Here is a 72,089-nt window from a genome sequence, read left to right on the forward strand (position 1 = left end):
GCAAAGGCACAGGCATTTTGTTGACATTGTCGTTCACTTTGACAAACCATCATTATAAACGCAACATTGTCACACACTTTCACGAAGCCACCAAATTAATAAAACACATCACACAGAACGTTATGCATTAAAGGGACCGACAATTGGCCAGAATGTGTAATTAGATCCTGATGGAAATGAAAAGACCGTTAATAACAGTGACAGATTCTAGCATTCTTCTTGCGATCTGAGTAGGATTTATATTTTCAAATTGCATTTAAAAGCAAAAAAAAAACAATATGCTGCGCAGCCTAGTGGACGAACCTCAAAGCTGGATTATGGAGTTGTTCACATTGCTGTACATAGTCTAATACTTTCATGCTTACCATGACTAGTGCTCAGAATTAGCGTCTGTATATTATTATTCATCAGTAGTGCTCTATTCAGTGCTGCTTACAAGGTAACAGGAGTTGCACGCTGAGGCATGCAGTGCTGCCTTCACGGCAAGTAGTGGGACATGTCGAGCTGCGGCACATGCACGTTGATGAAACATGAACCGCTTGTTGCACTCGCCTCCCACTGTTTGGCATGTGTTGTGTGTATACAACTTCATAGTCGCCGTAAATAGAAAAATTTTTATTATAAATGTTTCACGGTGTTTTCCGCATTACTATACCGTGATTAGACACTCTACCGGTATGCTTTCTATTGCACTAATGAAAACAGGCACCATAAAAAGTGGTTGTCGGTCCCTTTGACATACATCACATCTGCATGATACACCAGCACAACGCTTTATTTCAGTTTTTGCATTGTAATAACGGCATTTTAAGAATTAAATGCAAATCAAAGACAGCCCTAGAGGTCAATTTTAGGCTAAGAACAACCCATACAGTTCCGACAAATTTACTCACTCATTCTCATTCTTACTTCACAGGGACAGCTGTCAGCAAAATTCAAACAACAGGGATATGTGATTCCTTTGGTATTGAATTTGCTCACTGTGAGAGCAGCATTCTAATGATATTATTTTAATGATTTCTGATAATGCGGGCATTCAGTTAACTCTCTTTGATACCATAATGTACTTAAAGGGACCGACAACTGGCCAGAACGTGTGATTAGACCCTGGTAGAAATGAAAAGAGCGTGAAATATAGTGACAGATTCCAGCATCCTTTTTGCGTTGTGAGTTGGATTTATGTTTTTAAATCATGCTTAAAAGTAACAAAAACCGGTATGTCGAGCAGCCAAGTGGAAGAGCCTTGTAGCTGGAATACAAAGTCGGTCACTTTGCTTTGCGTAGTCACGTAGTCTGTTGCTGTCATGCATGCCATAATTAGTCCTGAAAATTAGAGTATGTATATTATTATCTCTCCCCGCTCTATTTTGTGCTGCTTATCAGGCAAAAGGAGTTGCACATTGAGAAGCGGCGCTGTCTTCGCAGTAACCAGTGGAACATGTCGAACCGTGGCATGCACGCGGAATGCATGCATGCGCAGCAAGCCGCCACGCTCGAACACAAACCAATCTTACGTTCACTGTTTGCAGCATCTGTTGTCACTTGTGTATGCGACTTCATATTCGTCGTAGATAGAAAAATTCTGATTACAAATGTTTCACGGCATTTTCTTCATTACCATTCCGTGATTAGACACTCTCACCGGTAAACGTTTTGTTGCTCTAAAGAGGCACCACAAAAATCGGTTGTCAGTCTTTTTAAGGACACCTGCAACGAAACTTTGTTATTGTGAGCTTCATGATTAATTATTAGTGCTAATATAGCTTAATAACAATCCTTTTATTACGTTGACAGTATGCACAAGCATGTTACTGGATATGACTAGACCTGTCCAGGTTACAGGAAAATGTATCAAATTGTAATTACAATTACCTAATTTAGGAGTGTAATTGATTATGGTTATCTATAAATACCAAAGCATTGTGCCGTTTGTTACCGTCTGGTCTACCAGCTGTTGACACCTCGCCCCTACCCTCGCTCACTTCCCTGCAGTGCTGCCATGCCGAGATGAACGCCATTTTCAACCGCAACTGCTTCGAGCTGCGTGGCTGCACACTCTACACCACGCACTTCCCCTGCAACGAGTGTGCCAAAATGGTGGTCCAGTCCGGAATCCGGCACGTGGTCTTCCTCTGCGACAAGCACCCTGAAGACCCGACCTATGTTGCGTCGAGGCTCATTCTCACAAAAGCCGGGGTTGACTTCAGGTTAGCTCGCTTTTTTTGACAGCGGGGCTGTTTAAGCTCTCCGTTCTGCCGTTTTGCATTAACAAAAACTATTGTCATCATGAACGGACTCTGCCTTTCTAGAATGTGCAACGCCATAACGAGGCTGGTGTACGCTGTCTTCGTCCTCTTCTTCATCTTCTGCTTTGCTTCCTGAACACGTGTACCCTGTGCATACTCTTGCAGTGCGCCAATTTCTTCGGTGTAGGATTCAGTAACTCGGATAGACGAGAGAAGGAGTACAAAGAGAAAGAAAGAGATAGAAAAGAGAGAGAATAAAGAGAAAGAAAGGAAAGAAAAAGAAAAAAAGATAGACAGACAGAGAAAGAGGTAGAAAGAAACAGACGCTAAAAAGCAATTAGAAAAAACTGAGAGCCAGACAGCAAGAGAAAGAAGGCGAGAGAAACAAGAAAGAGATAGAAATAAAGGGGAAGCAAGAAATAAAGAGAGAGAGAAAGAATTGGATATGAAAAAACAGACAGAAAGAAAAATAAAGAGAAACAAGAAAGGCTCCCCAACTTTGCTATCCTTTCAGGCTTGGCACAACTAGCGCTAACTTTATTAACCGTAACGTGTCTCCGCAACAACTGCTAATCAGGCGGGTGGACACGCGGGCTGGTTACTTATCCACAGTTAACCCAGAAACAGAATGACAGACAAGGACGAGATAGGCTACAACAAACACAGTGCTGTGTTTGTAGCCTTCCTTGTCCTTTGCGCTGTTTCTCGATTAACTATGCTCTCTTCTCCATTTCTCCTCCCTCACAACAACTCTCGCCATGTTTGGCATTCTCCACACTCTCACTTGTGATTCCCCATTTTTCGAACAGAAAGCACAAGACAATGTGCAACGCAATAACGAGGCTGGTGTATGCTGTCTTCGTCCTCTTCTTCATCTTCTCCTTTACTTCCTCAACACATGTACCCTGTGCATACTGCAATGTACTTAAATGCTTCACAGGCTCCATGTAGGAGTATTATGTGAAGGGGGCTATTTTTTTAGCAAGATCATGAAAACAGAAGAAATTGAGAAACCGGGTGTCATACCATGGAAAATTGTAAAAGATATGGTGTAACATAGGTTCTGACATAGTAATAATGAAATACGTATGTTTTAGTATGTATGCTTTATACATATTTGAGTGGTGCTACATGATATCGTTGCATAATGTATAAACATTATTCAAAGGGGTCATATGGATAGCAAAAGCAGTCATAGATGATTAGTATATTGAAACAACGTGTGTTCATCTCATTGACCACGTCTCTAGAAATCGTTCTAAAGTACATCTCCTGGCCTCATAACAATTTCTGGGAAGAATTGACTGCCGAAACTGATGCTATGCTGAGCGATATGCAAACAGGACATGACAAATGAGTCACGTGGATATCCTGAAGTTTAAGGAAGTTTTGTGAAAGCGAAGAAATCGCTGCCCACCCGAGAATAGCAGGAACCTGCAATAACAGGAAGCTCTGGAGTTGATGAAACTTTTTTCCGTTTCGCGTACATGGGACATCCTGCTTGTCTTCTCTTGTTTTGCATCATCACAGAGCAACTTCCTTTGCAAAAAATGCACCATGTAATAATGCCCAATATTGTTCTTACATTGTTGTGACAGTAAAGCCCCAGGAACGTTGCCCAAAAGCTTCAGATCAGTATCTAATTTTTTAGTGGGCAAACATCGGCTCAGGTAAGCAGCACTCAGAAACGCAATCATTTTGCGTCACATGTGTCTGCTTTTTGTTGTTTCATTGGTTTTCTTACTGTGCTGTCAGTGTAGAACTAAGCGCAACACAATCATTAACATTGACCAACTACCCCCATTCATTGCTTAATTATTCCAAGTGATGATAGCAGCAACCACATTAACATATCACGTCTCATGGGTCATGTTTATCACCATTCATTCCTAAGTGACCCCTTGAGCTCAGATACATTTCAAAACATATATAATACAATTCATGAAATGCAGGTAGATAATCAAATCATATACCTTTGCTCAACAGTTAGCCATAAGTTTTACAAAATGCTTGAAAATGTAGCTATACGTCTTTCACCAAGCAGAAACTTGTGAAACCTCGTTAATACGTACCTGCCGGGAACGCGGCATAACTACGCACTAAACGGTAGTACGCATTAAACACCCAAGTACAAATTTGCATTTCCTAGCGTACGCCATCACCGCCAGCAAATAAATAGAGTGCCACAGCAAATATTGCCTAAAGTACCCACCGCAAAGCCTTTTCCTTCTTTTTGCGAAAGTGGAGAAAAGATCCTGGCACACTCGCACGACCGCCCGATAGGGCGTAGTGGCGACGCCGAAGAGCATTTCGAAAGTATTGCAGGGTCCGGGATACGCGGTCAACGCAGTGACCGACGTAGCGACAGAACGGACAGTGTCTGCTTTCCGCGGTATATGTGCGTGCGTCTAACCGCGATCTGCTACTAAACGAAAACTGACACAGTTCCAGTGAAAAGCGGTACGGCCGCGTGGAGCCGATCGCCTCCCGGCTAGTTGCGTGCAGCGCGTCACCTACCCGGCTCACGCCGTCACTACCGGGCCGCTTGCTGTGCCGCACGCGCGCATTTATCGTGGGAATGTTGTTCGTACCCACTTCGCTCCAGATTGTGCACAGATGCGGCGAGTAGCTTGTTCGGTTTACGCAGCGATGACGAGCTTCATGCAAGCGATGCGCACTCCGCGATGCTCTAGCGGTCCTGGCAGCGGACGGAGGTGCGTTGGGTGGTCGCCTAATAAAAGCGTGCAGTATGGTTACAACCGCGCTACGCTTGCTGTATCGTACACGTGCGTTTAGTGTGATAGCGTCAATGCAGCGAGGTTTCTCGGCGCCCGCGGCCCGCAACGCTAACTACGCAACAGCGATCTGCTTACGCTTCTACAAAGCGGTGCGCGCCTGATGACGGCTTAGTAGCGTTTGCAGTCGGGCTAGTTGGTACATGGCTGAAGTTCTTCGTCCCTGCCCGAGCATTTGTGCCATTAATTCAACTTCAGCCTTGAAGACGGCCGCGCACAACGAACCGGCAGCGATCGGCGGCTCAGCGCGTTCAGGTTGTCGCCTAATAAAAGCGTGCAGTAAGCTTAAAAAGTAGCGCTGCGCCGCACGCGTGCCCGGGCAGATACCTGAAGATACTTATTGCGATAAGGTTGTCGGCGATAGGTCGGTGGCCGCCACCTCGCCTTCGTTCTTTCCCGATGCTTACCCGCAAATACGTCGCCGCAATCGCGCGGAAGTCGGAATCGGGGATCGACTGATCTGCGCACTTCTCAAAAAGGCGGAAGACCTTTGGCGGCACATTCTGGCGTCGGGAAGTTGAGCGGCGTAGTAAAATTTTATGGCACAAAAAGTTATCGCGGTACGCAGGGTACGCACTAACCGGTAGTCATAGGGCGAACCACTACGGCTTAAGCGGTCAGCGAATGCATTGGGCTCTATGGGACTCGGTCGGGGATTCGTCGCAACTACGTTTTAACCGTTAGTACGTTTAAAGCGGGTACGTATTAACAAGGTTTGGCTGTAATAGGAACAACGTAGTGAGAACAAGCACCATAAAAAAAAAATGAAAACATTGTGCAATATGTGCTGGCTAAGCCATGGAAAAAAAATAATAGTGAAAATAGCTTTGCAACTTATGCAGCTCTTGCTACTCAGTCATTGCAATGTTATTTTTCTTGTAGTTAACCAGATATTTCATTAGTCACAAGACAATAATGATGATGACATCTCTTTGTCTTCTTTAAAGACTGTTCATCAAAAAGAACATTCACTGAGCCTTTGTTCTACTTTTATTTTTTTCAGGCAACTTGTTCCCGAGACTAAGAAGATAGTAATTGACTTTCAGCAATTAGCCGCCTTCAAAGTTTGATTGTTATACTGTTACATCATCAACATTATTAAATGAATTTAGCCATGACATGAAGTGAAATATTAAAGTACTTTACTTTGAAACTTTATGAGAGGATAATGTGAACCACTCTGTTCTTGTGATCTGCCTAATTCTGTAATTACACATGAATCGTCGCTGTTATTGTTTACAAACTGCTTAGCCAATTAGTATTTGAAAGCTGACGTTTGTTTTAGCTTCTGTGTTAATGGGAACTGAAGAAATATAGCAAAATCCTTAATTCTGAAAGCAAGTGTGCTTTGGAAAATAGGACTCATCATAAGTTCTAGAGCAGTGCGAATAGCAAAATATTGGGTGCGAAGCGAATTCGAATAATAAAGATTGAGTGCGAATCGAATCGAATAATTTTCGAATAATTTTCGAATATTTCTCAAACATTTTTCAAATAATTTGAAGTGAAATTACAGAAAAAGTTGCAGAGAATCCCTAAGCATGTTCTTGTGAGATAGCAACATGAAAGTGTTTCTTTTGCTAGGTTGAAGCGCTGGCGGGGTCATGTTTCATAGTTGTCCTATCAAGAATGAGGCAGTGTAGAGGCCGAATTCTATTTATGTACATGATTTGGTGCAACCAAAGTGTTGTCGACAACACTTTACACGTGATAGGCAAAGATGCCATTTCTTCAGCCTCTACTCCTGTTTCAACTTCTATGGAAGCCCAACTGATGTGGTGGACAAGGGTCTGCTCCCTTCAAGTCCGGAGTTCCAAATCTGCCTCGTAGACGTTGATATATAAGAAAATGAAATTTTGGATGCTAAAAAGCTTCGGCGTCCGATCTTTCGGACTTCCTGCCCAAATTTCAGGTCCGAAACAGCATTAATTGAGCCCCCACCTCTGCCACATCTTTCATCTCCGTGTTGGAACCAGCATTTTCTTGAGTTAATACATTTGCGGCCGTAGCGGAGCTTGAAAGGCAGCTTTGCCGCAATACTGGGGTGTGATGAGGTGAAGTATATTGAAAATCTAGGGACCACTTCTAATCGGACGTTGACTGTCTCTTGGCCAAGGTCACGGTGGCCAAGGTCTACCATAACGGAGCTTGAAAGGCAGCTTTGCCGCAATAAGAGAGTGTAATGAGGTGAAGCATATTGAAAGTCTGAAGGGGTCACTTTTAATCGGACATTGACTGCATTTGTCTTTGGGAAGTTCAAATAGTTCGAATAGTAAAATTACAGTGCGAATCGAATAGCAAACACTATTCGAAAAATATTCGAAATTTCGAATATTCGCACACCCCTAATCATAACTTTTGCCCTAGAAAATGGCATTTATAAGATACCTTCTCATTTATGAAACATAATTTTATGATTTGTAATTTTGAATGTATAATATATAACATACCTTCATAATCTGGTAATGCACACAAGTACTGTGTGCATTATAAACAGCATAAAATAGTGAAAATTCTTTGTTGGCACACATCCCTTGTATGCCTTTTGTAAGTGCACATTTTGGAAGCCTTGTGCCAAAACTTTTTGTGTGGCCAGTATAAACTGCATCTAGAAGTGAAGATAAGCATCACTAAAAACCATAGGTTGGTAAAAAATGTGGCACTCACTCAGGCTCACTCATAAAGCATATTTTGCCCTTAGGGCTCACTCGGACTCACACTCTCCAAAATTTTCTTCAACCGGACTCACTCAGACTCAAAGTCATTAAAATAGAATTCACTCGGACTCACAGCTCGATCCGAGTCTGAGTGAGTTGGCTCATGAGTCCGTTAGCCTATAATTAGCTTTTCCTACCATAGTACCAATGCTCTTTAACACCAATATCTCGCATAATTGGTGCTCTGCTTGCTACCTTTTGATCACGTACCTTCAATTACGAGTTATCAGGGTTTGCAATTCAGTAAACACATGTTTATTGAAAGAGATGACTCACACGAGATATTTTTATCAATAACTTCCTGTGAAAGAGTTTGCATGTGGAGGTCAAGACACCTCCACTCCTCCCTCCCTCCGCAACTCACACCTCTGATCAATAAATAGGATTGAGCCCACGTATGAACGGTAGCGTGTTAAATTATGTGTGGGTATAAATGTGACCCCACATAAGGCTGACAGTACATAATGCTCAAGTTGAGTAGACAGGACCATAGGTCGGCAAAAAATGTGGAGCTCACTCAGACTCGCTATAATTTTTCTTAACCAGACTCACTCAGACTCACAAGAACATTACTCACCCGAATCACTCAAACTCATGGCTTGATCCGAGTTTTAGTGATTCTGAGTGAGTTGACTCATGATTGAGTTTGCCAACTTATGCTAGAAACTCATTAGAGTCAGGGCCGTTTTCTTAAAGCATCATTAAAATTTAATGGCACAAGCTCACACAGAAATTCTGTGTCATTCCATTGAATTGCTTTGTCTGAGCTTGTGTCGTTCAATTCTGGACGTGAAGGCTATGTTTACAAGTAGGCTCCTGAGCACAAAGCCAAGACTCCTTGGAATACGATTGTGATATTAAAGTAACAAACTAAAACAATAATTGTTGCTAAAACAGACATCGACTCTTGCCATTTTGGGCGGGGGGGGGGGGGGGGAGGGGGTTGGTTAAACCACCCGTTATGCATGTTCGCACATGGATTTTTATGTGTGCGTGTATATATACATATACAAAACTGAAAATTTTCGTGTTGAACCACCCCCCCACTGGCTGTGCCAGTGGTGTAAACTATTCTCTGTTGTACAGATGCGTAATTATTACCATTGTTAAGTATAAACAGTTCACTGTAGTGTGCCTGAGTACGTAAGTTCTTGATGGAAGCTCTGTGCCTGCATCAGTGACTGCAGTGTGCGAGGTGAATCTGCACCGCGAAACATAGAAGCATTGAGAGGAAGCCAACTCTAACGCTCACGTGGTGTTCTGTAGGCTGTCTTTCCCGCGTGCCTGGAGTGCTAAGTGGCGAAGGCGCTTCACGACGATGGTCATGGTGGTTAAATGGCATGTCTGTTTCACGAGATGCACCGCAAGGAGCATTAGTTCTCTTTGGGGCCTTGTAAGGTGTCTTGAATACACTGCATTTTTCGTAAGTAAAATGCGCGCCCAACGAGCGCTGGTACCCGCCGTGGTGGTTTAGTGGTTATGGTGCTCGACCGCTGGCCCGAAGGTCGCGGGGTCGAATCCCAGCCGCGGCGGCCGCATTTAGATGGAGGTGAAAATGTCTGAGGCTCGTATGCTTAGATTTAGGTGCACGTTAAAGAACCCCAGGTGGCCCGAAATTTCTGGAGTCCTCCACTATGGCGTCCCTCATAAACTTGTCATGGTTTTTGGGACGAAAGGAAATTATCAGCGAGTGCTGTGATAAACTGTGTTGAAGGTTGACAATAACCAAACGTCTGGACAATGACACTCAAAACATCGAAATGCGATGCCTAGAGCAAATAAATTTATTTATTAGTTGAAATTTTATGCAACATTATACTTTCTGCGCGTGTTCGCACTAGGCTGCACAGTTTTGTGGACAGCAAGTCATCTCAACTGATCCTGTCATGAGTTAATTCATTGGCGTAACCAGGGGGTGGCACACAGCCCCCCCCCCCCCGATTTTTTATTTTTTTTTGCCATAGCATACTGGAGCACAAAATGACACTCGCCACACCTGCCGGCCCGGCCCCCCAACTTCAATTCAAGGAGGTGCCCCCCCCCCCCCCGGAGAAAAATTCTGCCTACGCCACTGAGTTCATTATGCTGTCTTTCGTTTTTCTATAATTTCTTTTTGTTTCCACATGGTGGTGCGTTGCGTTCGATGTCAGATTTATCATTCATGTGATGTTTTCGCACACAAAATGGTGATTCGCTGCACATAAAAGCTTTGCAGATAGTTAGCAAATAATAATAATAGTTACTCTGCGAACACCTTCAATTACATTTACGCGTGTGGCGACATGGCTGCAAACTGCTCTTCAAGTTTTGTGCATAGATAGCTTTCATATTTACGAAACGGCGCCACGAAGTAAGACGAAAACACGAAGGAGCACAAACACAAGCGCCGAATTCTCAACTGAACTTTTATTCACATGCGCGGAACATGAAAAGATATACCCACACGTGGCTACACACAGATGACAAGCAACAAAAAACAAACAAAAACCTCTACTCATTCAGGTACAAGATTTCTGCGTGCTGCAAGGCGATTCGTGGCGCCGTTTCGTAAATATGAATTCTTACCAACTAGCCCAATTGTCAGTCCTACTAAATTGATTGCTTTGGCCAGGGCGTAAAGGGACACTAAAGGCAAATATTCAGTCGACGTTGATTGTTGAAATAGCGGTCCAGAAACCTCGTAGTGCCACTTTTATGCCAAGGAAGTGCTCATTTTGAAATAAAATTACGTTTTAGTCGTCCACGTCGCTTTAGCCCACTTCAAATCACTCGCCTGAAATCAGACTTTCATACGTCACTGCTGCCGTACCCAACGTTGCCCGCCTTTACTGCGCGGCCGCCGACACTAGTAGCAGCAGAGCGAAAGTAGCGGGACCCACAGCAGCATCAACGGCCATCGACGCTCTGACTTTCTGTCAGAGCGACTTTCACGAGCGCGCAAAACACACTCGGCAGTACGCGATCCCGAAACTACCAGTGAGACGCGACCGCGTGAGCGAAGCAGGGCGCCGGGCGAAGCGCGGTTCGGCGAAAACGGAACCTTTGAACCACGCGCGCTGTTCCCCATAGCAACGCCACAGAGGTTTTTTTTTTTTTTCCATGAATCAAACGGAAACGAACAAACAGCATTTTATTACTTCGTTTGATGCACAGAAGGTTCTTCTTTTATTGCTGCTAGTTTGATTACTAGTGATTAAGTGTATTCAGACTCTCCCACGTCATCGGGATCACTTCGAAAATGTCCCACTCGTGGCGCTCATCATGTGATACATTGGCTTAATTTCTCGGTAAGTAGGGCACTGCTGTCGATAATATTGCCGTTTTAGAAGTTGTCATACATTGAGCTTTCACTCTGACATAAATTATTTGCCTTTACTGTCCCTTTAAATCCCTTCATCGGAGGGGGGGAGGGGAGAGTGGAGGGGGGCTCATAGGGTGGCGACCTACAAATACACACACACACACACACACACACACACACACACACACACACTATATATATATATATATATATATATATATATATATATATATATATATATATAATCTGAGTCATTCCATGCCAAGTGTCCCAAACGTGGCGCTCTCATATCGCAGATCTTGCTGATAAAATTTATACCTTTTCCCTATACACAATGGAGTATTGTGGCAAAACATTTTTGCTCGAAAAAAATTTTCAAGACCGTGACACCCCCTCATAATTTGCTTGCTTTTGTTAAACTGTTTATCATAAAAATGTGTATATAAAATCTGTTTTTGTCTGTTGAGCTTCAAAACAACGCTTGCGCTACTACAGACGTTCTGTTTAGTTGTGCTATGTAACAGTTACGAAATTTTCATGTTTAGCTACCAGGTACGTATCCTCAAGATCAACGAAAATATTCACAGTTGAGTTTTTCTTAAGCTAACTCAAACTCTCCCGAAACAATCTAAATATTGGTGGGGTTTTCAGGAAAGTGTATTTTGATACAAAAATGTTTAGCGGTTAATCAGACTTCAAATCTTCGCGAACAAAATTGTGAAATCAGCGAAAATGTGCGATTTATTGCCTATTTGACCGTATTTCTTGTACTGATGTGGTCCAACTAAAAATCCTAATGATACGGCGTTTGACAGAAGACTTCATTGCTAAGTAAGGAAGAAAGTCTAATGAAATCTTTTTTTTTTTGTCTTAAGGAAGAATGTAATTTTTGAATTTGACCTCTGAACGCACCCTGCACTTATTAATGTTGCCGCTTCGCCACAGTGCACATGGTCACTTTAGCACCTGACACTCGTCACAGGAGGCGTAAAGATGCGAGATGTATGTCAGCGGCTCGTGAGAGCCCAAAAATCTTGTCGCCTTGATATCAAGGCTACGATTAATGAATTGGCTTTACATTGTGAGCTCGCTTGCCGGGCCCAACGGGAAGTATGTACGCCGGGACAGCAGATTACGATATCGTTGGCACATTGTGTTACAGGGCCGTCTGCACAACTAGAATGCGCGCGAAAAAGTCTATACGATGTGTGTTATTTCTTTCGTTATGTGCATAGTAGTTGTGCAGACGACCGTGTGCATCCAGCGGTACGATGACAGCCTTTCTTTTTTTTTTTCTTTTTTTGCGGATACCCCATCAAGTCTGTAACGATGGCAACGCTTTAGGTGCACCTGGTGAGCGCCTTTCGCGTTCTGATCGTTTTATCATGCCCTCTGAGATTGTGCGTCGCTTGGTTTGGCAGCGTATAATCTCGGAGGCCGTGGTTTTATCATTCGTGCGGAGGTGTCGCTCGCTGAAGTCACGTTTCTGAATGTTGAAAGTTGCTCCCTAGTAACCGTTCGCGACTTCGAAAGTTTTCCGTCGTTGGAACGCTTTGAATCGACTTCCGACTGGCGTCGACGAAGCAAAATTAAAGCAAGCGTGCCGCATAGAAATCGCTAGCGAAGACAGCGCTATCGCGCGCAGTAGTGGCCGCTTTTGTCGTCCGGTCGGTTTCCGTAGTTTCGTTTCCCTCGAGTTTCTGCGCTAAGGTTATCGCGTCTACAGCGAACCGACCCATCTGCGCTGCGCGGTTCCGAAACTTTTTGTGGGCGTTGTTTGCCCGGACCAAACATTTCGCAAAAACGCCTGGAACAGGGCTTTCAGTGCCTACCGCGAATGTGAGCCTTGCGGGAGGACTGCTGGGAAACATAAAAAAAGAAAAGGAGCGGTTATCGTCATTGTCGGCGGCAGAGTGGAAACTGTTTGGTCGGTGCGGGTGATGAGAAGTTCAAGCGGGAGAGTAGCTGAAGATTTCAAAAACACAGAAGTGCACAACGCGCTCTCCTCGCATCCTCCGCGGTTTTATGTGAGGAGGAGTCCTCTCCGAAGCTCTCGCCTTCGCCCTCCACGGGGAGGACTTATAAAAGAGGCGGACCGAGCGCCCTTTGAACACCGACCGATAAGACCGGTTTGAAGACGCTGAGCACTTCGAGAGACCCACGCGGAACGTTTCGCGGCGCGGTCTTCCTTCCGTTGGATCAACTCGAAGCGCGTGTGTCTTTCTGTTGCTGGCTGTGTGGTGGTTGCCGAAGTTTTCGCGTCATCCTCGAGATAACAAAAACTATGGCATTCGGCGCCTCGATCGGCCGCTGCTCGGCGATGTTGTGTTGCGTGGTGTTGGTGGTCACGATTTTGCCCTGCCTCGGACTACAAAACAGCGTCACCCGCTATCGGCACTTCGATGGTAAGTCTAGTGTTCTTTTTTTTTTTTGTGTGTGTGTTTATGTGTCCTATCGCATAGGTTTGTTGCGCCAGTACCACGAGCATCTGTGACTATGAGTGCTGCTTAATCCATAAAACCTGAATAAGGCTGACTTTCTGCCTCCTACTCATCTCTCAAACTCCGGGAATTCGAGTTCTTATATATGATAACCAGTAGTCTCCCTAGATAACGAACGCATCCTTTTCTTGATGCTTATTCGGGAGAGGGTAGTTAGCTATTAAAAAGGAACAATTTGTCACCCGTCATGTGTCGGTCATGAGATTTCTGGTGACGTTTCGGACATCGACTGCTTGACGGCTTATCGCTTGCTGATCCTCCACGTTTTTTTCTTTATTTTTTTTCCCTTCGATCAGTCTTTTCACATATCGTGACCTTATGGTGCAGAAGTAACTATATTTTTTTTTCGACATATGCGGAGGTGTGGACTCCCTCCTTTTGACAATTTAAAGTTGCTCTGTTTAGAAGGGATATCTATGCGATTTGCGTAAATTTGTTTCTTTCAGGCGTTGTTCGTAACTTTGGTACTTCACCGCAGTTATATGGTGGCTTTTCAACACCGGTATTTTTATATGTTTACGTCCGACTTTTATGTGTTTAAATCTGACAGCGACAGAGCCATAAAGCGAATACACGCGTTTCTACTTTCCAAAAAACGTATTTTGACTTCAGCGATCCAAGCTTTGCAATAACAGCACTTGCCGCGTACATATTACGTGAATTTCAATAAGTTTGACGGGTGTATTGCGGCTCTGTACATCCGGAGTAAGTTGGTGGTAATCGTAATCGTGCCTTGAACGTCGTTTCTAGCAGACGACACCGCGTCTGACGGGCCCGCCATAGCCACAGCGTAGCGATCCAAGCTTTAGAATAACAACGCTGGTCGCGTACTTATTACGTGACTTTCAGAAAGTTTGATGGGCGTGTTGCTTGTCTATATATCTGGAATAAGTTTGTGGCGTCGTAATCGTGGCTTAAGCATCATTTCTAGCAGACGACATTCGCGAGTGCAGACGACACCGCATTTGACGCGCCAGCCACAGCAACAGTGCAGCCGGTAGCCAACGTGAGAAAGCGTGATCTGGAAGTGATGGTATCGTAATCGTTGCTTGAACACCGTTTGTAGCAGACGACATTCGTAAGTGCAGACGACACCGCGTCTGAACGGGCCCGCCATAGCAACAGCGTAGCCAACGCGCTATCCGAAAACGAAACTTCCGTTATCCTTCGAGCTTGCGTCGCTTGGCAGAGCTGATAACCCCGGGGGAAAGCGCTCATGGAGAGCGTAGAGGAAATTAGGCATGCAAAATCGGGCTGCCATGCATGCATCGATCGTCGGCAGCTGTCCGCGCCCGCTGTGTGTTGTCCCTTCCTGGATGCACTGTTCGCCGTGAACCCGGTGGTTGCAGCCTCTCTCGCTCTCGGCCTAGATTCGTAAATGGCTAATTTCCTCCCCGGCGAAATGATGATCGAGCGCTTGTCGCGAAAGTTTTCCATAGGACGACGGATCGCCCGGGCCGTTCCCGGTGCCGTTGGAGCAGGTGCGCTTTTTGATGATGATGATGATTATGATAATCAGGGACCTGAAACTATGACACACCTGCCGTGATGGTGTCACGGATATGGTGGCGTTGAGGGTTCGACTCCCAGCCACGGCTGTCTCATTTCGACGGCGTTGAAATGTGAGAAAAATTTTTAAAATATACTATACACTCGTGTACTTAGATTTGCGTGCACGACCCCACACTGTAAACCACTTTGCAACCTTAAAGCGACTTTAAGCAAGCGAAACACCATTTTCCTAACAAGAATTTGCAAGAATGGGGGTGTAATGTTGTTTTGCTTCTCCAAATAGCCTATGGCTTAGGTAAGAGTCAATGTTTTACCTAACACTCCCTTTAAGACCTAAGGGCGTTATGGGTTATCTAGACACCTGTGGCCCAGAGTGCCAGCTGATAATTGAAACTCGCTAATTAAAGAAACGTTCTATATATTAGGCAGGTTTGAATTAGCGCATCTGTCTGTTTTGAGGCCACCTACTAGCACACCATACATTTACGCGTATTCTCTGAAGGTTGATTGTTTAATTATACAGAACAGGAATCTGGTACAGGACGGCGGCTAAAGATACCATGGCTATATATACCAGATGGTCGGTGTATGGCTGTGTAGCACAAGCGCTCTGTCGACTTGGTATTTTGCTACGCTATATTCGGTGCACGGTTGGGTATGTATGTGCGCCTTCTATGCGATGTAATTGGATGTTCCCTGACTGGTAGACTCAATTTTCTTGTTTTTCAGTGATAAGGGGTGTTTGGGCGATTGGCGGACGATTGGTGTTTTGATGTGTGAAAATGCATTTTTCCTAGGGTGTAAGTGTGTTATAGACCCTTACACCCTTAAGGCTGTAAACTTGTTTACTGTGCAGGAGGTCATGCACGTAAAACTGTTGCACGTAAAACGTAATTTTAAATTAATTTTTATGATGATGAACTATGGAGCGTATAGGTACAATTAAAGGAATAGACCAATAAAGGGCTAGGCGTGTTGAATCTACGTTGGACAAAAATGAAAAATAAAAAGAGAACCAAGTGGTACCACCTCTCAGGAATGGCACCTAATTGAGTAGTTAGACTTTGACATCCATCATGTCAAATTACGGGAAACAAAATGCAGCTGTAACGTATAACGAGACTCCGAGATGTACTGAAAGATATACAATATGCATTGTATGTTTCTTCGTGGCTGCCTTTCCGTTCGCATCTACTTGAACGGTCAGACTATGACTGAAAACATTTATTTATTTATTTATTTATTTATTTATTTATTTATTTATTTATTTATTTATTTATTTATTTAAGTGGCATGTGAGAATTCCATTTATTCCAGCCAGTGATGAAAGGATTGCTGCCATGTTTTTCCATGCTGTCTTTTATCCGTACCTAGCTTCCGCAAAAAATTTAAAGGACCAAAAGGCGGTGCCTTCAAAGAAAGGAAAACTAAAGGACTACTGACACCAGTTTTCGAAGGTGGGTTTGCTCTGCCTTACAAACCTCCTGTATACAGATACGGTTTTGAGCAAGTGTGAAGCTAAGTAAATGCTGCTAAGAAATTTTATTTTGATTTTAAAGTCAGTTTTCGCATGGTGCACCTACTGGCATCGACACGTGTCGTCGGGCTACAGTACTAATTCTTATGGCTTCACGCACCAGCATAGCAAGTTGCGATGACATCATGTAACAAAACTTTCAAAATGGCCGCTTGTGCGTCACCAAAAACATTCAAAATGGCCGTTTGCTTGTAGCCAATGGAGCCACGGAACGGAGTGGTGGTAGAAACGTCGCGATATCTTGCGCGAGCACGTGACGAAAGGTTCATACCGTGTCGTGACGTCAGGGTACAGTAGGAACCGAAACTAGCTTTTAAAAACATACTGTGATTAATTTTTCGGGGTGTACTCAGGCTTAGCAATACATTTTCTATAGACTCACGAGGGTATGGCCTATCATTTGATGGGGGGCGAAGTGCAAAGGACACCCGTGTGCTTACATTTAGGTAGACATTCTTTTAAGAGCCCCAGATGGTCGAAATTAACGCGGTGTTCTCATCAATACGGCGTGCCCAATAATCATATCGTTGTTTCGGGACGTAAAACCCCGCCAATTATATGTTACTATATATTAGCTTATTGAGAACTAACAGGCAATCATGCCAAGGAAGGTATAGGTTATGTTATTTGTAGCAATTGTGATACAAATGTGAAGGAATTAAAGTGAGCGAAAAGACAGCTTGCCGCCGGAAGGGGCCGAACCTGCAACCTTCGAATAATACGTCCGATGCTCTACCAATTGACCTACGGCGGCAGTCATCCTCCCGTCTACTTCATCGTGTATATCTGTGCATTGAAACCTGGGGAGTGTTAATCGGACGCATTATTCGAAGGTTGCAGGTTCGGTCCCTGCCGGCGGCAAGCTGTCTTTTCGTCCACTTTAATTTCTTCGCATTTATATCACAAATAACTGCTACAAATAACATCCCCTACACTTTCCTTGGCTTGATTGTTGTCTGTAAGTTCTCATTAACATATATTAACTTATATGTTTTTGATTACTGATACAGAAATACCCAACTATGTGGACGGGGAAGCGCCTTCCGTCGTATAGCTCAACTGGTACAGCATTGGACGCGTAATTCGAAGGTTGTGGGTTCGGACCCATAGACGAAAAGGACGATTTTTCGTCCACCTTAATGCATTTCAATTGACGTTATTATTACTACACTACAGGTAAAGACAAGAAATAACGGGCCCTGTGTTTTCCTTGGCCTAATTGTCTGTTCGGTTCATTTGGTTGTGTTTAAAAAAGAAACGAGCCCCGGCGAAAAAAATTTTCCTTCGTACGTTAATTATATATAAACTCGAAATTCGAGTCGCTATTGGCTCCTCGCCTGCTGCAATCCGCTGGTTGGGTGAAACCGGGTCCCGCGTCACTCAAACCTACATTTCTTATCAATCCCGTCATGCATGACTAACTGCTCGGTGTAGCTCCTCCCCTGCTGCTCAGGAAAGCGTGTATTTATTCCAACGTCTTGCGCATACTGACTTTTTATTTTTTCCTCGAAAATTTTATCAAATGAGAACGTCACATGAGTCACCCAATTCCGACTTTCCTGCAGTGCATTGCTTTTTACGCTGTGTGCTTTTTTTTTTCTTTTTTTGCACGCCCTCAAACATTCAGACCTAATTCATGGTGAACAGCGTAGTGGAGTTACGGGATGGCACACTGCCTTTTTTTGTCTTCATAAATAGGTAACAATGTCTATTTGTTTATTTTACCCTCAGGGCCAAATAGCATGGGGGGTGGGCTGCTACAAAAAAATTGAAGAAAAAGCAGTGAATATAGTGAATACATTCATAAAAATAGCGATCGTATAATACAATGTTAGCTAACACATTTACATACTAATACATGTTAGCTAATACATCACAGAACATAAGTATACAATGTTAGCTAATTCATGAAAAAGCCTACTCATACAATGTTGATGGCATCTATTTGTTACGTTAAATAAACGCCAGATTTTCAATAACGATTATTCCCGCGTCCCTCTCCTGCAGCGCCTGTCCATTTCTCCTCGTACGCGAAGTGACGTAATCTTGCCCATGGGAAACTTTGAAGGGGCCATCAAACCCAATTTTTTACCATAATGCATCTGATGTGGGCGAATCCTTGTGCGTTCACAAACAAGCTGGCGAAGTTTGAGCGGATTTGGTCGAGCGCTTAGTTTATAATTGAATCGGGCAACACTGGCGCACTCGCGAGCCGTGACGTAACAAGCTCCTTGCTGTGCGAGCGTGTGCATTCCGGCGAACGATTTTGTTCCCTGGTCAGCTACTCGTGCAAACGAGCCTTTTCAGCTTTCTCCAGCTTGGCATTGAAAGTGAACGATTTGCAGCGGCTGAAACGTTGGTAGACGACGACGGCTGCGCTCCGTGACAACTGCGCTCCATGTGCGGCATGCGTGGAGTCCATGCATGCCGCACATGACGTCACACACGCCATGCCAAAATCGCGGTCGCCGGCTGTGGGCGGAGTTTATAGCCGGCGACGTCTAGGGCTTATTTTGAACTGAAATATTGTGGCACAGAGCATTTTTCGTGTACGTATAAGTAGAATAGACTCTGTACTTCTATTTTTCGCTGAAAACGGCAAATTGTTGGGATACCGAGTCATGGCCCCTTTAACGTAGCGTTTACCTTGTGGATTGGCCGGTGCTGCGTAAAGCACTGACCCCTTCCCCTCCCGGAAAGCCGGGGACCAAAGGCAGGCCGTCGTGCGCAGCAGGCTATTGCTTCATTCATTTTTGCATCCATTGAGAAGTTTCTTTTCTTTCGGACTGTTCCTGTGGGTGGAAGGGGGGGGGGGCGCTGCGATGGCACCTTGCCCTCCATATAGAGAGCGCTCGCTTATGTCCGTGACCGTGCTGGAGTAGCCTCTAAGTGGGTAACGCGGCACGCTCTAAAGTAGTGCGTATTGCCGGGACGCGTTCCTTTCTGCATAGGGCCTAATGGACGCACGCGTGCACCTCGAGACGGAACAGTAGTCTCTCGTGTGGCGCGACTCTTCGATAAGTTCCCTCTCGCAAGCTTACGCGAAACGCATTAAAAGCCCAAGGACCGGCCGTGGCAGCTAGAGAACGAAAGATATAAAGGAAAGAGCTAAAAGCTGCAGGACAAGTGCTCTTGCCCGCTTGGAGACACGAGCGAGCATTCTTTATCTGCGGTATCGCTCGAGCTTTTAAGTACCTCGAGTGGACAGTTCTCTAAAGCAACGCTGCCAGCTCACGGCTCTTGCGTCAGGCTATACTTGGCAGGGAGGTTGTCCGCTTTTCCATCAACCATAGGGGGACGTGCGCTTTTTCGGAGAATACTGCGGCGTTTTGCTAAAAGCTTTCGGTGTTTTTAGATGTGGGAACGTATCTTATCATTTGCCCCCCCCCCCCCCCCCTTATGCAAATAGGTATATGTAGCTCCTGCGATCTGCGAAAAGCGGTGACCGGTGGCTTTGCCCGTACCGTACTTCATATCACTCTGCCAGCATTCTACCGCATTTATTCCCATACTACAACCTCTGGCTGGCGTCGGCTCGGCTTGTGCTGGCAAGTTTTGGCTAAATGATTGTCAGTGTTTCTGAATGACTGCTGAGTGATGGCCATACGTACCTTAGTGCACCATGGTGATGGCTAACGTTGGTTACCGTTGTCTTACTATTCTGCATAGTTCGTAGGTATACCAGTGCAAGCGTAACGAAACCGAGACGACACAGGGCAGAGTGCTTCTTTGTTTCTTGTTATGTTTGTGATGGCGTATACCTATGGACTATGCAGCACCAGCAAATGTTGCCACGTGCAGATTTAAAAAAAAAGCAACAAAAAAGTCAAGGCAGCTTCGCACTATATAGTGGTGCCAACCCTAAAGGAAGTGCGGAGCTGGGAGGCCTGCTTTGTTTCTATTTACTTTTCTCTTTCTTCTTCTTTCTGTTTTCTCTGTTGATTTCTATTAATTTCTCTTTCTCGCTCGTGTCCTCTTTCTTTCCATCCTTCTTCCTTACTCATTCTTTCTATACTATGCTTTACTCTCTCCCCTCCTCCTTTCCCTCCTCCTCGCCCTTACTTCCCTTTCCCACCCCTTTGCTATACTATACTATACAAGGCAATGCTATGCTCTGCTAGCGTGCCCCATGGATAGCCGAGTGGTTACGATGCTCGCCTTCGGCTCGTGCGTACGCGGGCTCGAATCCCGCCTCGCCAAGAATTCTCTCTCTCTCAGTGCTCAATCTCTCGCTCAGACGCCGGACAAGTCGGCGCACGCGTTCTGTGAACGAAGCGGAAGATGAAGACGACGACGATGTGGAAGAAGAGGTCGAAGAGAGAGCGTACCGGTCCGTGATGATGATCATTTCTCTTCACCGTCACGGACCAACAGCAGCTCCTTTGTTAAAACTCGGAGGACGCTTAAAGGGACACTATAAAAAGAAACAATGAATCTGTTTAGATCGATAAATTGTGCTCCGAGAACTCTATGTCGTTAATTTCGCCATCATAGGTTTATTAATAGAGCTGTTGTGCCAGAGCACCTGACCGGACGTGGAAGCGGGTCAACACCTGCCACCTGCACCTACCAGTTTGTCCTCCATCGATGGGGTGGGATCTAAACTGATGCCCTACCACCATCGGTGGGGTGGGATTCAAACCGTCGTGCGGCTCCGGTTTGTCCCCTATCACACAATGGACGGAGACCTTATTTAAGACCAGGCTGCTCCGTTGTAATGGAGACGCCCCAGTCGACCAAGGTCGAGCTGGCAGGCTCTGTACTGCGATAACCTGCTATAACCTGCTATACCTGCTATAAACGTTGTTACTGTTTTGTAAACGTTTTGCCTCGTTGTCCTGCTCATACGCTAAAGTCCGATCATCGGCATCGTCGGCTCGCCAGCCTCCCGGCTTTCATCGACACGCAACCCCTATTCCTAACAGTGGTGGCAGCGGTGGGATACAACGACCCCGTTTTCTACGCTGTACACCGAGGGCCCAAACCTACTTCATAACAGTGGTGGCAGCGGTGGGATACCACGACCCCGTATCTCGAGCTGCGCACCCGAAGGGATACCCACTTCATAACAGAGCAGAAAATCAAGTGCAAAGTTTCAGTTTTAAATTTCGCGCCGACATGTACCTTCCCGCGTGACGATGAAAGCGTGTTTATCGTATTTTGGCGCCATTGGCTCGACAAAATTACCTCAAACTTGATATGTTAAGTCTATGGCCCCCTCAGAGGACAATGTACTTCATTTTTACCGATTAGGAACTATGTACTCCCTACTGGGCGCCGTCAAAACATGTGACGTCACGGCGAATGGTGCGGACACTTCAAGGCGGCGTCGCCACCCACATTTTGTTTTTACGCGTTTTCTCGCTTACTAAGCGTCTTCTCGCCGCAAGCGTGGCGTTTTTGGCATCGGGAAAGAGTACTTTACCAATATGAGAAAAAATCGTTTTGCTCTTCAGTGCCTCTTTAAAGGAGTACTGACATGAATTTTAACATTTTTCGGGTTGTTGCTCTAAATGAAAGCACGGGTGTCGAGAACCCCTAAGAAGAGTGTCGTGGTGCCTGGGGATGCATTGCATATATTTTTAATACCGCTTCTTTCAACCAGCACTTTCGGTTTCGGTTTCGAGAGGGCGGCTTCATAGTGACGTGTCAAGTCTGCGCGTGACGTCACGGGCAGACTGCAACCCATGAAATATGCACCTGCTGTCCTTTGCTGCCAGTCGAACGTGGTTCATGATCAGTGAACTGTCGTCCAGTGCCTCCGACAGCGATTTCTGTGATTTAGGCTGCATGCAGAACCCAGATTTCGCAAACCAAGTGAACTGACTTGAAACGTCATAGGGCTCTCCATGCGGTGAAGCTGCCTTGCAGATGCTGGGAGATGAAAACTTTGAAATCAAACTTGAATATTTATACGTGTTTCCCGGATGCGGTGTGGGGAGAGCGTTAACACTACATGCTAAGGAAACCAAAAACGTCCGTTTTGCTGCACTTCAAAATCGTGTCAGTACTCCTTTAAGCTTCGCCTTTATAACAGAGTGGAACGCGATGCCCTCTTCGCATCGCTTTTTTTCCTCATTCGCTCGCCATACTCCACCAATACAATCAGTAAGGATCAATACAATCGGGCGAGAAGAAAAAGAAGATGGCTCTCGCCTTCGAGTCCTTCTTATTGTAGGGGGAGGAAACAATAGAACACTTTCTAATCTCCTGTCAAAAGTTTTCTGCATTACGAAAGACATCTCTAGAAACGCCGTTACGCATCATGGGATTAGAGTTGAGAACATCAAATATACTATCTCTCGGTGCACTTACCCTTGGGCACAGCAGCGGGAAAGTATGCGAGGCCATGCAAGATTTCATAGAAGAGTCAAAGAGCAATAACCACAGTTGCAAAGTTCCATAGATATCCAAAAGTAAACTACAGCAAGATTTTTTTTCTACAATTATTCATATCTTATTTGATGAGAATTAATTCCGCCCACCTTTTTTTAATTATTATTCTCGCAAAATTAACCTGTAATAAATCTTTTTGCTGTACAAAATGAGAAATCGTTCTGATTTCTATATTTTAAATACTTTTTTCCAAGCTACCCGATTCTTGGCCAGTCTCCCTGAGTGGGTGTGAGCCAGCAGTATAGGATCTACATCTACATCTTATGCAAATGCATAAGGTTCCTTTTAGTTGATCAACGTGGCTGCTGGCCCTAAGGTCTCTGCTCAGGGGCCATGTTGTATTCGTAGGGACGAGAGGCCGTGGACCCTGCTCCTCCGTGCGCCTTTCTCGAATGGCGATAGCGAAAGTGCTTTAACGGGTGTCGCTGTGGCTTATGTTGACATCCGACCAAAAGAGAAGGAGAGAACTGAAAGAAGAAAAAGAAAGAAGACACGTGAAAGGCGAGTTCGTGCTAGCGCCATGTTTATCGCGAGGCATCTGCTCTGTGTTTAATCTGTTTGCCTTACGTGGCAGGGTGCTTCTGCACAGACCTCCTTTACGTCGTGAAGTGTCCTCCTCCTTCTCGTTTTTTTCTCGTACATGGGCTCGTCCGCGTCGCCTTGCGAATGCTTGACGATGTACAGTCACACTCTCCGAAACGTCTGAGCAACCCCCGTGCTTCGATCTGTTCGCTCGCTCGCTCCTCTTTCTTCCTTTCTTTCTTTCATATGTTTATTTTCTCAGCTGGACGGACGTGCAGGGGGTTCTAGAGTCGCGGAGGAGGGGCGTCGACCCTGCATGCAGTGCGCACTGTAAAGGCTACGTCGACTTCTTTCTCCGCTTTTTCTTTCTGTTTCTCCTTTCCCTGAGGGCCGCGAAAGGTTTCGCCATGCCTGGTCTAACGTGCCCGTAGTAGTAGTAACTGGTTGTTTATTGGATGAAATATTTGCAAAAGGAATTGAGGCAAGGCCTCGACGTCCCCACGTGGGAGGCCTATAAGGCCCGGTCGGCGAAAGCTCATGCAGGACTATATATAAAGTTGTTACCAACCAAAATAGTCGCTTCAAACAGTAAAGCGCTTCCCCTTGAGTTATTACAAAATGGCGACTTTAGCCCAAGAGCCTTGGGCTAAGGTCGCCACCTCGCGGCGTGTTAAGGCGTTAACATAATTACACTTCTCCAGCTTGGAAACGCGCCGAATGGGACGGCCGAAGCAACGGCACGCGGCTGGAGCTAATCGCGAAGACCACGGTTAGAGATGCAAAGAATATGCGAGCTTACACCTCCTGTTGAAGTGTGTGTGTGTGTGTGTGTGTGTGTGTGTGTGTGTGTGTGTGTGTGTGTGTGTGTGTGTGTGTGTGTGTGTGTGTGTGTGTGTGTGTGTGTGTGTGTGTGTGGTGTGTGTGTGTGTGTGTGTGTGATAAAAGTACGAAATATCCTTGCCGGGGCGCCAGCTCTTATCACTGAATCATCGTGCCTGACGATAATTATCTTGACGTACGCGCGAGGCTCGCGTTCTCGAGGTTATCGAAGGAGATGCCTCCTCTTCCTACTCCACGCTGATAAAGCTCTCAAAAGCACGACGGTCATTCGTACTAACGGTTGCGTGTGTCGCCTCGTTCTCAACGGGAATTGCCACGGAAAAACCTCGGTGTTGGCGATGAACTTCTCGCCACTCCTCGTCACAAGGATACTTGAATGGTGTTTTGCCAGTCACTACCTGTGAAACGCTAACACAGTGTGATTTTGAAGATGCTATACGTTAGCTATTATGACACTACAAAACGTTCGTTATGCCATTCCAATAATTCCATATGTTTCGGTTAGATTCTCATGGAAAAAACTCACAGGTTCCCTTATGCGTTCGCCTGAAACGACTCGAAGGTGAAATCAGTCTTTTTCTTCTCCGCCCCGCCACGGTGGTCTAGTGGTTATGGCTCTCGACTGCTGACCCGAAGGTCGCGGGATGGAATCCCGGCCGCGGCGGCTGCATTTTCGATGGAGGCGAAAATGTTTGAGGCCCGTGTACTTAGATTTAGGTCTAAGCACGTTAAAGAACCCGAGGTGGTCGAAATTTCCGGAGCCCTCCACTACGACGTCTCTCATAATCAAATCGTGGTTTTGGGGCGTTAAACCCCAGATATTATTATTATTATTATTATTATTATTATTATTATTATTATTATTATTATTATTATTATTATTATTATTCTCAGTCGATGTATTGATCCTCCCCTGCCCCCCCCCCCCCCCCCCCCACCACCTCCGAAAGATTTCTGCACCTAATGTTTTGCGCTGCCTCCAGGATCGGAGGCATTGCAAGCTTTGTGCACCTTACCTCGTTTTACACTGCCTCCGTGATCGGCCCACCTTCGACCAAGCGACGATGTCACGTGACGTCACGTTTATGTGACGTCATTATGATGTCACAGGGTGGTGATTTTTTGCATCACTCGTGTTGACGCCGCCGACGGTCCGTTTTGGCGTTTTATGAGACATCTAAGGATTTCACTTTAATACATGACAAATATATGAAATCTGCATGTATTTCACAAGAAAACACACGGAAGAAGCGCAAGAAACATGGAATGTAACATTCTAGTCGTCACGACCGCAAGAGCTCCCGGCTGTCCTTCCGCGCGCTTGTTTGTTTTAGGAAGGCGTGGCGCGGTGAGTCACCCCCGCATGCTATCTACACTATGTCCGCCGCTGTTTACGCCTGCGAAAAAAAAAAAAAAAGAAAAAGCAGCGAGGAAAAAAACGCAAAGCTTGCGGGAAGCCGCCGCAGCATGTTCTCCCAACGGTCTTGCGCTCACCAAACATTTGCGGAGGCCGCTCGTTGCTACGCATCGCGAGCTTATCTGCATGGCAACCGGAGCCTCCTACGGCGCATTCGCGTGACACTGCCCGGGACGCTGATCACGTGACCCCGCGTATACCACCCTATTCACGACCATGGGTAAAGGTGAACAAAATCGGTTCCTATCGGTAACTTCCAGGTGTACGCCTCGCGTGTTACGAGTGGCGTCATTTCACAGATTCGGTGTGTGCAACGCTAATGTTGAACTGCGAATACTGACGTATGCAGCTGAAGAGAGTGTCACAAGTGGCCAAGGTAGATGACCAGTGTATCAGTGTGCCGTCTATTGCCCTGTCTAAGAAAGAGCTGTCCTATATAGGTTTAGCATTTGATAGCGACAGGCTAAGTGTTCTGTACGAGTTTTCAGTTTTTAATGTAAATAATACTTTTATATTGTTAGGTGACTAGTTATAACTTTAGGGTGTCGGGATTTCTGGAAGCGGAATGGCGCAGGCGCGCAGTTATTATAAATATTCAGTTGGAAGTTAGCGTTTGTATGTGTAGCATTCTTTTGGTTCCTTGTTTCAGAAGTTTTTTCGCAATATTTAAGAAATCTCGGATTACCGACTAGCCCGAACATGCGCATGCATGCGCATGTTCATGCGCTGTAAGTACTATACAAGAGTGTGAGTACAACTCCAGAAAGCAGCGTCAAGGAGCGGTATCGGAATTCAAGAACGTGACTGGGCTCGAATGCGCGGCGGTGTGCACTTCGCAAGTCCGAAATCGGTGGTATTTGCGCAAAAGAAGCATCGTCCGCAGGTGTGTGCGCAGGCACAACAAACAACTCGTCCGGTGGTGGTAATCCTCCCCTGCCGGTCACGTGACCCCGTTTATTTCGTAAGGGACCCCTAACTCGGGTGGCTCGGCCGGTGGCGCGACCAGCACGTGCTCGAGGCAGATGTTGAGCACAGCGGGGTGGCGTGACCTTGCTCTCGCGCGACGCCTCCTTCTCTCCTTCCTTCTCTCTCTCACTCACTCACGCCATCGATAGCCTCACGTGTCGGATGGACAAGGATGGAACCCGAACGCACAAACCGCGCTATGGTTTGGTCACGTCGGTGTTACAAGCAGAGTTATACCGCAACGTAGGTGTAGCGGTGAGGGGGGAGGGTATCAGGACACCACCCACCCCCCCTCCAAATTTTTCTGAGTCTCGTCATAACCCCCTGCCCCATTCTTTCCACTCGTATATTGATGTAGTCCCAACGTGGGAGCGGCCCGCTTCGGGCTAGGAAACTAGCTCGACCTATTGGACCTCAATAAAGTCTTCCATCCATCCATTCATTACAGTCGACGAAACACCTAACCCTTCGCCTATTTTAAAGCAGAAAGATGACCAAGATATTGCTTGGGCGCAGGCTCTCTTCTTTTCGTCTTCTTTTTTTTTTTGTACCAGCGGCGTATAACACCCTTCGAAAAATATTTTTGGATTCGCCACTGGTAGCTGACTTTCAGAAGCTTCAGCCAAGACTTTACCTGAGGGGTGCAAATCTTCTCTGTCCTTCAACTCCACGCGCGTGTGTTCACATATATTCGTACATATATTCATAGATACGGGGGTTGAAGGGACGCTAAAGTGAAACAATGAATCCGCTTCGATTGATAAACTGTACTCTAAGAACTCTACCGTCGTTCATTTCACCATAGGTCAAAGTCGCGTTTTTAAATTTCGCGCCGAAGTCTCCGCACGTGAACTCACGGATTTCAAAGTGTATATTTCGTATTTTGGCGGCATTGTGCTCAGTGAAATTCCCTGAAACTTGGGTATGTTAAATCTATGGTCCCCTCATAGGGCAGTGTACTTCATTTTTACCGGTTATATATAGGTATAATCGTTAGGGGATTAACATCCCAAAGCCACGATATGATTATGAAAGACGTCGTAGTGGAAGACTCCGGTAATTTCGACCACCTGGGGTTCTTTAACGCGCACCTAAACATTTTGCCGGTTAGGAACTACGTATGACCTAGTAGACGCTGTCAAAATCCATGACGTCACGGCATTTGGTGCGGAAATGTGAAGGTGGCGTCGCCACCTGCATTTTCTTTTCGGGCGTTTTCTCGCTTACCAGGTGTCTCCTCGCGCTAAGAGTGATGTTGTCGGTATTGTGAAATCGTAATTCACTAACATGCGAGAAATCGTTTTTTTTTTCTTTTTTTTTTTTTGCCTTTAGTGTCCGTTTAATGCCAGGGAGATGGCGGAGGGTTGATGTACTACACTTCCGGTTATGCTCCGTGCGTAAACGAACTTCCAAATTATGGCCGCTGCAGTGACTCATTTTATTTGTGTGTCGAAACAATGCGCATGTGCAGTCGCTCTCAGTATGACTTGCAACACGGAAGCACGTGGCTTCACGAGTTCCAAGATCACACTCGACTGCCACTAGCCCGTGCTTCTGTTCTATCTTTGGGGATGATCCCAAGCAAGGAAATGTCACTTAGTAGAGGAAATGAGGGCAAGTTGAAGCCATGCGCAACCCTAAAGCTAGTGAAGCCACGCGCTCCCGTGTTGCAAGTCATATTGAGCGCGGCTGTACGTACTGCGGTTTCTAATCTAAAAGAACTTTTGGTTGGGCTAGTTGGTAGTCCATTTTGGTATAAAATTAATAGCGCGCAAGAATGATCGACGCATTCATGCACACGCACAGTGACACATTCACGCAACGCTGTTTGGTTCCGTGAATGTGTGGGTGTGTGAATGAGCCATTTTTCGCGCTCCTTTTAATTTTATACCAAAAGGATTCTACGTGAATCCCCTTATCGCACCCATCACACTAACCTGTAAAATTTGGAGAGCTACGCCTCTGCCAACAAGTCCCGAGCATTCGATATCAGGAAAGACGACTGGATGCGACAAATTCGCGTTTACAGACACGGCCGCTCGATTTAAAAAGAAAAAAAAGAAAAGGGAAATAAGGTGCGGCCCGTTGCGTACCCAGAAAACATCGGGAGCTGCCTAGTTAACTTATTGCCGCTGTGGCGCCACAAGACGGATCGCACTTAAGATCGCACTTGTGTGTCTCGATGCGAGCGCGGAGAAAGCGCGTATCGAGGCGCCCCTATAGGTCGCACCAAGGTGATTTAAATAACGCACGAGTCTCAAGTGTTGCGGGTTTTCTTGAGGAGCCCCGAACTTTTGGCAAATGTTATTTGGGATCGTGTCATCAACGCTCCCCTGGACGCGCTATTTTCTTTGCAAACAACGACATATTATTTTTTTTGTTTGTTTCAGTAAGGACCTTTAACGTCATTCAGCGTAACACAGAAATTCTTGGTAACCGATGTTGACGTCCTTTATTGTTGTTTAATGACACCATGAAATGCGGCGGCTCCTCGGCATGTCCATATATGGCGGTATACAACGTCTCGCGCACGCCACCACCCTGTTTTTATTTTTGTGTTGTTGTTTTTTTTTGTCGCTTTTTTGTTTTAAATGCGCGTGGCCGTACGTCTACCATAGCGCCAACGCGGACGGAACCGTAAACACCGCTCTCCCGCTTGTGCCCGTGTGTTTGAGCCAAGGAGGTTAAAGGGCCCCTCACCAGGTTTGACAGTCTTGAGCTGACGAGTGCAAGCTGAACGCTGCTTGCCCTTCCTCTCACGCGCTGAATTAGGGTTGCAGAAGTTGCGCCTTCTCCTTTCCTCAACCTCTCCTCCTCCTCCTCCTCCTTCCTCTCGCGGCCGCGCGCCCAGAGAATGAGGGGATGACGTACACGGTGGAATGTCCCTACGTAGATGGTAGTGCTGTGACGTCGCTCCTTTACGTAGACGACTGTGCTCTGACGTCGCCAACCAACAGTAGCACGTGACACTGCGATAATTATTTGACACGACGTTTGTGTAATTTGGTGCTTGAATGAATGAATAAAACCCGAGAGCAATAATAAAACACACAAACGGAATGTGTGCGTTTTCTTTTTCTAATTTTTACTGCGAATCGCAGCGAGATTCGAGACTAATCTACCTCCGTTTCGCACGCGTTCGTGTTCTCGCGCTTTGCGCATCGTGCAGACGCCATCCTTTACTACGAAACTAATTTTCTACCGCGTTCCAGCGCTCATTAGGCTCATTTATACTCCCGCGTTTAACTAGATGTTCATGCGGCACGCCGCTACTCTCGCGTCCGTACAAATGTCGCAGCTTTCGTGCTCAGCAATAGTTTGAAAGCCAAGTGATCTGCGAGGGCTCGTTCGGCATAACTTGCAGAGACGAAGCGCAAAGAATTCGCCGCCACAACACCGCTCGCGTCTCGGGAAGGTTCGGGCACGTCATGCGCTCGTGACATTGTGTGCGCATGACGTGTTCATGCGTATGCGTTATGTGATCCTCCTGCTCGCGTGCCGAAGAGGGCAGGGAAGGGACTTGGCTTGCGAAGGCTACACGGGGCGAGCGGCAAGGGTTTGCAGCTCGCCTCCTCACACGACGGTTTCGCGCCGCTACAAATTATTGTTTTTCTGAGCTTCTAACGGACCGATTAGAAAAAAATTCTTGTGGAATAATGCTTTTTATTGGGCTCGCAACAACTTCCAATGTCTAACTAAAATTCGTTATGTCACCTGGTGAGGGGCCCTTTAACCGCTTGACGTGCGTTTCCATCGAGCGGCCGCGATTTCAGCGCGATGCAATAGGCCGCACCTTTTCTTTTTTTAATCGAGCGACCGTGTCACAGCGTTTTCCGACCACCGCGTTACACGCTAATTATTGATACATGGCGTTTCTTCCTAAGGTCGGGGCTACGTGCAGCCGTGCACGCTGCCGTTCGACAGACTCCAGAAGTGAAGGGGAGTTGTCATACTGGCCGCGGGCATCGTTGGAGCTTCTGTAACCGTTCTGACCTCTCTCGACGCCCCGCGTGTCTCCTCGCTAACACCCAAGTCCGAGAAGCCGCGGTGGTGGCGGAAAGCTTTTATTAAACAAGCCGCGGTCCTGGCATAATCACGTTTTCTTGGCCACTGCACGGCGGTGACGTAATAAATGACTTCCAGAGAGCGCTCCCCGTGTTACGCTTGCCTCCCCTCGAGGGGGTGTGGATGTGTGTTGTGCCGCGGGAGGCAGTGACGCCTCTCCCTGGTGCGATCACTCGGAGATTGGTACCGACTCGAGAGGTGCGAGAAGCAGCAGCGACTACCGTATATACTCGTCTAATGGCTACAGGCCTTTTTTTTTCTTTTCTCCCCAGAGATTCGGTGTGAAAATCGCGGGTGCGGCCATTACGCGTAAAAAAAGACACATTTTATTTTCGTAAGAAACTTATAAGGATCCCTTATGCATACGCCTAACACGACTTGAAGGCGAAAGTCCATCATCACGTTGTGACGTCACTATGAAGTCGCGTCGTGTGACGTCACGACGTTTTTCACTTCACTCGTGCTGACGCTCACGCCACCGACGATAAATTTTCGCGTTTGATGAGGCATCTAAGGCGTTCGCCTTTAAAAAAAAAGGAGAAAAGAAAAGCTTAGGCATTCTCGCACCACAAAACGGAAAACTGTGCTAAACGTCTAAAAAATCAAGGATGCAGCTAATACACGAGTAATATTTAGGTATATTTTGGGGGAAAGTTTCGAACAAAGTTTTTAGTGCGGCTTTTACACGGGTGCGGCCATTGCACGAGTATATACGTAGAAGCAGCAAGGCGAGAGAGGAGCTCGCCAGTTTGGGCCAGTTTTTTTGTTGTTATTGCGTGTCACCGTCCTCGCGATATCGCGGGGTCAGATCTCGACCCGAGCGCCTTTCCCAAAGTGGAGAGGGTGTGCGATGAGGCATGGTCATCACCGCCTCGAGGCCGCCTGTTTTGTAAGATTATAACGAGTGCGCGGTGCCCGACCAAACGGGCGGCAGCGTAATCGCTTTCGAGAACTTCCTGAGCTCCTTAGCCGTTTAAGTGCGCCGTCGTACTTTCGGTTAGCCGCTCGTCCTTTCGCGACCTCTGCGCTCGACGTGTTTTCGTTTCGACTGCGCGCCACCGGTGAACCGAAGTTGTATACAGATCGTCGACCCCGTGCCGTACGTAACGAGAAACGTGTTAGCAGAAGGGGTCGTCGCATTCCTCTGATCGGCGACCGATGTTAGCGAGCTTTAGTGCTGCGTGCTGTCGCGATGAAAAGAAACGCGAACAGCGGAAATCGTGGTTTTCGGCACACTCCCAACACCGACATGCCTTGGCTGTCGCTCGGCGAATCCGCGCTTTCAGCGGGCGTGAGCATAGCGCTCGCTCCGGCTGACGCTATCGCACCGCGTGTGGTCTCCGAGTTCCTGACATGACTGGCAGATGAAAAGCACACGTGGTGCTATAACGCCAGCCAGAGCTAAGGTGCCTCGATGCTCGCGCCCCCGCTTAGGAGGAGCGGGCATCGAGGCACTCTAGCCAGAGTGAGGTTCTAGCAGGGTGGAGGCTCGAGCTAGTTGGTAGGTCACGACAATTGTTATAGCGCGAACTCGGGACAAAGACAAAAGGTTCTATAGCTATATATGGCGACGCCTGCTGACAGCACATATTCGCCGAGCGACAGCCAATGCATGTCGGTGTTGGAATGTGCCGAAAGCCACGATTTCTGCTGTTCGCGTTTCTTTTCATCGCGACAGTATGCGTTGTTCCCATAACGACGTTGCGTGCGTAAGCACGCCGCGTTTTGCGTAGTGTGCGCGAGCAGAAGTTCTGCGCTTCGTGCGAAACGAGGCCCTTGTACGTGCGCGACGCCGTTATAGGCGGATCCGGTGCCGGGACCCTCAAGCGGTTTGCGTGCCCAACCTCTCGCGTTCTTTTGTACTCTCCTTGGGTACTATAGAGGGCACGAAAGAATGCAAGAGCTCCGGAACCCAAAGGCTATTGGCCTCGAGGCCCACCACTGGAAACGCCGGCGCCACCGTCGGCGTGACGTGCTTGGCAGGATCACGTGGTCTCAGCGGCCGCGTCGGCTGCTTGTGGCGCACTGCCGCGTGCTTTGAAAACGAGTTTCAAGTCCCACATGCGCTGGTGTCTGTTCAAATTCGGAAGTTTTCTCTCATTTTCTACTCAATTGGAACCATTGTAATAGAGTGGCTGCCTCCGAAGGCGACGAACATGGGGCTCTACCGCTCGGTGCCGCAGTGCCACGCTTACGCAAAGGAGCCCAGTGTCAGCCTGCACTGGTAACCGCGGGACAAGAAACAGCGTGAAGCATGAGTTGTAAAGCTAAGAACCGGCAAGTAGCCATCCGCTACGAGTCTTGTGTGCAACAAGCACTTCCGCGACGAAGACTTTTGTTACTGCTTCGGGCCTGCGATGTTCGGTGAGTAGCAGACAGCGCGCACTGAGACGATGGCTCGCGCGCGCTTCCCGCCGGCAAATGATGCTTATCTGCCACAGGATGGTAAAAGCGCTACCTTTTGCACGTGCGATGCCATCTCAGGACCCTCCAATGCGACCTCTTGATCGTCGGCCCCGTGCTCAGCGTCAACAAAATCGGCTGCAGATGCGCAAGTCATTGTTTAGATACGTTGAATTAAAAAACGCACAGGGTCCCTTATGCATTCGTTAAAGATGACTAGAAGGCGAAAGCCATCTTCTTCTTGTCAGTCGATGTACTGATTCTCCCGCGCCCCCCTCCAAAAGCGTTCTGCGCCTAACGTGGTTTTGCACGGCCTCCGTGACCGATCACGGAGGCAATGCAAAGCGACCATGACGTGAATACGTCATCATGTGACGTCATAATGACGCTACATATTTTGGCGATCTGTGACGTAATGATGACGTCATATGGTGACACCATCACGTGACGATTATTTTTTGCATCACTCGTGTTGACGCCGCCGACGCGGGACGCCGACGGGCAACCTTCCCATTTGATGAGGCATGCATTGCTTCATAAGCTACATAAATTTTGCATTGCCTCCGTGATCGGCCCACCGGCCAACGCCATGTATTTTCTTGGAGCCTCATTTATTTACGTGGGAAAGATGCCACCCTGTTGGCGTTAGACACGACACTGCTGCCAAAATTGCTGGGGTACATGCCAAATAATTACTATCCTGTTTTGCGGCTGTTGGTTGCTGCAATAACTTCTATTTTATTCACCGCTATTTCAAGTTCATGTGGGTCCTAGTTCACAGCCGACGTTTGCAGAACAAGTCCGCAAGCGTTACTGTATTTTCTTTCTTTTCCTAGGCGTCGCATGCTACTACATGCTCGGTCTCGTAGACTGGTTCTTCTTCCACCAGCAATCTCGAAGTGGTGAAGCTTTGGTCTATGAATTTGTTGATGACAGAGAGCGGCAAGTGCACTGGAATGCAAACGGAACGATAATTAAGGAGCATTAAAAAAAGGCGTCGCATTTGCTCACGTTTTGTGTGAGCACCAAACGAAACGAATGCGCGGAATAAAGAAACATAAGCATGCAGCGGCATTTGCCCGCTGAGAAGACCGATCAATACACAGTGCGAGACAACTTATCAAATGACATTGAAACGTACCCGAATTTGGACCAAAAAAGAAAAAAAGAACACTGAATCGTCCGGACGTCAGATCACAAAGTTGCCATGCGCACCGAAGCCGCAGTTGTAAGGAAATTGTTTTTGAACTGCTCTGATAGCGTCCGCGCAACAGTAGTTGTTTGTTTACTCACAAATTCTCATATTTTGCGGCCTAAAGTTCACAGCGCGGTGCCAAAATGCGCTCGTAGCAAAAGCGAAACCATCAGTACGAACATACATGCAGACGCTCATACATGCAGAGGCACCGTCAGTCGTCGCGAACCCGTGCGATCGCTGGCTTGGGGCTTCTTTCTGTTATGCTCCGTTTGGTTATACAGGCAGTCTACTCTAACGAGATATTTCACATAGTTTGCACACAGCGAGTGACTACCTTTCACGCAAGAAGTCGGTTCAGGGGTCTGCAACGCGGTGACAGCGTGAAGCGGGTGCTCGGTTTTCTGAAAAGAGACAGCGACTGTAGACTATCTTGTGCTTTCAGTTCGTCGAAAATGATTATTTTGACATTAAAGAACACAGTTCATTTCTAAAGTACTTACAGAAATGCCCTGGAGGGCTTCCGCGAGGTGTTTTTGTAGAGCGCCGACAGCAAAACCTATGGGGAGCGCGCCGGCGGTATCCTGCCTAGCACGCAATCGAGGCGCGTCCGATAGAGGGCGACTCCGTAACTCCTCGAGGCCAATAGGGGGGGTTCCCGGCACTAATGGCATCTTCGTCAATTCGCACCGGTCTGCACCGGGGCGCCCAGGCACTACGATGATTGGACTAGACGGCGTACCAGGGCGCCCTTGTGCGCACCGGTGCGATTTGTCGAAGATGCCATAAGACTCTCTATGCCCTCCCCGCCTTATGTTCTCCACCCGTACCCAAGGAGAGTACAAAAGAACGCAAAAGGTTGGGCACGCAAGCCGCCTGAGAGACGTTATTAATTATTATATCTTTTGGACATTTTATTTTACGTTACGATGGTGTTTGTGTGTGTGTGTGTGTGTGTGTGTGTGTGTGTGTGTGTGTGTGTGTGTGTGCTGTGTGTGTGCCTGTGTGTGTGCGTGTGTGCCTGTGTTGGTGTGTTTATCTTCCATGTTCCATGCAAGAGCTAAGGAGTATATCTGGTGCTCTATTTGTGCGCCAACATCTTTTATATGAAAAAGAAAAGGGGGGGGGGGAATCCTGGCACCAGGACTCTTTACAGTTTTAGTTCGGCGTGCGCGGCATCTCAGGAAATGTCGATACTTTATTTTGACATTACAGTCAATTTTCGCATGGCGCACCTACTGACATCGACACTACCGTGTACGTCAGGCTACAGTACAAATTCTGGTCACTCCACGCATGAGTATGGCTACTTGTGATGACGTCAGGTACTAAAACATTCAATGTGGCCACTTGTGCGTCACCAACGAAGCTACGGAGCAGAGCGGTCGTGGAAGCGTCGCGATATCTTGCGCGAGCACGTGGCGAGAAGCTCACACCGTGTTCGTGACGTCAGGGTACAGTAGGAACCGAAACTAGCTTTTAAATAAAAACGTGTTTTAATTCAGTTTTTCATGGCGCACTCAAGCTTACCAGTACATTTTCTAGGCTGTTGAGGGCTTGGCCTTTAATATGACGCAAGACATGGGCGAACTGACCACCCTCAGTTGAGACTTGAGAGTAGTCAGTTGAGAGGCGCGCTGTATCTTATCGTCTTTCTTACCCGCCGTGGTGGTCTAGTGGTTATGGTGTTCGACATGGTGACCCGAAGGTTGCGGGGTCGAATCCCGGCTGCGGCGGCCGCATTTCGATGGTGGCAGAATGCTATTAGGTGCACGTTCAAGAACCTCATTGTTAAATAGCGCTAAAAGACGAAGACACGAGATGGAGGACCACACAGGACAGGTGCTGGTGTCTTCGTCTTTTTGCGCTGTTTAACAATGAAGTTAAACCAACTAGCCCAATTCTGCACACTGTTAAAGAACCCCAGGTGGTCGACATTTCTGGAGCCCTCCACTAAGGCAGTTTTCATAATCATATCATGGTTTTGGGACGTTAAACCCAACAATTATTATATTATTAGGTGCAAGGATCCGCCGTCTTCAACGCGTTGTCAGGCCGATCGGATGATTTTGATGTACATACGTGTTTGTCTCCCGTTCAAGAGCGGTCTTTTTTAGAAAGCGGACTTCCCTTATACAAGGAACGCGTACCCTGTAGACACAGCTCGGCACTGTGAGCGCATCGAAAGATGCGCTCACAGTGTCGAACTCCGGATGTTAATATGCATGGCCTCTATGCGAATTATAGTCCCGCCTTGCTTTCAACGAGTGACACTTTGTTTCGAAGTCTGTGCGTCCCCGCTTTCTGAAATTGCCGGCGAGATATATATCGAATCTTTAAGTTATTTGCACCATGTATCAATTGGCACATGGAGGACAACGAAAAAAAAAAAAAAAAACACGGCTGATCTCTCTTTCATAGGAATCGGTATAACACGAAAGTGAAACGTGTCTTCACAGACGTAGTTGAGCGTTTGTTGTGCATTGTTTCGCCACAAGGGCGAAGGAATGAATGCTATAGCAACAAGCTGTTATGTCACGTGAAGAATGGCAAGCAGCTCGAAACTCGCAACGCGCTGCTCGAGCAGAAAGGACGCACAGAAAGAGCATACAAGCGATGAGCGCGAACTAACAGCTGTCACAGCTCGACAGCTAAAGCGCGCTGCTCGGACACGAAGGAAAAACACTTTCGTGTAAAAAAAAAAAAAAAGAGCTGCCGATAGGCGCCTTGAATAGTCCGCAGCACCACCTAATGTTTGCCGTGTGGGCAACAGCTATGAAAAACAGTAAATAAACAAAAGTCAAAACATGTGATCAGTGCAGAATAACGGTAAAACACAATATTCTGAAAAAAAAAAATGCGCGATTTAACCGGCGCCCGGCAACAGTGCCATTTCACGCCCTGCATGGCCTGTTGACGCCTTGTCGCGTCCACTTTCAGGGACACTATCGAGTGAAACAATGAATCGAATTAGATTGATCATTTGTGCTGTGAGAACACTAATGTCGTTAATTTCACCACCATAGGTTCAGTAATAGAGGAGACAGTCAAGACCAAAGTTTCATTCTTAAATTTCGTGCCGAAATCTCCGCGTGTTACGTCACGCATTTCAAAGTGTATTTTTCGTATTTTGGCGACAGTGGCTCAATGAAGTTTCCTGAAAGTTGGTATGTTAAGTCTATGGCCCCCTAAGAGGACGCTGTAGTTCATTGTTATCGATTGCGAACTACGTATGACCCAGTAGACGCCGTTAAGATCTATGACTTCACGGCGTTTGGAATTTTAAAGTGACGTCGCCACCCGCATTTTCTTTTCGCGCGTTTTCTCGCTTAGCAAGCTTCTTCCCGCGGCATGCGTGGTGATATTGGAATTGTGAAAGTGTAATTTACTAATATTAGAAAAACCTGCTTTTCTCTTTAGTGTCCCTTTAAGGGTGTCAGAAATAGTTGACGGATCCGCTTACAATTATAACACTGTCCTAACGGTTCCAGACGTAACGCTAAACATTCACTCTCAGTGTTATTGCCCTTAGGTGGAAACTGCCAGCTTCTTATCACAATGCGATGACGGGCTGGTTATTACTTGTTGATGGTAAGCCTTTAGCGCAACAAAACGACACAAGAAACCCGCCACGGTGGTCTAGTGGCCTATGGTACTCGACTGGTGACCCGAACGTCGAGGGATCGAATCCCGACTGCGGCGGCCGCATTTTCGGTGGAGGTGAAAATGTTTGAGGCCCGCTGTACCTATAGATTTAGGTGCACGTTAAAGAAGCCTCAGGTGGACGAAATTTCCGGAGCCCTCCACTATGTCGTGGTTTTGGGAAGTGAGACCTCGACAGTTAAAACGAAACGACACGAGATAGACGACATGGCACGGCGCTGGGTTTTGTATTCTTTAATCGTGTGTCGTGTTGTTGCGCTGAAAGTTACCAGGCCATTTTCTCCTGACAGCTCGTTCGGTGGTAAATATTTATCGCTGACAAGGTCGTATACATGTCTGCGTGTGTGTTTTGAACGCGCCTAGCTGCGCCTCCGTCTAGCTACGCCGAAGTTCCTCGTACTCCGCTATCGTCCAACCTTGGCCCGCCTGTTGTTGTTCGTCGTATGCTAAATATAGCTTGGTTTGCGTCGTTTGGCCGATTGGGCGGACGATGACTTCCGCTCGGTGGCACTGCGATCGGTGTGTGTGTGTGTGTGTGTGTGTGTGTGTGCGTGCGTGCGTGCGTGCGTGCGTGTGCTGTATTCTGCATCGCAATTATGTAGCATGCAGCGCCAGCGCCAATGAACGAAGGCGTAAATGAGAAAACACGGGACGGGCGCTTACTCTCAACTGAAGATTTTATATAAGCCACGGCAGCTTACATAGACACGGGGTCCGATACGAGGGTCAAGAACAAAAACAATCAACACAAAGCTAGGCATTCGAAAATTGACGCGATACCTTTAAGTAACACATTACGCGCGCTAATTTGAGATGTGAAGACTCTTATGGCGGAGTTCAATCCGGTGGTGGTGGTGGTGTGCGGCGTGACCACCCCTACTGCGCATGCGCAAACCCTCTCCCACACCTCCTCTACCCTCTCCACTCCCATTTCCCCCTCCACTCCTCTCTCCCTCTCCACTCACCCTCTCCCCTCCCTTTTCCAATTTCCCTCTCCATTCCCCTTCTCCCCTCCCCCCTCTGAAACGCGGGCTCGACATGCCGAAACGCTGCTTCGGATCGCCTCATGGTCCCCTTTAGCGGGAGATGGTGCGAGTTTTTGTTCAACATCTTTGACATATATATGCGAAGAGCGCGCGCGCTCTGCATCAAAGTCATAGGCGTGCGCAGGGTTCACGATCAGGGGGGGGGCAAAGGTTCATCGCAGCGCCCCCCCCACCCTACTGAGTCAATGTACGGGGCAGATTTTGCGCCCCCCCCCCTCCTAGGTGACTAGAAGGGTCAATGTACGGGGCAGATTTCGCGCCTCTCCCTTCTTAAGTGATTAGGGGGGGCGGCCGCCCCCCCTGCCCCCCATGTGCGCACGCCTATGATCAAAGTACATTCCTCTTTAAAGGGACCGACAATCAATGTTTATGGTACCTGTTTTCTTTAACGCAACGGAAAGCTTACCAATCAGAGTGGCTGAAAAAACGCCGCGAAACAATTACATTCTAATTGTTTCGATTTGCGTAGACTGTAAGTCGTATGCACACAACACATCCTGCGAACAGTGGAAGGTGAGCGCGAAAGCGGTTCGTGTTCGTGCGCGGCGGTTTGCTGCGCATGCGTGCACCCCGCGCGCATGCGCCGCGGCTCGACATGTTCCACTAGTTGCCGCGAAGGCAGCGCCGCTTCTCAACGTGCAACTTTTTTTTACCTCGTAAGCAGCACAGGATAGAGCCGGGATGGATAATAATATGCATGCTCAAATTTTGATTGTGGTGCGCCCGAAAGCATCAGACTACGTACAGCTAAGTGAACGACTCCATAATCCAGCATCAAGGCTCTTCCGCTAGGCTGCGCGACAAACCTTTTTTTTTTTTTGTGACTTAAAGGCGGTTTAAAAATGTAAATATTACTCGCATCACGAAAAAGATGCTTGAATCTGTCAGTATAATTCACGGTATCTTTATTGCCACCAGGATCTAATTGCACGTTCTGGCCAGTTATCGGTCGGTTTAAACAACGAAATCGAAGCCTGGCCCTAGCTGCTGCAAAAATATCACTTGATGACGATGACGGTGGTGACCTGCATCACTACATTGCAACACGCACTGAAAGGTAGCTCCCTCGAACAGCCTCGCTGTTAGGCAGCCATAATTAAAGAAAGAAAGAATATGGTAGCCCTGTGGTATTCATATTTCTATGGCTTTTTAGCACCCGACAAAAATCAGCACGCTGTTAGTACATTGACGAATATTTGAATTAGATGTCCCTGAGGAATGCCTAATTGACGATATGATAATTACGACAACACTTGTTGAGCTGGTGAATTCATTAATGTTAATTCTGTGTAATTAATCAAATAGAGTACTGGAATACTGGAAAGTATGCACAAAGTTGTCCTCGCGTGGTATAATCCTTTTTTTTTTTTTAAATCTCACTGCAGTACAGTGCGAACACGCCGCATACATACAGCGGTGAAAAAAAATATATATGTGGGAGGATTCAGATGCCCCGCCTTCTGGCTATGTCAGTGGGCGATACGAACACCGTTTCACTTTGTCTTTACGCCTCCTCGTGACCAGAAGCTTACTTTAAGTGAGTGAAGCAAGGTGTTTATTCTTATCGTTTTTATCTTCTCTGGGCGTCTATTCGCAGACTACCTGCGCAATATGGACTCTGAGGAGCGGGCCATAATCACCGACGAAACGAGTCCAGAGGGCGCTGAAGGCGGCAGCGATGCGGAGCGCAGCATCACGACGACACCGGCTACAACCACGAGTGAGTATGGTATTAACGCTGTAATCGAGTAACAGCAGACTAACTGTAGTTCGAAATGACACAATTGACAGCCTCATACCTATACCACTGAAACTGTCAATGCGTCGTCAAACGGGAGAGTCTACTTGCACCTCAACAGCTCTGGATCACGTGATCTGGGGAGAAACGTCACGTACGTATGACGTCATCTGTGAAGCGGTTGCCGCCACTGTCGCGTTTTTTTCCAGTTGTGTAGTGGTTGGCTTGTGTCAAGTGGAGGTGGGGGGGAGGGTGAAGTAACTATACGCCGTGCCGCCTCGCGGCTCTCACTATTTCGCCAGCATCACTACCGCCACAGAAAGGGTAGACCAGCGTTACTGGACTACCTGGTCTAGTTTAGTTAGTCTAGAAGCTAGTCTATTAACGTTGGGGTAGTCAGTGACGTGTCACCCTGTAGTGACATTTCTGCTCCAGTCGCGTGGTACCAAGGTGCAATCAGGCTCCGTTACGCAAGAGTGGAACCAGCTCGCACAAGAGGATGATGACGACGACGACACATGTGTGTGGATGTTGCACGAAGCATTGGCAGCGATATCACCGATGTATACTGCGAACGACAGCACTGTGTGTTCGCCTTCCCTATCTTGTTATGTGCCTCCTTTGTACTTTATATATATCCATAATGCACACTTGTTTACTCACGGCAGTTAACTTATTTTTGTAGTAGTTGTAGTAGTCGTAGTAGTAGTAGTAGTAGTAGTAGTAGTAGTAGTAGTAGTAGTAGGTAGTAGTAGTAATGGGACACAAATGAAGTTCAGTAAGGGTCAAAGCTGGGCTAGTTGGTGACTGATCATCATACCGTATAGATGAAGTAGCGCACTTTGACGACGACAAACGGAACAAGAATGACACGACACTCGCTACGAAAGTCGTGTCAGTAGCGAGTGTAGTGTCCTTCTTGACATTCTTGTCCCTTTTGTCCTCGTCAAAGTGCGCCACTTCACCCGTACCAGGGGTCTCAAGCTCACCTCAGCTAGCGAGCCGCAGTCATGGAAATTTAGGCCCGCAAGGGCCGGTACAGTGAAGAAGGTTTTGGACAGTGGGGGAGGGGGGGGGAATGATCTGACGAACAGAACCATTTGTTCGGATTGACTCACATATATGTGCACTAGAGACCCGGGGCAATATTCTGGTGAAATTCCAGTATCGTGCCACAATGTGGGTAGCTACCGAACACATTTGAACATGTCACAACACCGCCCTATCAGGGTGTCGTTGGCAATGTTGCAACACGAGCGATAAACGTTCGGATTTCGTGCAAAATATGTCCAAGGAACGAGACATTTGTAGTATGTGGCTTCGTTCTCGTCCAAATCTTTCTCGTCTTAGGTTCTAGCTTGCGCAAGCATGTCACGGTCATCGTGCAAGCAAACAACCTCATCCGTTGTCACATCTGTGAGGCCGAGACGACTAACTAGCGTGAGTCGTTGTCGTGTGCGTTGCAGGTTTGCGTCCGCTATCGTTACCGACTGATGGATGAGACTTCGCGAAGGCACAGTTATATTGAGGGCTACTTTCTGGCGGGTAAAAAAAAAAAAAAAACTGTTTCCCAGAACACGGGAGAGCTCAGACGAAAGCAACGCCGGTGGCGAAACGAGCTGACGATTCTTGTTTGCCGTGTTTTCATCTGGGCCGACTTCCACTGAGCTTGTTGTTAGCTTCATCTTCCTCTTGTTGCCTTCACCGTGTTGAAGAAGCGGTGAAGGCAGCAGGAGGAAGAAGCTAACAACAAGTTTAGCGCAAATCACAGATCAAAACACGGCCGTCTGTTGGCTAGCAGGCGACACGTCTTGAAAGAGTCAAACGGTACTTGTGTTTTTACTTCTGTCACTAGAACGACGTGCGAACTTGTTTCGCTGTTCTTTTTTTTTTTAATCTTTTTCTTTATTTTCGTATGTCAGCGATTGTCATTGCTGAAATTGGGAGCGCCTCGTTTCCGGTCGTGCCGGGTTTTTTTTTTCTTTAGTTTTTTCGTCGTGCGTGGGAAACGCCGTTGTGACAGATGCGGGAGGACTCAGCCTTGGTAAGCATTCGCTGTCACTTAGTGCGAAACAGTCTTGAAGAGGACATCCCGCTTCTTTTTTATGTATCGATATATATTTCCAGCCTCTCTTATGGGCGGCGCATACCGAAAATAATGAGGTCTAAATGCGTGTGTGTGTGTGGGGGGGGGGGGGGGGGTCAACCCGCCGCCTCTGTGGCAGGGCTGGGCAGAGATACTCAGAAAAGTATTCCGGAATACAGATATCGAAATACATGAACTGGAAGCCTAAAATAGAGATACTGAGATACATTTGCCTTTAACGTAACGGGATATTTCGGAGATACTTTTGCAATATGACGAAAAAAGTATTCCGGAATACAGTTACAGCGATACAGATACTGGAATACTTTTTTTATTTCAAGGATGCTCATACTACGCAAAGGCACTTATTAGTGCAGCCTAATGTTGTAATTAAAGTTACAGCGCATCGAAACGTTCAGTTCATTTATTTATACAGTACCCTCAGTACTATTAAGACATTGCAGGGGAGGGGGAGGGGGCGAACAAAATACATAATTAGTAATAATGACATAATTACAAGTATCAATTGCAATAAAAATAAAATATTTCACAGCAACAGTAACAAGGATTGGACACCGAAATCGACATACTTGGCGAACAAACTAAGCTATGCTAGAAATAACACACTTTAAGCTAATCACTCGAATCACTAATGAACACCAGTGAATTGAGAAAAAGCACTCATTTATTTTGAAGATCTGCTTTGCTGAGAAGGTTGCTGTGTAGGCTTCTCAAATAGGCTGTCTTCTAACAGCGTCGGTTCAGGCTCAGCACAAGACTCACGAAAGAAAAAGTCTGTCTACCGCTGAAGGCGAGTACAAATTCGTGTTATAGTGAATAAATACCGCCTTCATAGCCGGATTGCCCTGCAGCGTGGCGATATGTCTTCTCGGGTCATCTAGATACCGAAACACTTCCGCCCTCACTTGGGTTGTTCTGACTGTTCAGAATCCGAAGTCGGTCCCCATCTTCGGAATCCTCAGCCGTCTCACCCTGTCGGCTTCAATGAAGCTTTCACCACCACCGACGCTACCAGCACCCATTTCAGAAAGCCGCAACAGGCGAAGTCGGCTCCGGTGGTGGGGGAGCCTGCTACCACAAAAGACCGTTTCACGCATGTAATCAATTAGGAACGCATCCTGACATTGGAAATGTGGCTGAAAGCGCGTCAAAGATAGCCATCTTCTAGTCACTTCCGCCGCGACTACGGGAACTAACTGCTTTTGGAAGTGCCACCGCCTTGAAAACTGAACGCACGCGAAGCATTGCAAAGCCTGTTCCAAGGCGGTATCCGCGCGGGGGGCCCCGAAGTAGTGGCTTGCCACCCCAAAAAAACGAGGCGTGCTGCATTGACCTTGAGAGACAGTTACTTTCGTCGGCAGAGGCCGACAACACTGCCCCCGCGATTCTGCCGTCTGCGGCGTCGCGCGCTTTACCACATGGACCATTCTGTGCTTGAGGGGAAACCATCGCCGCCCTATCTGTCGGCGACCGGCGGCGCGCCTTTGCTTGTCTTGGCACAAAAAAGAAAAAGAAACGTCATTCCCCCATTGGAAACACGCCTCAGCTCATTTCCGACACAAAAAAAAACAATGTAACGAGATACCCGTGTCCTGCATAGTATCGCGATACAGGCGATACATCGTAAATGTATTTCACTACTGAGATACAAATACATTTTTCAAATGTATCTCGATACAGAAATACAGATACTTAAAAGTATCTCTGAAATACTATCGCGATACTCTTGTATCGCGATACTGCCCAGCCCTGCTCTGTGGTCTATTCTCCGTTGTATAATGCTGCGGAAGCTACGCAAGAAGTTCGGTCTGCAAAATGCCAAGTCCGCGCGTGCGGCGCTTGCAATTCATCGTTGTAAGCGTGGCCTCCGCGATTAGTTCCGGCTTCGCGCTACCGGAACTGATCGCTGAGACCACGATACGAACACAAAGAGACGCTAAGCGATCCAGAACAATTTATTGACAACCGTATAAATAACGGGGTTTGTTTATTTCTAAGGCACAGGTACCTTCGCTAATTACTCAATCTAAAAACGAAAAAAAGAAATCGCATAACGGGTGGTAAAATCATCGAACTTTTTCTTGGTGTGTACGCATCTACTGCAACAATTCTCGCTAGCCTCCATAGCCTTGCACCTGATGTATGAAACGGAGTGTAGTGGCTATGGTACTTGACTGCTGACCCGAAGGTCGCCGGTTCGAATCCTGGCCGCGGCGGCCGCATTTCGAGGGAGGCAGTATGCTAGAGGCCCGTGTGCTTATTAGATTTAGGCGCACGTTACAGAACCCCAGGGGGTCGCAATTGCCGGAGAACTCCGCTACGGTGTCCCAATTACATCGCGGTTTTGGTTTCACACTGCCTCCGTGATCGGGCTACCGATCACGGAAGCAGTGACTCACCTTTGACCGAGCGACGATGTCACGTGATGACGCCATCACGTGACGTCACGTTGTGCGACGTCATAGTGATGGCATGGTGGCGTCACAAAATTTGGGTATCTGCGACGTCAGGATGACGGCACCATATATGACGTCAACATGACACCACCATATCACGTAATGACGTCATCTGGTGACGTCATCACGTGATGGTGATCTTTTGCATCACCCGTGATCACGCCGACGGATAAGGCGCCTAAGGCTTTCGTCTTAAAAAAAGTAATATTAAAGCGGCGTTCGCGTGATAAAAGGTGCAGAGTAGCATAGCCACACCGGATGGCCTTCGAGCCGCCTTAGGCGAATGCAGAAGGGACCCCGTTAGGTCTTTCTCGGCGCATGCGCTGTGGGAGAAAATATATTCTTGCTGACAGAAACCGGAGGCAGTTTATTGACGGTGCACCGGTAACGATCGGGCGCGTCATCTTAGGACACGCGTATGTACGTACATACATGCCAGTCTCGGGCTGTACGTGAAGACCGTAGTGTGGGAACCCGAAAATCGCAGAGAACTACGCAGAAGAAGAAAAACATGGCGACCACCGGAAGTGATTCCGGTTATCCGTGACGACTCCCACCTTCTTCGTCGCCTGTCATCCGTCCATGCGACTCGGCAGCGTTCAAGTCGTACATCCAGTCTCCTCAGGGAAGGGCGTTTACGTCGGTACGACCACTTGACGGCTAACCTTGAGGAGTGTGTGACCAGCGAAGAAAAGAAGAAGAAAAAGACGTAGATAGCACTGCGCAGTCGGCTCGTGAGCTGCCGCTTGTAAATGTCGTCAAATTTGAATTTTCCTATTCCTTTATTTTTACTGCGGCGGATGTCGAGAACTCGAAAGGGGGTCTGCTCTGTCTCTTCTTTCCATACTACGTCATCGTTTTGTTGTTGCTTTGGCTCCGCTAATGGCATACAGCACTGGCGTAGCCACATTTGGGGGTGGGGGGGGGGGGGGGTAGCACATCCACCCCCACCCCTCCCCCTTGCCGCTGCCGCCGATATCGGGCCACTACGTAACAAATAAAATCGACGTTGCGTACGTTGTTAAAAATATTTTTCTTTTTAATATTGGCCTGGCTCTCATAGTGGGCCTGCGTACCATCAACAGCAGGCGATGAATAGAGAAACGAAAAAACAAACAAGAAAAACTAGATGACGGTGACCGCTTTAAGGCACATCCGCCGTATGTCGCAATAAATGACTTGCGAGATACAGAATTATCGCAGAAGTCTGCTGATTTTTTGTTATTATTGTCGATTAAGTGCACAAGCACGGAGAACTTGAATTTTGGACAGAGGAGTCGCGAAAACGACGTTCACGACCCGAGCCATCCTCCCACGGAGGACTTATCTTCGAGCACGTGTCCTTGCTGACCGGGCGAAAAAAAAAAGAGAGAGAGATCGCAACGCGTCCCGAGGCAAAACATGTTTACGCGGAACTGACAGACTTGGTTGCTTGCGTACCGCGTCTTGTAACACGGCCACGAGATAATGAGCTGACGTTGCCGCCTGCGGAAAGTGTTCCGTCATCGTTTTATTTCAGGTCATCCGCAGCCTCTATTAAATTGAGGACGACGCACCTAAATCTAAGTACACGGGCCTCAAGCATTTTCGCTTCCGTCGAAAATCCGGCCGCCGCGGCCGGTATTCCATCCCGCGACCTTCGGGCCAGCAGTCGAGAACCATAACCACTAGACCACCGTAGTGGTTTATACTGATAAATTATACAATGAAAAGCTTAGTGTCGGTAATTTCGCCACCATCGGTTTATTAATAGATAAGAAAATCAATGTCAAAAGTTTCACTTTTAAATTTCCCGCCGCCGAAATCTCCAATGGTGACGTCACGGATTTCAGAGTGCTTTTTTTGGTATTTTGGCCGCATTGGCTCAACGAAATTTCCTGAAACTTGGTATGCTAAGGCTACCTCAGACGAGAATGTACTCCATTTTTACCGACCAGGAACTACGTAGGCCCTAGCAGGCGCCGTCAAAATCTCTGACGTCACGGCGACTGCTACGGAAACTTCAAGGTGGCGTCGCCACCAGCATTTCCTTTTTGCGCGCTTTCTCGCTATTCAAGCGTCTTATCGTAGCAATTGTGATGATTTTGGTAGCGTGAAAGAGTAATTTACTTATGCGAGAAAAATTGTTTTCTCTTTAATGCGCCTTTAGGAGCAGCAGACTGGATTCCAAAAAGAAAAGGATGTGCGCGACGGGGAGGCAGAAAGACAGTTGGGCAGACGATATTAAGAAGATTGCGCGTATAGCGTGGCAGCAGCAAGCACAGAACCGGGTTTATTGAAGAAACGGGCGAGAGGCCTCTGCTAGGGGCGCAGCCAAAGGGGAGGGGGGGGGTAACCCCCCCCCGAAAATTTTCAACTGTGCTTGCGCGTGTAATATATATATATATATATATATATATATATATATATATATATATATATATATATATATATATATATATATATATATATATATATATACGCACACATAAAAACGCACGCACGAACCAGTGCTGGGCAGTATCGAAGATACATGTATCTTAGATACTATCTTAGATACTCTATGGGTATCTTGTATCTGTATCGCGATACGTCTCGCAAGACGAGTATCTGTATCTGTATTTTCGATTCATTTAATAGTGTATCGTGTATCTTAAAATACAAGATACTGCTATAGGAATACCACCGTACGAAACAGTAATCGCTGGCTCAACTCCGCTTCTCAAGCTGGTACTGGTGCCTACAAACTGCCTGAATAAAACTAAGCGCAGTGACATAATTTTATTTTTCCGCCAGAGTCACCAGTGAGGGCAGGCGATGAGGTGTGCGCGTCCCTTTTGGTGGAGCAGAGCAACATGACAGCGCTCGCGTAGTCACGACAGAACAAGCTCGCGTACGTCTATGCTTAGCTCACGTGCCTTTCTTTTCTCAATTTTTTTTCTTTTTTCGTGCGCCAGTGCCATGATACTTACCCTTATCCACTGACCAGCGCCGCGTATACCACAATGCGTGCGGCAATTATCGCGCAAATTCTGATGCCGCTACCCTGCGAAGTGCTTCGTTACGAAGTCTGAAGCATATTGTTCCTTTGCGTGTCGTGGCTTTCACATCACCGATATGAAGGATCTTGTGGATGTAAGTTCGACTTACATGCGATTGACTTATGTGCAGATAAGATCCTAACTATAGCACCACTTGTACCGATGCTAGATCTAATACATGAAGCGTTTACTTAGCAGAAGATATGTTAATGTACCCTATCTTCCTGCTGTCGATGTACTCCCGGCCGCGGCGGTCGCATTTTCGGTGGAGGCGAAAATACTTGAGACCCGTGTACTTCGATTTAGGAGCAGGTTAAAGAACTCCAGGTGGTCGAAATTTCCGGAGCTCTCCACTGCGGCGTCCCTCATAACCGTACCGTAGTTTCGGGACGTAAACCCTAACGATTATTAGTATTATGTTCCTGCTATCTTTATTCAGAGTTTTTGCAATCATAATTTGATTGTTAGCACAAGTGCTTTCTTGGTCCATCTTGTGCGTCCCGTACATTATACCTAGGGCTCTGAACTGTTTTTTTCCGGTCTGGTCACAGCAATATGTCTCTTGTAACGCGCTGCCAAAATAAGCTCTCTAGATTATTCTTACTTTGAACTGTCTACTTTATTTCTGCTACTGTTTACGCATTTATATTTCACTTGAGTTTACTGTTCTGTCAAGGCGACTTTGAAAGCAAATATGTAATTATGTGGGCGCGAAGTGAGTATACAGTACCAAACATCCTGCTTATTGCTTAGTAAAACAGCGAAATTGAGCTTGCATTGTAATTATGAAAATAATTAGGAGCCACCTTAAAGTTGATAGGAAAGGGATTCGAGAAACATTGCTATACTAAATGATCTGTTTTTCTCATGGGCGTCCCAACAAGCCGGTTCAGTCAATTTTTCATAGGCACTAAATATTTTATTGTCTTACATTAACAAGTAAGTTGACGATATATACCTCATGCTTCCTTGACATAGCTATTAGGGGTGCCGCCTGTATTGTGTCTCAATACTTGTTCACGATGAATGTTTGATACAGAACGGGTTTTCTATTTTATTTACATAAATTTGTTTTCCTTTCTTAGGCCTCCCTAGTTTTTTTTCTTTTTACTATTACTATTCGCCAGGTAATCGGGCAATAGTGTGAATAGCAGCGGTGTGCTGCGACGATTTGTGCAACTATACTGCCATGTGCTCTTATTTCTTTATTTTGGTGCGATTGAATTTAAACCGCAAAAAAATTATTAGCAGTGCTCGGCTCAAGCCGCACCGCGATGTTTCGGAATCTTCGCGGTTGTTTCAGATTGTTCCGTTAAGATTACGCGCAAATCCCAGCCGCGGCGGCCACATTTCGATGGAGGCGAAATGCTCTAGGCCCGTGTACTTAGGTTTAGGTGCACGTTAAAGAACCCCATGTGGTCGAAAACACCAGGTGGTTTAAAACCCCTAGGTGGTCGTTTAGAACCCCGGGTGGCCCTCCACTACGGCGTCCATCGCAATCATATCGTGGTTTTGTGATGCAAAACCTCAACAATTATTATTAAAATTATGCGCAGGACGCGAGCACTTGTTCATTCGGAAGCTTACGCGAGCACCAGCGGTAACGCTGGAAGGTTCGATCACTGATGTGACCACGCGTTCCGCCGATGATCAGAATACCGAAGGCCAACGACATTCATTGCCGCTATCAGTGTACAGCGTTCTTTTGCTTGTACATTGAGTTACTTATTTTTCGGGGCAAAGTTTGCCCAATGAGCAGTTTCGTTTCTACCAGAGTGACTGCCGCCTTCTTCATCGTCACCACCACGTCATATAATACAATAGGTATTAGGTATTTCTGGGGTGCACATGTGCTCTCGTTGAAGAAAAATTGTTAAAAGATTGCACATTAGTGAGTATATTGATAACGAACGTTTTACGCCAGCAGATAAGTAGAACATGAAAAGTCATTGCAGTTTTATGAGCTCTATACGTAGATACACAATGCGTCACGAAAAATGTCGCGAGCAGTGTTGTCGCTGCTGTACACCGGTGATTCGGTATTGCGTAAATGGTCTTTTACAGCCAATGTAAAACTCCACACATGTATTTGCGCCATCGTGCGAAGGCTTCTTATTGAAGTTCTTGTGATTAGATAGCGACCGGCTACCTGGTCGGCAAGCTGAGCAGCGACGCTCATCCATTACAAAAATGACAAGCGAGAGGCGCTGTCAGTGAACAGCTGTCCTGTTAAGCAGCCGAAACAAATCCCAATAAGTTCTGTCGGAGTAAACTAATGCACTTTGAGCAAGAAGGACAAAACTTTTGAGATACTAACAGACATTTCATTAAAGTGAAACAAAATTGGTCACATTAAAGAAATGTTCAAGCAAATCTTTTTGTGCATAGGCGTTCACTACTACATTATGGTGGTCTATAATAACAAATTTGCGAATGTATCGAAGTATCTTAAGATACATTTGGCAAGTATCGTATCGGATACAATTATTGCTGTAGTATCTTGTATCTGTATCTCCAATACTTCTTGTCTGGGTATCTTGTATCGTATCGCGATGCAATTTCAAAGTATCTTTGCCCAGCCCTGGCACGAACATACATAAAGTGTGGCTGAACCCCTCCACCCCGAAAAAGCTTTCTGGCTACGCCCCTGGCTTCTTCCCTGTAGTGGACGTAGTCAGGCTGATGATGATAATTGTGATGATGCAACAGCAATGTTAAACCCTGTAGAAATCAAGCCATGTTTCCGATATATTGTTGAGACAAAGCAGCCTACGCAGCAGAGAATAGGCCAATCCATGACAGGGTCGGACAAGACCACAGTCTGTCGGCGCCTCAGCGGGTCGGCATCACGTGACCTGAACAAATACGTCACTTATGACGTCACTATTGAGCGGCACATCGGCGTCCGCACACTCTGTGCGAGTAGCAACGTTGGCAAAGTAGTGAGAACCGCCAAGCGGCCCAGCCTGTGCAACCAGGCTGGGCAGCTGCTAAGGCCTAAATGCTTAAAGTTTTGCAATTTATGTATTTTGCATACAAAGTAGTGTGAACAAAGGTTATGCTATTGGTCTTCGGGAACCATTCTAAATATATTTATAGCACTGAAAGCCAGAATTCGTATTTATCGGCGGTGTTTTTGCCATATTTGCAAGTTGCAAGGTCCCCGTTTGTGGACACCCGTCTTCACCATTTTTAAATCTTTGCCGCAGTGTTTTTTCTTCTTTGATATTGTGGAACCACGTGAAATAAGATTTTGCAAACTGCATCCTTTTTTCTTGCCTGCATCTTTGTTCGGTAGTGAAGGTCCCGGAGAGCAGGTCCCTATACACTCTTTGAACATAGGACCTCCTCCTCTATATACTACTCATCCAATAATAATTCTGTAATATTACCCTACTTTTACTAATAAAATCTTGACTCTGAAGAGGTTAAGGTGCGTGTCGCTCTCGATGACGTGTGTCACAGTTACATAGACTCAACCGTCGTTTCGTATTTCACCCTTTTGTCCGCAGGTTGGGAGAACCAGCGTGACATCACGTGCTGCATGCTGGGACAGATCGCGGGCGACAAGGGATACCACTGCTTCGCCAAGTTCTACGCTGCGCGCCTGCGGATGCGGAACCGGAACCGGGCCCACAACCGGAAGATGGGCTTCTACGGCCGGAACCGGATTCCGGACTACGGGCATCGGCTGATGCGCACATTCGAGCAGTGCGTGGTGGGCGACCACGGCACCATCTTCCACAAGTGCTGCCACATGGTGGCGCTCGAACGCCGAGACCGCGTCCGCTACGACACTTCCGCTTTAGCCGCGTCGTCTGCTGCTGCTGCCGAGCCCGATTTGTCGTCTGCTAGCCAGCAGCAGCAAGGAGAGTCTTCTGCTACGGGGCATGGACGGGAGAATAACCGCTATCACCACGCTCATCACCGCCAGCACAGGACGCAGGAAGAAGAGACGGGCGGCGAATCTGTGGAAATCACCACGACGTCGACGGAAAGGCCTCACCACTCGAGGGTCCACCGCCATCGCAGCAGCGATGTCGACGCCAGCACAGACTCCGAGAGTAGTAGACGGTAGAACAAACAAGAAGCAGCGTAGTTCAGACGAGTTATCTGTTTGACACGCTGGGCCAGAGTTGTCAGGAGTTTCCGAGAGTATAGTTGCTATGTCGAATTCCGCCATGTTGTCAAATTCGCCATCTTCGAAACTCTGATTGGCCCATGGGGGCTACTACGTACGACCTCTCTGATTGGTTTAAAAATGCCGCCATTACAAAATCTAACAATATGGTGGTATTTGTAAGCGTCCGGGAGTGCTATTCTGGACATTGTCAAATTCCGCCATTGGTCAGCTCTGATTGGCCTGGAGGGCTGCTACGGCCTCTCTGAATGGCTTAAGATGCTGCCATTACGAAATTTGACAGTATGACGGAATTTGACATCGTCCAGAACGGCACCCCAGAACAGTGTCCCGATCCCGAGGTGGTGCCTGAAGTTCGGCGGACAGGATAGGACGTGTTCTCGGCTCCCGCAATCGGCCTCTTTCACGATGCCACGGCGCATGCGTCCATCCCCTAGCGACAAAGTCGCAAAGCGCCTCCTGATCTTGGAGGCTTTCGTTCTGGCAATACCGATTGACCCGGCCCTTACCAAGAGCTTACCAAAGCGAGAAAGGGCAGCACAGGAAAATGAAACAGGCTGATTCAATCCGGCGCCTATACAGTACACGTAAGAATAGCCTTTAAGATCGGTGGCTGTTACTCGGAGGAGACGCCGTCGTTGGGACGTCACTTAGGACACCACCTGTTGTCGAATTCGAGCCGTTACTTTACCGGGGAAAAATTTTCTCTGTCTGTCTAAGTAGAGTTGTTCAGAGACACCTGTGCATCCAAGTCAAACCAAGATACTTAAACGAAAGATGGTAACGTAGACGATCCAAGTGCTCGTGGTGTAGGTTTCGTGCGCAGCATATGTTTAGGTGTAACGAAAACGGTCGGGGCGTTACGCAGAGAGAGAGATATGACTTGGACGCAAAGTGGCATAAAAAGAGGGTATAGATGTGGCCATGACGCTTATGCACAGTATTCCAGACCTTACAAGTGGTACAAAGCTTTATCGCTCTATGCACTGTAAAGAATATTTTCACGTCACTGATTGGCCCAATTTAGCACCAATTGTGTTAGTGACATTGTTCGCTATAGTGGTTGTCTCTCTCTCTCTTATTTTTGTTACCTGCCTCAGGTTTGCTGTATAGGTCACTGAGAGCAGCGATGACTTGCGGTGCCGCAAGCGCTCGTGTAGTTTCGTTTCTTAAAAAAAAAGTAGTACTTTTAAGGTTTATCATCTTTCAGTCTTTTTTATTCACATCCGTTGAGAGAGAGAAAAAGGGCAACATACATTTCCTTTCTTCTTTTATTTGTTCACATATTTGTTTTTTTTTTTTTTTTATTTTCTATATTATCGAATATGGCGTTGACTTAAAGGTTTCACAAGCGTTCACTTCATAATATGTCTGACGTCATGCAAACGTGCCTCATTTCAAACTTACACGACATTCGTACTTTCTTTTGTGTTTTATTCGTCCGGATAAGTGTCACTTTAGCCTTTTGGATCGCTCGCTTTGGAGCGCGTATATATGTTACAAATAGAGCGCATATTATTTAAGCGTGTCTGTGTCTACGAGCTTTGTTATGCTGCTTAGAGAAGTACAGCACGGTACAGTGTCAAAGGGAACAACCAGTTAACATTTGGAAAAAACGTATCTTTAGCTTATTATATATATCATTTCTGAAAAAGAACTGACGTGTCGTGTTAGGAAAATCTGTAATCGTATAGTGTTACTGTCTCTATACATTTTTGTAGGAACGTGGTATACTTAGTCCATGAATACTATTTCGCTGTTCCCTTTAATAGTTACCAACGCGGTACACTCTTTCTTTTTTTTTCCTTTTGTTGTTCCGCTCTTGATGACGTATGATGCAGACACTTTTGTAGCATGGATTCTTTGTAACATTCAAATACTCTTACGGAAACGCATAGTATCGAATGCAAAGAAAGAAAAACAATACTTTTCAATTTGTGAGCATGAGCTAGCTCACCGTTCTGCGTCCGTATTTCTACCGCCTCCATGATCGCACAATGTAATAGGTGGATGAGTAAGCTATTGTAAAGAACAGGCTAGCTGGCCACTGGTCGCCACTCCTTCTAATCGGGGGTGCTTTCATCCTCATCATAATCATAATCATCGCGTCATATATCGCACTACTGCGCAACTTTGCCCATCTTCTACGGCGTGGCACGGGCCATTAGGAAAAGCCGCATTCCGGGGAATGCGCTTGTCATGCCGATGAAATAGCATTAGGAAATGCGAGAGAGTCGACCATCCCCCCACGTCGCGTTAATAAAATTTGTTCCGTTTTCATAGATTCAATCAATTTTTTTTTCGTGCCTTTTAAAAATCACGTAGGTATACAAGGGTGTACGAAATAGTGAATTATCGAATATTATCGTCTCCTACTCACCGTTATACAACGAAATTAAGCTCTTTTTTTTTTTCTAAAGCTCATGAGCTTAAGTTCATTCGGTGCGTTTCCTTAGTGCTAACGGCGCGCACAACTTTGTCGATGTATTTATCTAGTCTTTAAGCTACGGAAGCGCTGGCGAATGGCAAAATTACCAACCCGCTGCGGTGGACACGCATCTCTAATGGAGCGTGTAATGTTGGCGGAAACTTAGTTGCTCTAACGAGCCTGACGGCCGAGGAAGGGCGGTTCTTTTCCTCCATGTCGAAATCGTGTCGTTTTCTGGAACAGTAATACTCCAGGTTGAAAAGGCGTCCTGTTTGTCTCGGAGTTCCGCGAATGAACAGGAAACCAGCGAACAGGGTGCCCACGAAACTGAAAGAAATCGGCCTTTCTTCTTTCTTTTTCTTTCTTTCTTTTTTTCCTTTTTTTACTACGCCACGGCGCATGCGCCCTTCGACTAGCGGACAAGTCTCGAAACGCCACTTGATCACGAAGGCTTTCGTTGTGGCGATAGCATTTGTCCCGGACCCTACCAAAACGGCAGAGGGTTGCGCAGGAAAATGTACAAGGCATATTCAACGGATGAGCGCCTGACCTAAAAAGTCACAGGGTCCCTGATGCATTCGCCTAAGACGACTCGAAGGCGAAAGCCCGCTTCTACTTTTTTCTTCTGAGTTGATGTATTGCATCACTCGTGTTACGTGCCGCATTTTCGATGGAGGCGAAATGCTAGAGGCCCGTGTACTGTGCGATATCAATGCACGTTAAAGAACACCAGATGGTTGAAATTTCCGGAGCCCTCAACTACGGCGTCTCTCCTAATCATATCGTGGTTTTGGGACATTAAACCCCAAGAGTTAGTACACGTATCTTCCATGGTTTCCTGTTCACTCAAGGTTACCTATACAGACTCGCCGAGCAAGCAATCTTTCTTGTAGTTCTACGAAGCACGCCTTCGTCGCTTCACTATCAATGACGTGACCAAAGAAAGCTTTCACTTAGTTTCGGTTTTAATATTAGCGGCTGCTCTCATTGTCTCCTTTTTTAATAGGGCACATCCAGCCATCTCTTCCTTAAAGTTTATTTCATACACATACATCCATGGTAGGTGTGCAAATCTTGTATTTTTTTCTTTTGCACGCCTGTTAGCTTTTTTTTTTCTTCAGAACGAACGCTGTAGTCCTGACGTTATTATGAACGCAGGATGCTTTCCCATGCTCGGTGAAGCTAAAGTACGCATGCGCGGACAGTGACTTGCGCAAGGAGGTGTCCGCGTTATGGCCTAAAACTTTTTAAAGCTGTCTTACAGCTTCCGTTCCTGACCAAACGGTGCCATATGTTCAGTGGCCGCGTACAAATGTACTGCATCCCTTAGTTCGGTAACGTAGTCGCTGAATTCCATCACAGCATCTCATGTCACGGTCTCTCACGAACCACCGTTGCTAATACTGATTACAACTCATACGCGCAGCCGAAGCTCTATGCTTGGCTGTTCGATACTACAGTTGACATTGTACTCATCGGCTGGCTTGACCCGGGATACCTGCCATTGATGCCTACACGTGGCATGTCACGGGATCACACATTGAGGTTAGGCCTAAGGTCTCGATCGACATGTATACTTCGAAGTTCTTGCTTTAAAATCTGCTGCTGTACAACTGTGTGCATCGTAGTTAGTGTGCCTGTTTTTGTATACATATTATATACAAATTTATATATTACCTGTTGTGTGTTGTATTTTAATGAGTGCAGACGAGCAATGTTTCATTTTTGTCTTTTTTTTAATTGTCGGAATAAAAGAAGTGCCGGCAAAAATGCTATGTATCAAACGTTTTCTATTCATGCATTTGCTTTCTGTCGTGTTTCATTCTTCACTGATCGTGCTTATATCAACACTGGTTTCCTTAATGTGTCAGCATATCGTGGAAGATCTTACCAGCTGCAAGACCAGTAGTAGATACATGTCCGTCTCGAAAGCATAGTGGCCAGACCGCGCGCTTGGCTCCTCCGAAAATTCTGTTGGGTGCTAGATATACACGCAATCGAAAACTTATTGCTTTTCAGAATTTCCATGCAAACTTCGTGGTGTTCCTGTCACAATGATCTCTAGTATCCTTGTGACTGAACACATACGAGCTTCTAAATCCTTCAAGTTGTTCGTCTTGTTCTGTCGGTTGTTCATGTCACAAGGATTGAGAGTCTTGTGGCAAGAATACCAGGAACTTTTGACAGGACAAGGCAAAGCCTGAATATAATAATTGTGGGGGTTTAACGTCCAAAAACCGCGATATAATTATGAGGGATGCCGCAAAGGCTGAAAGGTAGCGGGGAAACTGTCACGAGGAACTGCATTGCCCATGTGACAGAACTGTAATCCTCGTTAGACCAGTCGCAAGGATAACCAACCTTTTGACAGGAGCTACAAATTAACGATCCAAATAAATTTAACGTTGTATGACGTCCTTGTGACAAAAACGCCAATCCTTGTGACATGATGTCCAAGAGGCTTCAAACTTTTTGTTCTGTCAGAGTTCCAGGTGTTCTTGACACGATGATCTCTGGTATCCTTGTGACTGAACACCAGTCCTTGTCATATGAACTTCCATACTCTTCAAGCTATTTGTCTTGTTTTGTCGGAGTTCGTGTGACAAGGACTGGAGAGCATTGTAGTAAAAACTCCAAAAACTCTGACAAAACAAGGCAAGTAGCCTAAAAGACAGCGGGGAAACTATCACGAAGAGCTGCAGTGTCCATGTGACAGAACACTAATCCTCGTTACACCTGTCACAAGGATATCCAACCTTGTGACAGGAGCTGTAAATGAACGATCCAGATAAATTTAACGAAGTATGAGATACTTGTGGCAGAAACACCAATCCTTGTCGCATGATCTCCAAGACGCTTCAAGCTTTTTGTTCTGTCAGAGTTGCTGGTATCCTCGCTACGGTGATCTCGGAGAACCTGTCGCAGGGATCGGTGATCCTTGCGTGTGACAAGGACAACCAAATTAACCCCGTGGAATTGGTTCTTTGGCCCGTTGGATACCAACCGTGTCTGTAATGTCCCAACTCGCCCAAGTCACCATCTTGTTCACCTATTCATTAAATCTACTGAACCGATAATATCGATCGTTTCGCCTTGCATATACGTCACCTATATATACACCCTGTTAATAATTTATAAGAAGTCTGTGGACACCTGTTCATAACTAGACACTTTGCATTTCACTCAGCTGTCTGAAGAGGGCGTCATGGTACAACTGTTGACTATGGACATTGTACATGTAGTGCTTACAAAGTAGAAAAGTATATATATATATATATATATATATATATATATATATATATATATATATATATATATATATATATATATATATATATATATATATATATATATACTCGGGCAAAATGTCGCAGCAGAAGTGATATGGGTTCAAGCAAATGCATTTTTTTTACGCATATGAGCCGGTTTAGCGTTCCTGACCTTGTAGCATTACAAGCGTGATTTCCACCCAGCGCACACATCTTCCCCGTTCGCAGTCCCCCGAGGAACGATTTATGGAAAAGATTGCGACATGGGCGTGGATAATTGCTTCCTGTGGCGCCAAGCCGTCTAGGCGTGCCAGCCAGCGCTATAGCCATGGCGAAAGCCTTCAATTACGATGCCACTGCAGGTGTGCTTCGGTGCCTACTTATGAACAACGTGATACGCACGCACACGGCATGTGTGTGCGCTGTACGTGGTACTGCAATGAATGCCCTCTCCTCTTGGACAAACAAGTTCTTCTCATTTACCGTATGTACTCGTGTAATGGCCGCACCTATGTAATAGCCGCACCTAGAACTTTGTTAATGGGACACTAAAAATGGGATACGAAACGAAAGGGGCTTACTGCAAAGCAGGGGCGTCGCAGAAATTTTTTTTCGGGGGGGGGGGGGGATACCTCCTTGATATAAAGTGGGGGCCGGGCAGGCAGATGTGGTCAAGTGCTATGTATGCCCTGTATGTATGTGCTCTGTATGCGATGGCAAAAAAAGAAATTTCGGGGGGGAGGGGGTGGAGGGGGCGGTCACGGGCCCGGTGTGCCACCCCCTGGCTACGCCACTGTTGCAAAGTACTGTACTTTTGCCCGTGGTCAGGGGTATTAGGTAGAAAGACGGCAGTCTCTGATGAAAACGACACCCCGCTGCCCGTACAGGGCCAAGAGAACGAAACGTCCCTGGCCCGCCGTCACAGATCATCACCCCGTTTCTGGGCCATCCGCTAGCAAGCTCCTGTCTAGTGGCGTCGGGCTGGTTTCTAAACCGAATTGCGCGTGTCTGCTAGATTTATTCGATAGTGAGGGCCACCAGTGGGAACCGGAGCCAACGAGCAGAATTTAATCGGCGTTTTGTCGTAAATAAAACATACATATTATGTAGCATGCGGCATATGTAACAATCTTTTCATCTGACCACCACCAAGCTCCTTCTGATGCCACCGCGTGCAATGAATATGATACGATAGGGAAGTAGTCTACATTATTTGCAAACAGTTACGCAGAAGGAAAGCTGTCTGTCTACGAGATGCGTACGGGGGCACGTTCGCCGAAGCCGCACCCGCGATGGATGCCTCCGTTGAACTTCACTTGTGCTACAGACAGAGTTCTTGTCAGGAACAAAGCAGCGGACTACTCGAAGCTTAGCTTTCTGGAGTAAGCCGATGCGGTAAAGCTTCTTTGTGCATTGGCTGCCGCGTAGAAGTGGCATCAGAATTTATGTCTCGCTAGAAAAGGGTCAAATATATTGGATTATTACTCGCCGTTTAATTCGCCTAACGTACTGTGTCAGTTTTTTAGCGTGCCTGTGTCTGCTTAGAATAAAGGTGTTTGATCAACATCGAGAAGTGCTGGCGTTTTACGTGCCAAACAAGGTAAAATTATGAGGCACGCCGTAGTGTGGGAATCAGGATTAATTTTGACCGCTTGCGTTTCTTTAATGTGCACATAGATCTCAGTACGCGGGTGTTCCTTGTATTTCAACCCTATCGAAATGCGGCCACCGTGGCCGAGAATCTATTCCGCGCCCTCGAGCATAACAGCGCGACACCATACATGCTATGCTAGCACGGTGGTTTGCTTGATCAACGTCCGCGTGCATACACACCGCGGGCGTACATGCCACGGCAGAAAAACGTTGACGCAGCTACGCCTTGCCTCTTACATTTTTTTTTTTACTGCAGTAGTGGGCAGCTGGTATCGACGCAGCACGTACTTATCAATGGAGGCTTGTGATCCTGCACTAGCTTGACACAAATCTCAGCACGCAAGCAGAAAATGGTAACGACGGAGTCGCCACCACGGCACAGCACTGTCTCTTCGACGCCGTATGCACAGACGTAGTCTGCTTTGCAAGGCTCTCCGTTTTGCAGTGCTTTTCTGAGAAAGTAGCCTTCAGACAAAGTTATTTTAGATGTGAAGCATCTTATGGCGGAGTTCAATCCGGTGGTGGTGGTGGTGTGCGGCGTGACCACCCTTACTGCGCATGCGCAAACCTTCTCCACTTCCCCTCTCCACTCCCTCTTTCCCTCTCCACATCACCTCTCCCCTTCCCTTTCTCCCTTACCTTTCCCCTCTCATTTCCCTTTCCCACCCCTCTCCACTTCCCCTCTTCACTCCTCCTCTCACCTCCCATCTCTCCTCCCCTCCCCCTTCTGCCCTCCCCCTCTTCACATCAACTCTCCCCTTTCCCTTTCCCCTCCCCCTCTCCATTCCCTTCTCCACTTCCCCTCTCCCCTTTACCCCTCACCACTCCACCTCTGAAACGCGGGCTCTACATGCCGAAACACTGCTTCGCATCGCCTCATGGTCCCCTTTAGCGGGAGATGGTGTGATTTTTTTTTTCTAAATCGTAGAGCAGTATTACTGGCGCAATGGGTGCTCGAGCTGTTCGCGCCAAAATCAAGCACGGGAACGGCGCACGCGCGTGCGCTCACCGCGGTACTATATAGCGGTACAGTGCGGCCAGTCGTCTGGGCGCGAGCGGCTGAGTTATGTCGCGACTCCCCGCCAGGCGCCCTTTTTCGGCGCGCCACCTATCCAGCGCTGGTCTCCCATACTCCTTCACGGTAGCAGGGCTCAGCGATGGAAAAGTGGAGCCCGTTAATCAGAGTGTCGCTGCGTCGCAAAATGGCTATCTGTTTGCAGGTTATTTCTGACGATCATGCGCTGCAAAGCTAGATAAAGGGCCGCCAGGGCTCAGCGATGTTCACACCGAAGTGTCGTTTTGACTGCGAAAATTAATTCTAAAAAAATCCGGGATGACTTGCCGCGCAGGTGGCTGTTATGACAATACGAAAAATCCCCCCCCCCCCCCCCCCCCGCCTACGCCCCTGGTGGTTATGGTGCTCGACTGCGAAGGCCGCATTCTTGGTGGAGGCGAAAATGCCTGAGGCCCGTCTACTTACATTTAGGTGCATGTTAAAGAACCTGTGGTCGAAATTTCCGGAACTCTCCACTACGGCGTTTCTCATATTCATATCGTGGTTTTGTGACGTAAAACCCCAACAGTTATTCAACTCCTTCCAGTACAAAATCCTGCCGACGCCCATGCTATCTACTGTAATCCTGGCAGGGTTGCAAGAGAGGCGTGCTGCTGGTACAGTTAATGAGTCTTCCCATGGTAAAAGTGAAACTCGAGAAAGCGACACTTAACAAGAGCGCGGTTGTTTGGAGGTTGCGTAAATGTTGAGCAATGAACCTTTCCGCTGTTTTACATGCGTACATGGCCAAAGCCGAGGCCTCCGCTCATGCGTAACGCCTTTCTTCCTTCTGGACGAGCAGGCATCATCATTAAAGCGGTATGCTGTAATACAGCCAGACGGCCGAGGAACAGAATCGCTTCTCAGAACGCTCTGTGCGGGTCGTGTTACATGATCGTCCTTGCGCGTGAGAGAAAAAGAAAAAAGAAAAGATCACGAAAGGAGGCATTCATTCTGCTCGTCTTCTCATCTTGTCACCGAGGCAGGCATGACGAGGAGTCGCCGGTGAGTCGTCGTCCACGGGTGCATTAACGATCACGTGCACTGCGCGTGCTCCAGCGCTTCACGCGTACGCACGCGATAAAATATTACTAAAAGGTCGGGTAGCAACAGCGCGAGCTCGCAAGTACAAGGGTTTCGTGACTTGTTCCTTACAAGCATGCATGGAGTTCCGTACCAAAATTAACCAGAGCGACACCAAGCGGCTGTATGTGGTGTAGTAAGAGTACAGATGTGCGTATGCACTGGACATCCGCGTCTTTTCATGTACGTAAGGTTATGTCCTGGATCTCATCCTGAATGATAAAGTGATCTTTCTGGCGTCACGCTGCTGCTTTTTCTACTGCAGCCTGCTGATCGCTGTGGTCGAAAATGAAGATTGATTGATTGATTGATTGATTGATTGATTGATTGATTGATTGATTGATTGATTGATTGATTGATTGATTGATTGATTGATTGATTGATTGACTGACTGACTGACTGACTGACTGACTGACTGACTGACTGACTGACTGACTGACTGACTGACTGACTGACTGACTGACTCGCTGGCTGGCTGGCTGGCTGGCTGGCTGACTGACTGACTGACTGACTCGCTGGCTGGCTGGCTGGCTGGCTGGCTGACTGACTGACTGACTGACTCGCTGGCTGGCTGGCTGGCTGGCTGGCTAGCTGGATATTTCTTCGACCAAGCAGGTACCACGCATCCTGGCATCCTGTCGTCTCGTGGAGTTTTCGGTATGCGCTTCATGGCCTATCTAGACACAGCAACGCAGATATCTTTTAAAGTCAATTGTATTAGACGCTCAAGATACGAATGTGGTTCAACCACTTCCGTACGCTGCAAACAAGTTTTGCAGAATTCAGTAAAGTGGAGGAACGTTCATGGATGGATGGATGGTTGGATGGAAAACTTTATTCAAGTCCTGCATAACGCGTCTCAGCGCACAGCTGGTAAAAAAAAATGGCAGCCATCGGCTCCGCCTTCAGCGAGGACAGGTGGGCAGCGCTCTTGCGCAGCCCAGAACTCCATGACCAAACCCTGGCCGTCCAGAGTGCCCGCGAACGGGCCGCCAAGCTCGTCTTGGCGGTCCCTACGTGGGACTAGCCGGGTGGCACGGGGTCTCCCCTGCGTCTTCTCTGGACCCCAATAAAGTTTGCATCATCATCATCATCATCATCGACCTGTCAATAGCAAGAAGCTACACGGGCATCGATAAGGCTTTCCTGGTAGACTTGCGCTTCGCGGATTCTTAGCCATATTCGGTATCGCTGTGCTTCTAGGTTGTCAACTAATTGGCCTTCGCGCTGCGATCTTTTAACCTCCTGGTTACCTCTGATGAGAGAGAGAGAGCGCGCTCCAGAAAACTTTGGATATCGGGTTCAGATCCCCTACCAGAACGAATTTTTCGTAAACTGGCAGGCTTTCATCCTCAGAAATCGGCGTCGATTCTCTTGTACCTTCGTCATGCTACGGACGGGTGTTCATTCTTTATCACGTTCGTACAAACCTGTGGGCATCTGACATCATATAGAGAACAAAACTGCAGGAAGGAATTAACCGACAGATCAAAACACGATGTGTTATAGAGGTAAAGTGGTTGCTTGGCCGAATTGGTACGACATACTTCACATAAAAACGGCGCAAGAAGAAGAAGGACCAGTATAAGAAGGAAACAGACGGCGTCTTTGTCTCTCTTTAACTGGTCCCATAGAGGTTCTCTGAGCCACTGACCTACACTAAATCCCTGGTCTGAAGAGGAACAAGTCCCCGAGTCCGGCTGGCCGACGTTTCGGTATGTGTACCTGTCCTTGTCAAACACACCTCGCCACCCATGGCGCATTAGTTTTGAAAGGGCTAGTCAGTGACGTCACGTTACGTGCATGGTGTCACTGTCGGTACTTGTCGCTGCTAATTGCTACAAACGCGGCGAGGATAGTGGGGCGCCTTTGATGAAGATGGGACCGCCTACCAAAACGTCGGCCCTGGGGCACTTTATATCTGCTCAGTCAACCTCTATAGCACATATCCGTGGGGGGGCGGGGAGGGGGGGGGGGGAGTACTCACAGAGTCCTTTATGCGTTCGTCTAAAACGACTAGAAAGCGAAAGCCATCTTCTTTTTTCTCAGTCGATGTATTGACCCTCCTCGTCGCCATACGAAAGCTCTTTGCACCTAACGTGGTTTTTGCACTGATTGCAAGCTTTCTGCACGTCGCCTGGTTTCGCACTGCCTCCGTGATCGGCCCGCCTTTGACCAAGCGACGATTTCACCTGATGACGTCATCATGTAACGTCACGTTATGTGACGTCACGATGACGACACAATTTGGGTGATATGCGGAGTCATAATTACGTCATGTGGTGACGTCATCATGTGACGATGATGATAATAATAATATTCGGGGTTTAACGTCCCAAAACCACGATATGATTATGAGAGACGCTGTGGTGGAGGGCTCCGGCAATTTCGACCGCCTCGGCTTCCTTAACGTGCACCTAAATCTAAGTACACGGGCCTCAAACATTTTTGCCTCCATCGAAAATGCAGCCGCCGCGGCCGGGATTCGATCCCGCGACCTTCGGGTCTGCAGTCGAGCGCCATAACCACTAGACCACCGTGGCGAGGCCACGTGACGATGAATTTTTTGCATTACTCTGTTGATGCCGCCGACGCCGACGGTCAATTTTTGGGTTTGATAAGGCAACTAAGTAAGGCTTGCGCCTTAATATTTTACGTAAATCAATTGGAAATATTCGATGTACAAGGGGTAATATAGAAGATATGGCTCCGCATATTGGGCTTCCCCGCCTCAAAGCTGTCGTAAGCAGCCAGGTGAGACTTCCGCCCGTAAAACGGGCACCTGGAAGATCCAACTTCGTCAAGCCAACAGGCAAGCGAACGGCGCAGCCGCACGCTATAAACTCTACCGCATCGGTTATGCCCGTCTGAGCCGACGTGTTATTACGACGTCGGCACGCAAGCGTCATTTGCGGGGGGACCTCATAGCCATTTCCGGTTCGCGTTCCGCGGCCGCTCAGACCCATTGTTTCGCGGCCATCATTGATGACTCAGTTCGCGCTGGGACCTTTTGGGTCACCGTTGTGCAAGTCGTCGTCTCGGCGAGCATCCGAGTGAAGCAATCCTGTCTGCATGCTGCGAGCGATTTTCGCAGGCGCAGCCAATACGTGGCGTAGCAGTGAACATGCACCGTCAGAGCTTCTGTATAGTGTCAGCTTGACACATTTCAAAGTGCCTCTAAGCAGCCTCTACCCGTCACGGCGGCCTAGTGGTTATGGTGCTTGACTGCTGACCTGAAGGTTGCGGGATCGAATCCCGGCCGCGGCGGCGGAATTTTCGGTGGGGGCTAAAATGCTTAAGGCCCGTGTAGTTAGATTTAGGTGCACGTTAAAGAACCCCAGGTGGACGAAATTTCCGGAGCCCTCCACTACGGCGCCCCTCATAATCATGTCGTGGTTTTGGGACGTTAAACCCCAGATATTATTATTATTTACCTCTGAAACTACAATGAACGAGCGCGTTTTTCTCTCCTCGCGTGTTCCGTCTTTTCGGCACAATTCGTGACGTGAAGACGTCATGAGCAAATAAGCATTTGCATGTGTATTTGTATGCGCCGTATTTATGTGCCTATTTTGTCGCACGCGCATTTGTATGCGCCGTTTTCCAATACTTTATGCTCTCTCGACCGTCGACTTGTCGGCGATAAGCGGTTTCTGATATGGCGATTTGATCTTTCATCGAAGTAATTTGTCAGATCTTGTTGCCACATTTCATTGTTGCCTAGATACGAACGCATGACCATCAATGTTGCCCGTAGCAACTGAAGTTTTGCGCCGCTAAGCACGTGAATGAAGGTGCAGTTCCCGGCATGGAGGGAGGAAACAGTTAGGAGGGGGCGTTGCGCAATGCCATAGAAAGAAAGAAAGAAAGAAAGAAAGAAAGAAAGAAAGAAAGAAAGAAAGAAAGAAAGAAAGAAAGAAAGAAAGAAAGAAAGAAAGAAAGAAAGAAAGAAAGAAAGGGAGTACGTTGGGCACGCACAAGTGAAGTTTCGCTTGCTCCTATTTTCCCAATAGGGGAAAGGCTCCTGAATCTTTTTCAACACGATGTCGACACTGAGTTCAGTAAACAATACTCTGCAGGCCAAAAGAACTTTCTCTCTCGTACACATTACTGGAATCATCGGATCACCGTGGAGACAGCACGTGTGCGATCGTCACAGCATCTCGTTTGAGTTTTCTTTATGTGCCATACGTATCGTTCAAGTTCTCACTATCCTTAGACCAATAACGGTTTGCATAAACAAGCTCTATGCAGTGAACGTATGAAGTCGGACTGGTTTATTCCTGCTGGAATTCGTATTTAGCAGTGCTAGAGCTAGCACCATTAGCGTAGCCAGTGTTTAAACATACCCCCCCCCCGAGATTTCATAATTTTGCGTGTGTGTGACACGTCCATACACGCGCACGCACACACATAAAAGGAGGGTCCGGGCCACCCTCCCCGGAATAAATTTCTGGCTGCGCTCCTGACTAGCACAACTTTTAACAAAGCAATACAGTTTGAAATGAACGTTCTACACGTATGAGAAAATCAGACTCGCTATACGCAGCCTGACATCATGTGCTGCTGCGTCTGTTTTGTGCATAGTGTTTGTATTACGCGTCTGATGTATTCAGAAGATATTCCTTTCCCGTCTAGTTGTATGTAGGTGAAAGCCACGGGCGTAGCCAGAAAATTTTTTCCAAGGATTGGGGTGGGGTCGGGGGCGTATTTTTATGTAGGGTGGTGCGTGCGTTTGTAAGTGTGCCTGTACATACACACATGCAAAATTGAAAATTTTCGAGGGAGGGGTGGGGAAGGTTCCCTCATTACCGGAGAGCGCGCACTCAAGACGAACACACAGGGAAGAACACAACACAAGTGCTCACTTTCAACTGAAGTTTATCACGAAAAAGGAAGAAAATTCACCCATACAATACCACGCATGCCACGAATCCACGATTCCGTACCCACTTGCCCAGACTGCTGCTTTGTTGTGTGCAAGCATCCCTGCAGACTGCAGTAATGATTATACAGAAATTATGTTCTGCGAACCAAGTCGTGACTTTCTTTGGTAGCGAGTGAGCAGCAGTACGTTGTCCCCTATCAGTATGTGTAAGTTCTCAGCGACGTCACGTGATACGCTGTGTGACACGACGCGTCACGCTGGAAGAACGAAAAACAGATGAGGTTGCCAGACGACGCGATGACTCGGCGTCGGGAATTTTATCTTTATTTTTATATTTTTCTTGCGTCGAGCGTTTTGCGCGCGTGGTATTTATTGCGTGACAGTGGAGGCGTTACGCGGGGAACGCGAGCTGCGACGCCTCCTCGTGGTGGCGGGATTTTCGCGCGTCGTCGAGGGCCGCACACGCGACATCCGAGACGACGACGTTCCGAGCGAGGTCGTCGCCCCGTTTGCTGTCGTGCGGTACGTGAGACGACCGCGAGCCCTCGGCAGTCGTCGTCGTCATCGTCATCGATGCGTCTCTCCTTGCGCCATGCACCTCAGAGTGCGAGTCGCTATTGTTTCTGCACTGCTCGCTGTGATAGAGACGCACGCCGAACGAGAACAACACCGCGGTTGTTTTTTGCACGTGCACATTTCTTACGAGTGAAGTGGACGCCTTTGTGCGAAAGCACGGTGCCTCCAAGAGAGAGAGAGAGTGAGTGAGTGAGTGAGTGAGTGAGTGAGTGAGTGAGTGAGTGAGTGAGTGAGGGAGTGAGTGAGTGAGTGAGTGAGTGAGTGAGTGAGTGAGTGAGTGTGCATGCATGCGCATTTGTGTGTGTTCGTGTGCGTTTTTGTGCATGTGTTTGTGTGTATTTGTGTTTCTCTGTGTGTGTGTGTGTGTGTGTGTGTGTGTGTGTGTGTGTGTGTGTGTTGGTGCGCGCACGCGACAGAGTCAATGAACTGCGCAAGTTTACTGCACTGGACTGGTTGGTGTATTAGAACAGACACGATCAGCGGTTAAAGAGACATTAAGGTGAAACAATGAAGAATATTACCCTGATAAATTATTCCCTGAAATCTCTACCGTCGTTAATTTCATCACCATGGGTTTATTAATACATGAGAAAATCAATGTCAAAAGTTTAACTTTTGAATTCCCCACCGAAATCTCCGATGGTGACGTCACGGATTTCATGTTTTTTCGTATTTTGGCTGTATTGCCTCAAAGAAGGACCCCGAAACTTGACATGTAAGGTCTCTAGCCCCCTCAGAGGACAATATATTTCGTTTTTACCGATTAGGGACTGTGTACTCAGATTTAGGTGCGCGGGTGGTCGAAATTTCCAATGCCCTCCAGGCGTTCCTCATAATCATGTTGTTGCATGGCTGCGTGGTTGCGTAATCATGTCTTGCGTGGTTTTTACCCACGTTCGCAGTGCACAGTGGGATATACCCCGAAAAGTCATCTGGGAAAGAGGTGAAGAAGTCGACGTTCTGTTGTGAGCTGTGCTATGGCTTGCTACTGATTTAGTGTTGTGTAATTTCCACGTAAAATATCGTGGTTCTGGAACGTTAAACTCTAAAAATTATTATTACCGATTAGGAACTACGTATATGCACAGAAGGACGCCATAAAAATATATAACGTCACGGTAACTGGCACGTGAACTTGAAGGTGCAGTCACTGCCCGCCTTTTTTTTTTTTTTTGCGCATTTTCTCGCTTGCCAAGCATCTTCTCGCAGCAAGCGCGGTGATTTTGTTATCTTCATTGAAGCCATAGCGCCGATAAGACAGGGACTACATTAGAACGTTTAACTGGGCAAGTTCGTGTGATTTCATCTTGAATGAATAAAACGCGCGAAAGAACGAGAACGAACAGATCAGCGCTGTGGTCTGTTGTTTCTTCTGTTGGTCCTCGCTCTTTCGCGCGTTTTATTCATTCAAGACAGGGACCACAGAAAGAGGGCGGGACGTGCGCTACTCACAACTGAATCTTTATGTCAGAAGACATGTAGTTATACAGCAATGAAAAAACCGTAACCATCACCACAAAACCGTGTCACGCGCGCAACCTGCATCATCCAGATACGCTATTTCCTTTGCACTAAGAGCAATCGAGGGTGCACTAACACAATTGGTATCTTCTTTAGCAATCAACGGTTTTGTGGTGATGGTTGCGGTTTTTTCGTTGCTGTATAAGTTACATGTCTTCCGAAATAAATATTCAGTTGTGAGTAGCGCACGTCCCGTCCTCTTTCTGTGGTCCCTGTCTTATCGGCGCTATAGCTTCAATGAACGTAACCGAACCAACTAGCCCAAAAGTCTGTGCTCTTGGATTTTGTTGTCGCCAAAGACTGACTTACCAATACGCGAAAAAGACGTTTTTCTCTTTAGTGTCCCATTGAACTGAGACAGGAAGAAGTGATAATCTCCATCACAGCAACATTCTGGTGTCTCTAATGGAATAACTTCAAACTTCGCCCACAGCAACTGTCCGCTTTGTTGTGTTTATTTTCTCCATGATACATTGAGAACTAACCTTTGTGACTGAGAGACTTAGCGCAGTGAGCATATCTGAAGCTTAAAGGGACACTAAAGGCAAATAACAATTTATGTCAGAGTGAAAGCCCAATGTATGACAACTTCTAAAACGGCAATGTTATCAACAGCAGTGCCCTACTTACCGAGAAATTAAGCTAAACGTATCACATGATGAGCGCCACGAGTGGGACATTTTCGAAGTGATCCCGATGACGTATGGAAGTCGGCCTGCAATAAATCACTAGTAATCAAACTAGCAGCAGTAAAAAAAAGAACATTCCGAGCATCAAAGACGTAATAAAATGCTGTTTGTTCGTTTCCGCTTGATCCATGGAAAACAAAAACCTCCGTGGCGTTGCCATGGGGAACGGCGCGCGTGGTTCAAAGGTTCCGTTTTCGCCGAACTGCGCCTCGCCCGTCTCAGTGGTAGTTTCGGGATCGCGTACTGCCGTGAGTGTTTTGCGCGCTCGTGAAAGTCGCTCTGACAGAAAGTTCGACAAAATGCCGCATGCGAATGGTGCACAACGCCAGTGCTGCAGCAAGGAAACCGGTGTGTCTTTTCACTGGGTGCCGCGGAATGAACCCTTACGCTCGAAGTGGCTTAGTGTCATGTCATTGCGCCAGTATGCTAAACAGTCAAAACCTCTGCGTGTGTGCTCGCTGCACTTTCGTACTGAGGATTACGAGACTAACTGCAACTTGGTGAAGGCTTTGAATGTGCCCATCCGAGCAAGTCTTTGCCGCAGCGCCGTTGTTGCTACTGTGGGTCCCGCTACTTCCGCTCTGCTGCTACTAGTGTCGGCGGCCGCGCAGTAAAAGCGGGCAACGTTGGGCACGGCAGCAGTGACGTATGAAAGTCGTATTTTCAGGCGGGAGATTTGAAGCGCGCTAACGCGATGCGGACCACTAAAAACGTGATTTTATTTCAAATTAAGCATTTCGTCCGATTACATTGTTATTGGCTCCCACTGGTTTCTTAAAAGTTCTCAAGCAAGAACGTCCTTTAGCGCTGCTGTTCTTGTAGTGTGAAAAAAGCTAACTTCCAGAAAATAATACAAGCTTGGGAGGCGGTGATGACGATCGCGTGTTTCAAAATGTGTAGACGGAGGCTTGCCGTCCCTAATTTCAGTTGGCCTCAATTTATGAATTCAATATTTTGCGCTATTACGTCAAGACGTTTTGCCGTGTTTTATTCGCTGCCACAGTCATTTTTCTGTAAAGCTCAATTAGCAGCAGAAGTAAAGCAACAATACCTTTGCATGCACAATATTGTTCAACGATCTTCTTAAAAAGAATCATTTTAATAAAGTCACCTTAGTTTCAACAGCGCTTTTTAGTTTTTAGATAACATAACTAAAGACGTCGGAAAGCACCCACTTCATTATGCTCATGAACATGCTATACCCAGGCCGCGTTTTCCCCTCGGCTAAGTGTTGGTGAAAGATGAATGAAACAGATTAGACTCATATAAAATATTGTGAAACCCGCCTTCTCGTTTGACTGCCTATGCTGGTATGCAACCCTCCAGGGTGGTCTAGTGGATAAGGTGCTCGACTGCTGACCCGCAGGGCGCGGGATCGAATACCGGCCGCGGCGGCCATATTTTCAATGGAGACGAAAACGCTAGAGGCCCGTGTACTTAGATTTAGGTGTATGTTAAAGAACCCCAGGTGGTCGAAGTTTCCGGAACCCTCCACTACGGCTTCTCTCATAATCATATCGGGGTTTCGGGACGTAAAACCCCAACAATTATTATTATTATATTATGCTGGTCTGTAGAATCGCAGGAGGTCGCGGCTTGAAACCCAGCTCTTGCGGCCAGTTTTATTCTGGAGAAAATAGTGTGTTTCTTTTTTACATGGTAAAGTTCGTTAAAAGGTCTCTCGTCAGGAACCATTTAATATTTTCATTACGAGTTGAAAGCCGTTTTATTTTTATTCTCTGTGTAGTGTGTTTGTTTACCGATAGACAACGTAGCACCTCACGAGCCGATGTTTCTCAAATAGTGGATTACACTGAAAGTTGTTAAAAGCAGGCTGAGCAACCTTCCACCAAAATTTTTTTTTTTTTGTCAATTAGTTCACTGTTTAGCGTAAAAAGGCGTGCCGAAAGGGGACAGAAAACGAAATAAAGCACACATACACATCGGCTGGTATGTGTGCAACTCTTACAATAGCGTGGGTATATATATATATATATATATTCGCAGACAGATTGCAAGTTGTGACATCCACAACCCGACTAGACGCTTAATACGAGTGCGGTTTAAACCGATGCACTGCGGAAAAACTATCAAACAGGTTGAATATAAATGCTTCAAGCTTTCATTTGTGGTAATTCAATTTACATAAACCAACACTCTGCCAGTTTCACGCGTTAGTAGTAGTAGTAGTAGTAGTAGTAGTAGTAGTAGTAGTAGTAGTAGTAGTAGTAGTAGTAGTAGTAGTAGTAGTAATAATAATAATAATAATAATAATAATAATAATAATAATAATAATAATAATAATAATAATAATAATAATAATGGTTCGTCGACGCCCTGATTC

General features: G+C 46.9%; 2 protein-coding genes across 2 annotated transcripts in view; both read left to right on the forward strand.

Moving 5' to 3' along the window:
• LOC119400408 (deoxycytidylate deaminase) overlaps window positions 1–6,185 on the forward strand; it is an 11,084-nt gene extending 4,899 nt beyond the window's left edge. The window contains exons 4-5 of the mRNA XM_049418073.1: window positions 1,993–2,207; window positions 6,045–6,185. Of these exons, the coding sequence (XP_049274030.1) occupies window positions 1,993–2,207; window positions 6,045–6,111 (282 nt within the window). The 3' untranslated portion in view covers window positions 6,112–6,185. The remainder of the gene's footprint in view (window positions 1–1,992; window positions 2,208–6,044) is intronic.
• A 6,893-nt stretch (window positions 6,186–13,078) lies between these two features.
• Window positions 13,079–54,885, forward strand: LOC119400409 (uncharacterized). The gene is made up of 3 exons (XM_037667432.2): window positions 13,079–13,464; window positions 40,720–40,842; window positions 51,956–54,885. The coding sequence occupies exons 1-3, from the start codon at window positions 13,344–13,346 to the stop codon at window positions 52,519–52,521; spliced, it is 810 nt and encodes a 269-aa protein (XP_037523360.1). The 5' UTR covers window positions 13,079–13,343; the 3' UTR covers window positions 52,522–54,885.
• The last annotated feature ends 17,204 nt before the right edge of the window (window positions 54,886–72,089 follow it).

Source organism: Rhipicephalus sanguineus, chromosome 7 (assembly GCF_013339695.2).
Source record: "Rhipicephalus sanguineus isolate Rsan-2018 chromosome 7, BIME_Rsan_1.4, whole genome shotgun sequence".
Classification (NCBI taxonomy): Eukaryota; Metazoa; Arthropoda; class Arachnida; order Ixodida; family Ixodidae; genus Rhipicephalus; species Rhipicephalus sanguineus.

Bases quoted from the DNA above. Each gene is read 5' to 3' on its own strand.
- LOC119400409 (XM_037667432.2), top strand. From the start codon at position 13,344: ATGGCATTCGGCGCCTCGATCGGCCGCTGCTCGGCGATGTTGTGTTGC. The intron at 13,465-40,719 runs GTAAGTCTAGTG...GTCTATTCGCAG, and splicing joins CCGCTATCGGCACTTCGATG to ACTACCTGCGCAATATGGAC. The intron at 40,843-51,955 runs GTGAGTATGGTA...TTTTGTCCGCAG, and splicing joins GACACCGGCTACAACCACGA to GTTGGGAGAACCAGCGTGAC.